The sequence below is a fragment of the Lolium rigidum genome, chromosome 5 (genome assembly GCF_022539505.1).
Source record: "Lolium rigidum isolate FL_2022 chromosome 5, APGP_CSIRO_Lrig_0.1, whole genome shotgun sequence".
Taxonomy (NCBI): Eukaryota; Viridiplantae; Streptophyta; class Magnoliopsida; order Poales; family Poaceae; genus Lolium; species Lolium rigidum.
Genome location: NC_061512.1, coordinates 5,027,653 through 5,099,741, shown reverse-complemented (window position 1 = coordinate 5,099,741; position 72,089 = coordinate 5,027,653). Strand labels below are relative to the sequence as shown.

The window sequence follows — 72,089 nt, the reverse complement described above, 5'->3', positions numbered from 1 at the left end:
ACCTCATATCATCGATTCCATCCGCTGCTACCATCGTGTGTTCATCACCACGCGTCGCTTACTGAGAAGATCGGGCAACCCCATATCAAAGTCTGCTCATGGCCGAAATCCCCATATAGGGAAGGAGTTTGAGTCAATCACGTCAGATACCTTTGAGTACTATGGCCAACACGTGGGCATACGGAGTCCGATGGGGGCGCATTTTATGTCTAAAAGTAAAAGCATAAAATTACCCACAACTTTGTAAATTGGCCCATTTTCATTGGACTCTGTCTTTGGGGCCTACCGAGCCCATCTTCGAAAAGGTACTATTGGGACAGATTTTAGGAAACTCCAGATTTCGCCATAATAACCGGTTTCCTTCCGTATTTGCCTATTTACTACACAACAAAGTATAATGTAAGAACTTGTGCACTTTTTCAGCTATTAATAGGTTAGTCCTAATAAATATAATAAAGTTGCAATATAATAAGAATTTTATTACAATAAACTACAAAGTTCATGTATGTATTTTACATGCATTAGTTGCAAAGTAAGAGATTACATAAATAGAGTTCACTAGATGAAAAAGACCCAAGGTAGGGAGGTGATTGATCCAACTCAATAGGAATTAGCTATGAAGAGGGGTTCTGGCAAGAGCAAAGGTCACGTCTAATTCTCAAATATTACCACTAGAAGAAAAGTTATTTTGGGCGACAAACTTGGCCGGCAGCCATGGTTGATGGTGACCCAACTACTTTTTGGGTTGGTTCCGTGGTAGATCGTTAAACTTTTTTCCAGTTTTGGGGCCCTCTAACGCAACGGATTTGGAAAAACACAGAAGCTCATCATCCAATGTGTGGTAGATTACGATTTTTTGATTCCACGTGCAAAGTCAACCCAAATCGGCACCCCAGGATGCTTTGAAGTTTGTGGGACTGATATGGTAGTGTCACTGATGTACATCTATTTTATGGCAGTGCCCTCTACCTAGACCTAGTTGACCTTGCCTGATGCATCCATTTTTGGTCCTAGATGATGCGTCCCTGAGGTCAACCTTCCTATACAAGAAACAATTTATATTGTGTACAAGAAACGTGTGCTACTTGATTATTTTTCACCCGTGATTTGCGGGAAGCTTGAATTTTTTTGATCCATTCCATTAAAATTTATTCATTGTTAACATGCTCACGGGTGCTAGAGGTTAGCCTCCCTATACAAGAAATTTGTGTTAGGGAAATACTTTTATACTCACACGTATAGGTGTGGATGTTTTCGTCACCATCCGTTGTGCTTTGAGATTCGGATAAAAAGAGGAGAGCGACAGAAATATTTTCAACTACCATGGTGAGCACGAACCTTGAGAAATTAATGGATTCTGACAACCATGCATGTAAGTACAAAATCCACTCTCTAGATTGTTTTTACTAGTGATTTCTAGATAATAGAGGTAATTTTCGAACCCAGCCTTTTAATACCTTATTAAGGGTGAGGGTGTCTGCCCACTCAACTAAGTTCGCCTTGTGCATCCGCTCCTCTTTCCCCTCTCTACAGTTCTCTAGAGAAGCGAAAAGGAAGGCGGCCGGTTTCCCTCGATCCACCGCGGGCGAGCTCGTTAGTTCCCTCACCCTCCGTCGGCCGCTCCGGCGGCGGGAGGGTGGGGGAACTCGGGAGCTCGGTTCTCCGCGTGTAGATAGTAGGGCTAGTTTGCTGCACGCCGTCGTTCGGGTGGTGGCGGCGAGGGCGTGGTGGCGAATAAAGAGTCTGCAGATCTCCCCATCTCGGTGCTGCTCTTCGGTGCGGCGTCGAGGATCTGTCGACCGGTGTCTCCCGTCGGTCAGTCGGCCCGATGGGATTAGGTTTTCCAGCTGTGGTTGCCGTGGCGGCGGCGGCGACCATGGAGTGGACTTTTGTTCCCCGGCCTCTGCTCCGTCCCGGCGACGCTCGCTCCGGCGTCCTCGCGAGGGCTGTGGGATCCTGTACAGGAGTTTGAGAAGGAAGGGTGGCCTGGAGCTGGGTTTGCGGCGACTGGTGGCCGGATCCGGCTTTCTTCCTCGACGACGTCAAGTGGAGAAGCCGGCTCTGGGAGCCATGGAGCTCGGGGACGTTCCCCGGCCGACGCGCCACAACCGCCATGGGCTGGCCCTGAGGGGCGGCCCTCAACTTCGGCTCTTAAAGCCTTCGTGCGATGGGGCTTCCATGGCTCGTCGGGCGGCCCGTTTCGTCTCTCTCCGGTGTGTGCTCCGGCGACGGCGGAGGTCAACGGCGGGTGATGCGGCAGTAGGTTGCAAGGACCTCAAGGGGTTGTGTTGTATTTTTTTGTTTTCTGAGGTCTCGTTTGCAAATGTTCCTGGACACCTGTTCCTTCCAGGTCTTTCGACGGTGTTCTGCGTGTGTGTGCTGTACTTTTATGCCTGATGAACACGTAGCATCTTTCTCAAAAAACAAAAAAAAAAAGGGTGAGGGTGCTGAAGACTGATGGGTCTCCTATAGGTCAACCTCCTTGTACAACAACATGTGTTATCTTGATTATTTTTACCCGTATTTGCTAGCTACTTGTATTTTTTATCCCTCCGATTAAACTTTAACTTGTTAAGGTTTAGGAACGTTGTAGGGTGATAGGTCCCCGAGATCAGCCTCCCTCTACAGGATATAGTTGCTATCTTGGATTACCTTTACCCATGATTGTAGGATACTTCACTACTATTTTCGAACTCGGCCGTTAAATTTAACTTTGTTAAGGTTGAGAGATGTTGCAAAATATGGGTGTAATATGTCAGTCGCTCTGTACTACACCGTAGCTATATGAAAAAGAATAATATACATGTTGCATAAGTATTGGAACAGAAGAACTCGTTGACTGAACTGTATGCCTCGCCACTAAAGCAACAAGTTGATGCGGCTAATTTTTTTCTTGATATCTTTCTCAACTGATGATTGGCTATTTGCGTGTTTTTTGTATGTAATATATTTTGGTTCAAAACACTGGAACTATTCATTAAAATATGATCAACATGTCCATCCCTTTTTAAGAACATTAGGTAAGGAATTCTGCTCTAAGATATTGCAAGCTGATAGAATAAATCTTGGACTTTCCATATTTTTTCAATCTTGAGAGTCCGATACACGTTTTGTCTTTCTTAAAACTTGGGATGCTATTAATGTACTAGATGGGATGTTGGCAGACGATTATATCTATAAGAGCATAAGATGTGCCAGAATTAGTGACATGTATGTCAAAGAAAATTACGAAGTAGATGAAACTACACCTTTGAATGCTATGGATGAAAAAGAAACTCTTTAGACTACCAATGATAAATAAATTGAAGAAGTTAAAATGTTAGTGAAGCTAGGGAACCACTCTTGGATCTTGATAAATGTAGCTTGAATGAATTGATTGCTATACTAAATTTTTTTTCTACAGATCCCACTATCAATGTTAATCAAGCTGGTTTTGGTTCTTATATTGTCAACTATGTTATTAAAGAAAAGATTCATAGGTATAATAATGTGTCCGTGATACCACCTAACCTTGGGGATGTGTGGATTCCCAAGATCTTTAATATCTATTGACAAAAAAAAACACCATGCTATTTCTTGATCTAGGATCTAGTGTTTCTGTTATCTGTAAAGAGCTGTATGATTTACTTAACTTTAAAAATATGGAAAAGTGCTCTATTGATTTATTACTTGCTGATGATTCAACCACAAAGGCATTAGGAAAAGTAAAAGATGTTATGGTTGAATTACATATGACATATGTACCTGTTGATTTCATTGTTATGGATATGGGAAGAAATCCCCGCAGTCCTATTATCCTTGGATGACCTTTTCTTAAAACAACAGGGGCTATCATTGGTTCAAAGGAAGGGAATGTTAAGTTTCACTTCCCTCATAAGAAGTGTATGGAGCATGTAACACCCCGGCCACCCCCTGACCGGGCCTGTTACCCCTGGCAGCTCTCTAGGATCTCTAGTCTAGCCCCACAGACCAACACATGTCTTTCCTGCGCACTTTGTCCTCACTCGTGCGCACCCGGGAACTACTTTCTGGTCAGTCACCCATCCTCAAATTACTCCGGACCAAGCACGCTTAACCTCGTAGTTCTTTGCTGATGAGCTTCCGGAAAAGAAGTTGCAACTTGTTGGTATGAGTATTCTATCAATCCTATTAATACATGGGCCAGTATATCACAGAGAACATTCGAAGGAAGATGGATCTAGCATTTATGCTACCCCAAAAATTTCATGTCACTTGAATCAAGTAAGTAAGCCTAGATATATGGCTATAAAGAAAGCCCTTTACGGGAGGCAACCCAAGATATTTTTATTTGTGCTTTTTATTTTTTACATGCATTATAATGTTAGTTTTATTTTAGTTTACTCTCTGTTTTTTATATAAAGTATCAAATTTTTACACATTTGGATGTTTAAAGTTGCAAACATAATATGGAGTTGTTGATTCATGCGTCTCACTTTTTAGTCCATGATTTTACTATTTTTACTGGTAGCTCTGACAAATTTTTCCTTAATACTATAACCGGAAATTTTCATCCTATATATTCACGTAAATTGGCTTAATTTTCTGAGGTGTCTTAGTCAAGCAAAAAATTCAGTTTGTTGTAGCAAAATTTTTGGACAGACTGCGTTGTTTTGGTACATGCATTCTTTTGTGTATCAAGGTAATTTTTACTTGGATCTTTTGATATGCTAGAATGAGTAGAACATTACGTGCTTTCTGGAAGATATAATTTTATTCTTGAGCAAAATAGCAGCAAAAATAATTTATTTGCACCTCTAATGTCACCCATAAAAAAGAATGGGCAGAAAAGTTTGTGTTGAAGTTTTTTCACAGGGAATGGGGGAATATCACACTAAGATGATTCAAGTATGATGAATATCATAATCTTGGAGATTTTCACGCAACCCCACTAGACTCATTTTGAAATCCCTAGTTTGAGCACCTCTAAACACTGTTTTTTGAGCAACATATAATTTTTGCCAAAACTTGAAGCGTCCTTGTTTTATTTGTGTCTAGGTTTGTTTTGTTTTGTGAGAGGACCATCATATGAGTGTATATGATGCATATGCATTAGCTACTGAACCAAACTCTTTATCTCTGAATGTTCAAAGTAAAATAAGTTGCATACTCTTAAAGTAAAGAAGGAATGCTTAAAAGCTGAAATTTATTTTATGTATTGTATCTCTAGTCTCACATGCTCTAATGAGTGATGATTTGTTATGTGCCTCATTCAGTATTACTTCTTGCTAGTATACATAGATGTTTAATCTTAAGTGTCATTGTTTGATTATGAATGAATATTCTATGGATACTATTGCATGATTTTAGACCTCTTGCTAGCCAAAATATTTGAATTCTTATAGAAGCATAGACTTGTTTCAAAGTTCAACTCAAATCCAATGTCTATCATACCTACCTACATTGCACTTGCCATTCCAAGTATAATGTGTGTGTTTTCCTCCGACCTTTTCAAAATTTCCTTTTTGTGTAATTTGAAGCTCACAAGAAAGTATGGTTTGGTAGGAAATACCACTGTGCATGTTGTTGGTTTGACTGATTATGAGTAATGAGCTAGACCGTAACCATGTTTACTGGGGAAGTCTTTCAACATTGCACTTTTGGGTATTTCACCCTTCGTTGATCATCATTTGTTTTGTTTTGTTGATGGCTATCTCTTGTGAAATAAGCAGAGGTTATTTAAGCAAGTAAGCATGGATTGTTAGAGAAGAGTAATGGACCGCTAACCGAAGCCATGCTTAGTCATGGTAGAAGTTTCAGCAACGAGCATCCTCAATAGGAAGAGTGAAAAAAGAGTTGTGTGAAAAAAGAGTTGTGTGAAATAAAATAGTATGAGAAAAGAAACAAAAAGAGTATGAGAAAAAAGTGAGAGAGAGTTAGAGAGGATGCTCAACGTCTGTTCTTCATGTTTTACCGGTATAGATGGCCTATAGTTGAGATGCACATCTCCTTTGGTCCTTTGTATAGGTGACATGAAGGTACCCCATTACGATACTTAGTTAGAACATGTATGTCAAAAAGTCTTGGTAACCCGGAGTTGAGTAATGAGAGGTGTAGTCCTTAGCATTCAAGAAAATGAGGCAACACTTAGTCATAAGAGGTCAAACTCATGACACATAGATATCTTTATACATGAGATATTTGGTACCTCATCCTTATTATTATTGTTGACTTGAATTGCATATCTCAAAACCAAGTTTTATGCTCTATTTTTTATTTTTGTTGGAGGTTTAGCACATGCATTCCCTGCTTACTTTCTTATTCAAGAGTCAAAAGAAATATTCCTGAAAAGAGAAGACACAAAGTCTTCCAATAATTCTATAGAATCTTCTCAAGCATGCTTTATGATTCATATTACTTGTCATTCATGATTACTTACAATGTTATTTACTTTTATGCCTGTTATGTAGAATATAAGAGTTATCACTTTATAAGTTCATGTTACTTGTTGTTATTCACTATTGATTGAACCTTGTGCTACTTTGCATGATTTAGAAGCTATATATTATAAACTCCAAAGTTCATGTTAGTTTATCACCTTTATGCTCGGGACGAGTATATGTTAAGCTTGGGGATGTTGATGCACGTAAAATGCATACATGAACTTTGTCCTTTAGCATATTTATTTCCCACATATATATGATGATAATAACATATTTGACATTGATTTATGGGGATTTACCAATGATCCCCTTTTATTTCGTTTATAACCCTACAGAACAGGAAAACCTTGTTTCGCGTATTTTTCACTTTCAAAGACCTATACGGAGTCAAATTGACCTGAAATTTTTGGAGCATCATTTTTTCATCGGGAGGAACATAATGGACTCTTGGAGCACACCTCAAGAGGCCTGAGGAGCGAACAAGGCCAGGTGGCGCGGCCCAACTTCCTGGTCGCGCCACCGACCTCCGTTCACACCTCGATCGTACGATTGACTTGATTCATTCACCGACCGACATATTTTGCCCTAAAAACGACTATATATATGGCCCGGAGAGTTCTCGGGAGGAGAGCGCCGCAGAAAGACAGAAACACCAAAACGGAGGCGGCTGCAGAGAAGATTGGAGGGGAAACTCCGTGGAGATCACGGACGGAGGGATCTCCACCTTCTCCAACGTTTTCATCATCATCACCGTGACCAAGAGGGAGTATTCCACCTCTAGAATACGGGTTTGTGGCAGTAGCTTGATCTATTTTTCTCATGTTCTTCATAGTACTTAGTGCCATATGAACTACCTATCATGATTATGGTCATATTTGTAATACCTATGTGGTGGATCCTTGTTCTACGATATTGTTATATGAGATCTGATCGTATTATATTTGTGAGATGTGTTGATAGATGCATATTATTTACCCTGTTCTTAAGTTTATGTTCTGATCCAACATCTATGCAAGAGTGTTTGTGGGGTGATGTCTGTGTTAGATGGAGTAGCAAGGTTTTAGTGATTGTATAGTGACAATATGTTCATGATCTATTATGGCTTTGCCTTTCTTTTGCTACCTCACTAGAGATAAAGTGAATGCATGTGCTATGTTCATCATGTGACAGAAATTATGATCTTGTTTGTTCAAGGTAGCATATTTGATATTTAAACTTCATGTCAAAGTACTTATTTCTATGCTCTGTTAATTCTTAATACAAGATTGATGAAGTTTCATTCTTGTGGAGCATAAGAGAGGTGTGTTGCATCATCTCTATGTTAGGACGTGATGCCCATATTAATATCTGATCTTACATATAATATGAAAAACATTTTTCTTTTTTGTTTGCATCCAAAACAACAAAAACAATCAATCTCTTTACAGTTTTTACTTAGTTAATTTGTCTAGATTAGTTTAGTACTTGTTCTATTAATACTTGTGTTATTTACTTATGTGAAACCTTGTGCTTAAAAACCACATGGTGGAGTTGGGGACACAAGGCATTTAGTTACCTGCAGGATTGCTTGAACAAGAGAGAAGAGAATATTTTTCCATCCAGTTCCCCGAGAGTTCGATATACCCTCGAGTCACCCTTGTGGGGAAGATACTCCCTTAATACAACACTCTTCACTTGGAGTCCAACGTATCAATATTCTTTTAGCATTGTAATTTACAGCTATCGTGGCTTCAATAATGAATTCTAAAAAAATTGTTGGTCTATTGTAGGAGAAGTCATCAACGAGCTCATCATAGATTTTATGATGGAAATGTCAATCTGGAAGGCATAAATTCTTCTTTCGTTAGTTTCATTCCCAAAGTGGATTCTCCCTTGATGCCTGGGGATTTTAGACCTATCTCACTTCTAACCAGTGTGCTCAAAATCATAACATAATTGTTCCAATAGATTGCAAAAAATAATTTTAAAACTGGTGCACAAAAATCAATATGGTTTTTTCTCAAGAAAAGATCAATTCAAGACTGTCTGGGGTGGGCTTTTGAGTATCTGTTTCAATGCCATAAGTCTAAGTAAGAAATTGTAATCTTAAAACTAGACTTTGAAAAAGCATTTGACAATATTGAGCACAACACAATTCTGAAAATTCTAAAGGTTAGAGGTTTTGGGGCAAGATGGATAGAAATGATCCTGAGTACCGGAACATATGCTATTTTGCTGAATTGTGCCCCTAGAAAGAAATTCTATTGTAGAAATGGAGTAATGCAGGGAGACTCTCTTTCTCCCGTGATATTTGTGTTGGCTGCAGATCTGCTTCAATCAATCCTAAATAAAGCCATGAACCAAAAATTAATTGTTAGGCATATGCCTTGTCATGCTTGCCCATACTTCCCTGTTGTTCAGTATGTTGATGATACCATGGTGATTATCAAGGCAGATGCAAAGAATCTTATTTGTCTCAAAGCTTTGCTACATACTTTTGCTGAATCTACTAGTTTGAAAGTAAATTATCACAAGTCGAATATGATTCCCATAAACATGACTTAGGACAGACTTACACACTTTGCTTCAACTGTTAACTGCAAAAAAGGAGCTCTTCCTTTCACCTATCTTGGTCTGGCCCTAAGCATAACAAAACCTTCTCTCGAATATTTTCTTCCAATAGTGCAAAGAGCTTAGACAAGATTGGGAGGGATTGCAGATTTCTTAAATTATGGAGGAAAATTGCAACTTCTCAAATTCGTGCCTGCTTCCATGCAAATATTTTTCATGTGTTGCTTTGATGTCCCTTTTGCAATCCAGGAACATGTGGTTAAATATATGAGACATTGTCTCTGGAGGAAAAAGAATTCAGATGCCCATGCCAATGGTTCTGCTCTTATTGCATGGAAAAAATTGTAGGCCTAAAGGTCTTAGTGTACTTAATTTGGAAATACAAAATAAAGCTTTGTTGTTAAATAACCTGCATAAGTTCTTTAATAACTTGGATATTACTTGAGTGCATTTGGTCTGAGATACATATTACAGAAATGGGAATTTACGTAGCACAAATTCTGAAGGTAATTTTTTGGTGAAAGTCTCACGTGAAACTCCCGGATATTTACAAATCCATGTCCAGATGCAATTTAGGCATTGGACGAACAACTTTATGTTGGACTGATATGTGGAGAGATCGATGCATGCAACAACAATTGCCTCACTTAATCAATTATGCAAGGCAAACTGACATTATAGTTGAACAGTGGCAAACATTGAATACCTTGAATATTTATTCAACCTGCCTCAATAAGCTTATGAAAAATTTCAAAATCTTGAGGATATTTGTCAAAACGCTCTGATAATAATTCAAGAAGGAAACCAAGATAACTGAAGCTACATTTGAGGAAGTTCTAAATTCTCGTCTCAACAAGCTTATATAGCTATGATTGGTTTCCAACCAGTTACAAAGCTTTTTTCTTGATCGTGGGTATCGTCTTGTGAGGCAAAGCACAAGTTCTTTTCTGGTTATTACTTCATGATAGATAAAATACAAGGAATCTACTGAGAAGAAATAAATTGACAGCTTCAGTCCTACTTATGTGCAACTATGCAATGTAGTGATGAAGAAACATTGATACATCTTTTTTGGTCACACTACAGGAATGGGAGAAGACGCCGACGGCCAAACTGTACGCCGACGGCTTTTTATCGGGGCCGTCGGCGTACGGCCTCGCCGGGGCAGCTCACGAACCCGACCGTCGGCGTACAAATACCGTCGGCGTAGAGGAGGCTACGCCGAGGGCAGCCGTCGGCGTCACCTTGGCCCTCGGCGTAGCACCGGCATCGCCTCTGGCCCAGCCCGCGCCATCGTCGCCCGCTCACGGCGTCAGTCAGACGACGACGGCCACCCTCGGCATAGGGCCTGTGCACCCTATGCCGACGGCCACCCTCGGCATATAGGTTTTTTTTCCCTCTCTCATATTACTTTATAATATGTTTCTATTATTTATTTACTAGTATGAATTATGTAAAAAATGGTTCTATTTTTTAAGAATTCGTAGATGCCATATGTAGGTCCCATGGGTGACGCTCTTCGCAGACGGGTCAACCGGAGCCACTAGGCCCAACATTTGCTATCGATGTACATATGGGTAGATCCGCGGGGTCCCCGCCCTACGGTTTCCCGAACCCTAACCCTAACTGTAACCCTAACTCTAACCCTAACTCTAACCCTAACCGTAACCCTAACTCTAGCCCTAACCCTAACCCTAGGGTTTCCACATACATTTCTAACTCTAACCCTAACCCTAACCCTAACTATGGTTTCCATGTACATATGTCCTAAACAAAGCAAAATAAATAAAAAAGTCCACTGGTAAACCCTCGCACGGAGAAAGCTATAGGGGTAGATGTGTGGGGTCCCCGCCCTAGGGTTTTCCAAGTTACAGACCACCGGAGCGTCGGAATCGCTGGAAAACTTGTGTGTGCCCACATGGCATGCACAAAAGTGATTTGAGATGGTTTTATATCCAAGGATACCCCCAAGGTGTGTCCGGCTTCTCGGACAGGGGGTTCCTACACTTAGGAAGATTCTGGATGTATAGGGGGGAACTCCCTCGGAGGTGAACCGGAGAGAAAAGTGATACATTTAAGAACTTAAGACCCAGACACGATACAAAACACTTAAATAACTAGACCCACACACATACCAAAGCGCTTAAAGTACTAGACCCACACACGAACTGAAACACTTAAAGAACTACACCCACACACATGAACCAACACACTTAAAGAACTACACCCACACAGGAACCAAAACACTTAAAGAACTAGACGCACACACAAACCAAAACATTTAAAGAACTACACCCACACACGAATAAAGCACTTAACGCTAGACACACGGACTCGACACACACACATATTAATCAGAGAAGTCGAAATCTTCGTCCTCGGCTGGGGTGTCCTCCGAGCGGTGGTTGTGAAGATCCACGACCACCGTTCATCATCCTCCCCCATGTCGACGCCTCTCCTTTGGCGTACTCTGCTTCAACCGCAGCCTTCCTCTGCCGCTTTCCCGCCCTCCTCTCTCTCTCCCGTACGTCCGCTTGTCCTTCCGAATCGCGCGCTCTGCCTCGACGGCTCCGGGATGGTCTCTCGCGCCACCGTGCCATGAACCGCTCGTCCGCCTCGGTGGTATCAATCCGCCGGCGGCCAGACCTGTACCGCCGCGCTTCACCCCGTGAGCGAAGTAGCGGCTCGGTAGAGAGACTCGAGCTTCCGTCGGAGACCCGACCTCCGGGAAGTTCATTTCGTGGCGCGGCCGGCCAAACCTCCAAGCCGCAACGTCGTATGCGCGGGCAGCAGCCTCCTTCGTGTAGAAGGTGCCGAGCCACACACGCGTACCACCGGCGGTGATTTCAGCCGCGAAATGTCCCGCAGGCCGCAGGCGAACGCCGATGAAGCCCGTGTTGCTACGGCGACGAGGAGCCATCTCAGCGGCAGCTCAGCTCAGAGGATTTTGTGGTGCTGTTGGATGAGAGAAGTGATGAGGGGAGAAATGTTGCTGGTGCTGTTAGTGGAGAAGACATGGCTATATATAGGCCGACGAGGGGCTGAAACGGCGGGAAAACTTGGCGGGAGAGAATGGGTGGAAAAACTTGGCGGAAGAGAATGAGCGGGAAAGGGTGGGCGGGAAAACTTGGCGGGAAATCATGGCGGGAAAAAAGGGTGGGGGAGAAGCAGCGGGAAAGGGTGAGCGGGAAAAAAGGGCGGGAGAGAAGTAGCAGGGCGTAGGGAATGGCCCCAAAACTTGTGTTTGTCCACATGGAATGCACAAAAGTGATTTGAGATGGTTTTATATCCAAGGCTACCCCCCAGGTGTGTCCGGCTTCTCGGACAGGGGGTTCCTACACTTAGGCAGATTCTGCATGTATAGGAGGGAACTCCCTCGTACGTGAACCGGAGAGAAACTTGAGATCATATGGGATGATCCTTGTTTCCACATGTTCCTATGACCTAACACAACCCAAAGGAAGAGAAAATTCCATGGGTCAACTGTCATTGGAGGCCGGTGAAAGGGGTAGATCTGCGGGGCTCCCAGATTAGGGTTTCTTCTACCGGAGGGAATATTGATGTAAGATAGGGTAATTATTGATACTACATGTTCCGATGACCTAACACAACACAAAGGAAGAGAAAAGTCAATGGGTCAGCTGTCATCGGAGGTCGGTCAAAGGGGTAGATCTGCGGGGCTACCGGATTAGGGTTTCGTCTACGGGAGAAAATATTAAGTTAAGATGGTAATTTTTTTTATGCGCATAGCTTGGGAATGTAGAAGATTAAAACAAATTTATATGGACCTATATTAATATATTTTATAATATAATTGACATTAATAAAATTTAAATAGAAAATAAGTTGAAAAAGAAGAAAAAAAGGGGTCTATGCCGAGGGCTGCCGTCGGCGTATCGCCTGGCCCTCGGCATAGCAAAGGGTTAGGGTTAGGGGTCGGACACGGTCGAGCCGGACCGCGCCCGCCCGAGCCGCACCCATCTCCTCCCTGAGCCCCCACGCTCTCTGCTCCTCCCAAGCCCGAGCCGCACCCATCTCCTCCCCGCCGCCACGCTCGCCGCCGCCGGCAACCGCCTCCCCGCCGCCCTGCTGCCCTCCTCCCGAACCCCTGCTTCCCCTCCACCTCTGCAGAACCTCCCCGCCGCCACCTCCACCTCCCCCGAGCTCCCCTCCACCTCCCCTGATCTCCCGCGCTGCCGCCAGCAGGAGCCCCCCTCCTCGTCGCCGCCCCTACAGCGCGCCGGCCTCCACCTCCACCCCGAGCCTCCGTCCGAGCTGCTCCCCCTCCTCGTCGCCGCCCTCGCCGCGCGCCGGCCTCCAGTCGCCGGTTTCCCCGCCGTCCTCCTCCTCCCCCGAGCCTGCCCCCGGCCAAAGGTATGCATCTTCCTTCTTTTTTTACAATTTTTGTATTAATTGTAATAGGATTTGTTGAATAGAATCTAAATAGAAATAGAATAGAATAGAAATCAAAATAGAAATAGGATAGAATACAAATAAAATGGAAATGTTGAATGAAAAAAGAAATAGAATAGAATTTGTGAATTTGTTCTAATAAAGAAATGGAAAGAGAAAAAGAAATAAAATGGAAATAAAAATAGAAATTCAAATGTGAATTTTTTCTAATATTGTAAATTTGTTTTGATTGAAATATAAATAGGCCATGTCGTGACCGCCTTGTCATGAGCACCCCGGCGTGACGATCCCGGATCTTGACGAGCTTCTCGGCGTTCGCCGACATCGACACTCCGTTGTTTGACTACTTCCTCTTCAGCCGAGGGTGAGCTAAATTTCCAACTTCATCTCCGCATTTTCTTATGTCACTAGATTCATTTTCCAAGTCCAGTTGCGTAACCTAGGTGTCACTTCCCGTCCGCGAGCGTTACACGGATAAATATGCATTAGTGGTCCGCATATTTTGAACCGTAACGCTTGCGACATTTACGGGACAGTCGGCGGATGCGTAGTTGTCTACGTTTTCCATGTTCTACTCCGGTTCGAGTCAGGATTTCGGCGGCGCTCCCCGTTGTTCTCCGGATGCACATCCTCTCGGCTTTTGCCGAGACGTGTATCGGGAGAGCAGCGGGGAGGTGCTGCCGAAATTCTGACTTGGACCGGGTAGAGCATGGAGAACGTAGCCAACTACGGATCCGGCGGCTGCTAGGAGCCCACCTAGTAGAGATGTAGGTTGATGCATGCGTTTCGCCCGGTAAAATAAATAAAAATATGATGCATTTAATTTCTTATTTGATATAAATGCTATGTCTGTGGTTTGGCTCCCAATAAAGCGAGAGGATGGCTGATAATGGATGGATGTACAATGAGCGTGTTAGTGCGACCGAGAAAACAGATGAGTGGACAAGGAAGACCCATTTTCTAGTGAATGAGTTAGCGCGTGGTACAAAGGGGCTGGTTCGGGCACTTTGCCCCCGTGTTCGCTGCGTGAAGCGTCAACGTCGTGGGAAGGATGAAATGTATAGACACCTTCCGCAATATGGGTATATGCATGGGTACGTCACGGAAATCGACTTTGATGAGCGCGAACGTGACGGAGGTGAGGTGATGCGGCAGCGGCTCAATGGCAATGAGTACGATGGAATTAGAGACTTTCTAGATGATCTCGTCCATGCCGATGTCCCGGATTCGCCACCTCCGGAACCGGAGGCGCCGCCGAACCGGAGGCGCCGCCGAACCGGGAGGAACCAGAGCCAACCGCGAAGGCCTTCTATGATATGATTGCCGCGGCTAAGAGGCCTCCGTACGAGGGCGCCGCGATTTCTCAGCTCGATGCCATCTCCCAATGTCTAGCCGACAAGACCCGGTACAACACCACCCGTGAGGGCTTTGAAGCAAGTCTGAAAACAACTGGTAACATGTTGCCCAAAGATCATTGTCTGCCTCAAAGCCTGCACGCGACGAGGAGAATTATGAAGGACCTCAACATGGATTATCAAAGGATAGACTGTTGTCCGAAAGGCTGCGTTCTATTTTGGAGACAGGTATGCGGAGGACAAGTACTCGTCCCATCACGTAAGCAGTCTAGGTATGAAGAGGTAACGGGAAAGGATGGTCGGTGAGGCGATCAAGCACCGCAAAGTCGATTCTTCGATATCTCCCATTCATAAAAAGAATCCAGCAGCTTTACATGCACGAGGAGACAGCCAAACAGATGACGTGGCACAAGTATGGGAAGAGATTCGTGGACGAAAACAAGAAGTTGAAGATGGGACATCCATCCGATGGTACGGCATGGAAGAACTTCGATACAAAACACCGCCTTAAGGCAGCCGAGGCTCGGAATGTCGAGTGCGATAGCAACAGATAGGCTTCAATCCATATGGTATGTCCAATGCCAATTACGGTTGCTGGCCCGTGTTTGTTATTCCGCTCAATCTCCCTCCCGAGTCCTAATGACGAGGAAGACCATGTTTCTGTCGCTGATCATTCCGAGCCCTCATTACTCGGGGAAGAATTTGAGTGTCTACATGCAGCCGATTGTGGAAGATTTGAACCACTCTTGGCACCACGGGACATTGACGTACGACCGAGCATCGAAGACAAACTTCTGCATGAGAGTTTGGTTGCAGTATACCATGCATGACATGCCCGGGTACGCCCTAACATGTGGATGGTGTACAGCTGGTAAGTGGCCATGCCCGGTGTGCGAGGCATCGGCTTGAGTTCCTTTGGCTACGAAGGGTCGCAAGTATGTTGCGTTTGACACGAATCGACGAGTTCCTCAAAAGGAGGCATCCGTTTAGAGAAGACAAAAGAACTTCAAGAAGGGCAAAGTTGTGCATGAAAAAGAAGATGTGCCGAAGTTTGATGGTACACTTGTTGAAGCCGAGCTACGTGCTCTCGTGCCGGCAGCGACGCCAACCGGCCATCAATTTGAGGGATATGGTGTAACGCACAAGACTGGACTCACGAGGCGGCTTTAACGAAGCTCGAGTATTACAAGGACCTCGAACTTCCCCATAACATCGATGTGATGCACACTGTAAAGAATGTCGCGGAGTCCGTCTTTCACACATGCCTGAACATTCCCGGGAAGTCAAAGGATAATGTCAAGGCTAGAGTCGATATTGAGATCCTCTCGTGATAGGGAAAAATTACACATGTAGCGTCCTATTGGCCGTCAAAAGAATTGGTTCAAGCCGCATGCCAACTTCTGCCTTGATTCCATCCAAAAGAAGGAGGCATTCAGGTGGCTCAAATACGTCGTGATGTTCCCGGATGGTTATTGCTCGAATATGAGTAAGGGAGTTAATCTTTCGACGGGAAAAGTCACCGGGATCAAGAGTCACGACTATCATATATGGATTCAGCGGCTCATGCCGGTGATGCTTCGAGGGTATATCCCCGAGAAAGTCTGGCGAGTGCTTGCGCAGTTGAGCCATTTCTTCCGCACGCTCTGTGCTAAGCAGATATGTCCCGAGGTTATTGCAAAGCTACAACATACAGTGCCGGAGTTGCTATGCAATTTGGAGATGATATTTCCGCCAGGCTTCTTTACTCCGATGGCACATCTCATTGTGCACCTCGCCAACGAGGCACTCTTGGGTGGTCCGGTGCAGTTTCGTTGGCAGTTCTGTATTGAGAGAGAGTTTAAGTATATTCGAAAGATAACTGGAAACAAGGCCAAGATTGAAGCATGCATAGATGAGGCAATATGCCTTTGGGAGATGGCAGATGCCGCGACAACGTACTATCCCGATGATGTTCCCACTCAGCATAACCCGGTCACTCGTTACAATGTCGACGTGCCCGAGAATGACCCCAAGCTAAAACTATTCCAATTCCCCGGTGGCAAGGCTGGTAAAGGAACAAAATATAAATTGGAGAACGAAGAGAAGGATTGTATAATGCTATATGTGCTTATGAACATGGAGGAAGTGATCCCATTCGTAAGGTAAAATGGTGAACAAATTACTTTGCAGCTAGTAACCTCGTCTCGGTCTAATGCTTATTTTCTCCTTTCAGCGAATTCACGGATGAAATGTGGCCGTATGATGAATTGCCCGAAACCTCGGAGATGGACACTCTACTGAAAGACGGTGCTCCCGGAATTAATAAAAACTTTGTGACATGGTTCATGGAAAAAGTAATTTCTAACCTTTCCTCTTACATTGCAACATGTGACTTGTCCCTCTTATTACACGTAACTAATGCACACAACAAATTTGAAATGTTCTTGTAGGGCCGTGAGAGAAACGTTGATATGATAGATGAGTTGAAATGTGTTTCCCAAGGTTGTAGCCGTGAGGTGACCAAGTATGAGAAGTATGATGTGAATGGGTTTCGCTTCCACACGGAGACGCACCCGAAAGGGCCGGGCGAATCCCAAAACGATAAATACTGGGGTCTTCACCAAAGGAGCCAACAACTTTGATTACTACGGAAGGTTACAAAGTGTATACGAGTTGACATTCAATCGTACGAACGTGCAACTCAATATCGTCGTGTTCAAGTGTCATTGGTTCGACCCAATAGGTGGACAGAGAAGTGATAAGTCCATTGGGTTAGTTGAAGTTAAGCCTTCAACCACCTATAGCGGAGCCGATGTATTTATTGTGGCTCACCAAGCCAAGCAAGTTTATTATTTGCCCTACCCATGCCAGAAAGCGGAACTCAAGGGTTGGGAAGTCGTCTTCCGAGTATCGCCACATGGTAACCTACCGATTCCCTCTGAGGATGATTACAACAACATTGACCCCGTGACATACGAGGGGATTTTCTATCAAGAGGAACAGGACTTCGGGGAATATATTTTAGAACCGTTTGTTCAAGAAGACCTCGGGAACGATGCGAAACTCGTGGTGAGTCGGTGGTGGATCTAAAGGACATATCTATGCTCGAGAAGTTACTTGAGGCGAATGACAATTATGATGAGCCTCCACCCGTCGACCCTTCAACTTTGTACTCACAAGATAGTGATAGTGATAGTGGGCCGGAGAAAGAGAAAGAGAAAGAGATGGAGTATGAGAGTGAGCGTGAGAGCGATGATGGCTGGTGAGGGTCTTTTATTCTTAGTATTTATTTGTCAACATGCTTCTTAATTGCATTGTGCCTTTTATTCTTAGTATCTTCATTTTATTATGTCAACATGCTTCTTAATTGCATTGTGCCTTTTATTCTTAGTATCTTCATTTTATTATGTCAACATGCTTCTTAATTGCATTGTGCCTTTTATTCTTAGTATCTTCATTTTATTATGTCAACATGCTTCTTAATTGCATTGTGCCTTTTATTCTTAGTATCTTCATTTTATTATGTCAACATGCTTCTTAATTGCATTGTGCCTTTTATTCTTAGTATCTTCATATAATATGTCTTTGTGCTTAACTCGTTTTATTCTTCTCAATGCAGGTGACTGGACAATATGAGCAGCGGCAAGGCAGACTCCGAGAGCTTGCTTAAGACGCTGGCGCAGGTGAAGAGGAATATTCCTAGAGTGCCTAGACGGAGTGATCGAGCCCCGGTGCAAAATCCGCATTACGCCGATAGTACCGATGGAGGACGAGGACGAGGACGAGGAGGACGAGGTGGAGGACGAGGACGAGGACGAGGAGGACGAGGTGGAGGACGAGGTGGCGGCGGGGTACACATGGACTTTGACGAGCCACCCTCCGCTTCTGGCGACGTGGCTCCTGAGTTGTACCTTGAGGGTCCGTCTAGTGGGGAGGTGGAGATGGAGACGGAGTCTACACACGAGTCGGACTCTAGGGCTGAGTTGGAGGTGATGGAGGATGGGGGTGCGCCGAAGCCCTTGAAGCTTCGTGGAGAAGCTAGAGTCCCCGATGCGAGGAAGGAGCCGAAGACCCATGATGACAAGGCCCTTATCATTCCTTCGAGCGATGAGTAAGTGTACTACTTCAGAAATTTCGAACATGTATTTTCATCTTGGGCATAATAAACAATTTGGCATGTGTACTAATGTGTGATTTATTTGCAGCAATCTGGACATGGGATGCCAAGCCCCCCGCATGCCTAACGAGCTTGCTTGGGGCTCCGATTAAGAAGTTCTGGCCCGGTAGATACACTCCCCTTAGCACGGTCCCCGGTGGCGCGACGAAGCTAGCCACTACTTGGGCGGACTATGAGGATGCCCTCGCCGTAGGCTTCGCGACATGCTCGCTGAGGCTGTGACCACCAAGTTCGGGTAAGGCATATATTTCTCGAGCACCGTTCATAGTTGATGACCCTAATGTGCTAACTCATGACTTTCACAACTGATTTATACATGATTGAAGTGCTTCTATCGTGTGGACCCGGAGCATGACACGCAGGCGCGTCTCACTTTGCGTGGCGCTTGCGAGAGGTTGACACCGCAGCGAGTGGTACAACCAAAAGTTCACCAGCGCTAGTGCCTTCTGGGCTAACAAGGGTAAGAGGGTCAAGAAGGAGTACTATGTTGGTAACCAGCCTACGGAGGAATGGGCAATGACCATTGAGGAGTACATGTCGGTGAGTAAAATGTCAATGAGATTCTATATTGCTGCTATGTTTTCATTGAATTATCTTGAGCTGAGTATTGCGTTTTCAGGTTTGTCCCGAGTGGGCCGAGCAGCATAGGGAGGCATGGGAGGAGCTGATTAGGGCGAGGTGGCTCAGGCAGGACGAGGAGTTTGCAGCCGTGTCGAGGCGTAACATGGAGAACCGAGGCACCGGTGGCACACACTGCGCGGGAAACCGCGACTACACCCGCTTCAAGGGGAAAAAGGTATGTATGTACATGGAACGACCTTCTTTCATTTCCCGTCATGTCTCATTTGTGGTACGTTTAACTTTTCTTTTCGCGATGCAGGTGGCCGAGGCACCACCTGGGGTGGTGCTTCATGATGCCCAGATATATGACATGATGCGGACGAAGCGAAGCCCAATCCCGCATTGCCTCAGCCACGAGTACTACGGCAATGCCAAGGCCGCCAAGGAGGACTATCGCGACATGGTCAAGTCTCGTCACCCCGAGGTGGATGACCCCTTGAGCATTCCGGTCGACGAGGAGTCGTTGGTCCTGTCGGGGCACGGGCGTCCGCATGGCCGTTTCCCTTGGCTGAATAAGGCGGTCAAGCCTACCCACTCCACGAGCTACACGCGCCTCAAGCATACCCTCACCGCCGATAGCCCCCAGCCTCGTCCACGGCCTGCTCGTCCACCCGCCTACGATGTAAGTTTTCCTCATTTTCATCCTCTTTCCGGTTTTCCTTCCTACATGGCTAAGTGTTTACGAGATTCATTGTTTCTGAAATTGTAGCCTGAGTTTGAGGCGGCCTTCGAAGCCTGTAATGAAGCTTATCAGCAGGCCGCTGCGCAGTGGAATAGGCAGAATACGGCCTACATGGCGTATATAGGAGTAAGTCTGAATCTTTCTTCTCGCGCAAGTAGATGACAAGTCTCAGTTTGATGTTTTATTTCTGCAAAGCCTAACTTGTAACCTATCTTGCAGGAAATGATGATCTCTATGTCTACTGGTACACCGCCACCGGCTCGAGTTACCGTGGCGGGGGACATGCCTATCATGCCATCGAGGGCAGCTTTCGCTGCGACTTACTACGGATCCACACCGGAGGTAAGTTCTTTGCCAAACCGGTAGTTACCACTTTTCTTTGCCTCGCAAGTTGCTAACATGTAGGGAACATGTAGGGAACGGGATGGTCCGGGAACTAGGCATCGCCGGGTGGGCGCGAGGTCACACCGGTTCATGAAGGTGGTCGGTCTCCTGGGCGTTCTGCTGGTGCCTCTCCGTCGACTACTCCTGGGACTACTCCCGGTGCCTCTCCGTCGACTTCTCCTAGGCATAGCACCGGTCCTTCTCCAGGTGGTTCTTCTGGAGCTTCTACCGGAGCGCAACCTCGGGCTGCTCGTTTCGCCAACGATGTGGGCGGACACACCCCGCCCGGGTCCTTCCTCCGCTAGTCGGCACCGGGCTTCTTGCTTGCCATCATTTGCTACCTACTACTATGTATTGGATGACATGACACTCTCCTCTTGTATGCTATTACATGCACCATGTATGCTACTATGTGGATTACATGCTATTTATGTGAATTATGGATGATTTTGGATGTATTTGTATGCTACTATGTGGATTTCATGCTATTTATGTGAATTATGGTGAATTTGGATGAATTTGGATGTATTGGACCTGCTGAACTGAATTTAGATGAATTGGAACCCAATTTAAATCGAAAAAACCAAATGGTAGGGCATACGCCGAGGGCTATGCCGTCGGCATAGGCCCCTGGCATGACCATATGGTCGAGCCTATGCCGAGGGGGTTGCCCTCGGCGTATGCCGCCGCACCAGCGCGCGCCACGTGGCCAGCTCGTCGCCAGGAGGAGCTGCGCTATGCCGAGGGGGTTGCCCTCGGCGTAGACGCTCAGCTGGTTGCACCAGCTCGCGCCACGTCGCCGCGCCAGGCCGCGCCACGTCGCCTCTGCCGTCGCAGGGAACCTCCTCTATGCCGAGGGCTATGCCGTCGGCGTATGCTGCCCGCCGTTAACGGCGACGGACCGCCGTTGATGATACGCCGAGGGCGTGTACGCCGAGGGGCTCGCCGGCCGTCGGTGTACGACACATATGCCGAGGGCTACCTCTACGCCGACGGCACACCAGCCTATGCCGAGGGACCTAGACGCCGAGGACAGACGCCGAGGGCTGCCGTCGGCGTAGCCTACGCCGAGGGCCAGGCGTGGCTACGCCGAGGGCAGCCGGCCGTCGGCGTAGTGCTCCGTTCCTGTAGTGTCATGCCGTTTTGCTGTCTAATGTTGGGATTTTGTAACCTCTCTGTTCTTGAAGCCTTTGCAGATATGAGATCTAAACTGAAGCTTCCTTTTGCAATGGAGATCATGATTTTAGCAGGATGGAGGATTTGGATTGTGATTCTCTCCAGAGCTGTCTGGGTGACGAGCAGGAGCTACCGCCTCCTCCGCTGTCTGATCGCTGGCAGCTGGCTCAATCTCATCGGCTGGAGGGATTGCCATCTCGAGTGTCCCTGACCCCTCGCTCGTGTGCGGTGTGCTGTCCGGGCTGCCGGCCACGTCGATCACGCTGTGCTCCTCAAGAGGGGAAGAAGGGTGCAACATGATCTCTTGGATGGGCTGCCGGAATTTGAAGATCAGCTGGACGATGTGCTGCCGGAATTTGAAGATCAGCTGGTCGATGGTCTGCCGGAAGTTGAACATCAGCTGCAAGACGAAGCATGCGAGCGAGATGAGGCCGGTGATGAGGAACAGACCCCGGAAGGTGTATAAGCTGAGGCTTCTGGACCTGAACGGCGAATCGCCATTGTCAGGGTCCCCAAACCACTTGCGCTGGATCCTGGCGATCTCGTTGCTCTCGGTGAGCTTGAGGATCGCCTGCGACAGGTCCGTCACGTACGGTGACCCCTTGGGAAACGCAAAGCCGAAGCCGCCAGTCATGTTGCGCTGGTCGGTCATGGTGAAGTTATCGCTGTAGGTAGTGAGGAACATCTGGAAGTAGGGCGTCTCGTTGACGATGGCGCCAATGCTGCCGTTGAGCAGCGCATCAAGGAAGCTCCGCGCGTTCGGGTACCGCACGATCCTGTCCTGCGGGAATCCCGACTGCTTCAGAGCCTGGCCCGTGAAGGAATTGTTCATGATCCCGACCTTCTCCGTGCCCCGAAGCAGCTCGCCATAGTCGGCAATGGCCAGCTCCACCTGCGGCACCGTGAGCATGGACGTGAGGGTTGCCGTGTAGCTGGACTGCAGGATGAGCACCACGAACACCCACACCACCACCACGATCCTCGACAGGTTGCTCTTGAGGTTCTCCCTGTGGGCGAATACGAGGGTGGAGAAGCCGAAGTAGAGGCTGGTGCCGACTTGGTTGGACAGCGTCAGCTTGCCTTTGGTGCCAGCTTGGTTGGGTGTGAGCTTGCCCTGACTGGACGGCGTGAGCTCCACTTCGGCGCCGAAATCCCCGTTGTGGCTGTGCTCGATGGCCCAGACAACAAAGCTAATAAGGAAGAATAAGGCCCCGCTGACAAGCCAGAGATCGTAGCAGACCGGCTTCAGAAAGAAGAACCACGTGAAGCTGCTGCTCCGTTGGTCGCGCAACGATACAACCATGGCGATGTCTGTCGCCATGTAAGGCAACGTGAAGTCCACATGCTTCGCTCGCTTCTCCGTGATGGTCATGTCTGCCACCGCCGCGTCGAACGTCTGCACAAAATTAAGCAAAGGACAAGGCGGCAAGGTTAGCCACAACGTGTTCGATAGGAATCCTTAGAGGCAGGCATTGTATGAACAGATAAAGGATCCCAAGGCTAGTTCCTCTTTGAATTGTTTCCTTCGTGCCGCGTTTGGGGGACGTCGCTCCCCAGCCGCGTCCCCCAAACAAAATTTGAGATATTTAAAACTTAAAATAAATTCATTCAAACTTGCTATATATTAAATAGATTCGAAAGAAATTCGATGAAATTTAAACTAAACCCTAATCTAGTAGTACTTGCGGCGGCCAGATGCGTCGTAGTATTTGTGGAAGTTGCACATGTTGTCGGTGACAACCTCCTGCTTGACGCGCTCGTCGGGCTCGTCCTTCACCACACCTCTTGGCCAAGTCTCGCCGTCGTCGGTGAGGTCCACGAGCGGCTTCCTGGTGTCGCGGATGGACATGGCGATCGCCTCCTCGAGCTCGCCCCTCCAGGCGTCCTTGTTGTTCAGTGACGCCACGAACGCCGCTCGCAAGCCAGGGCAGTCCTCGGGGTCGTCGCTGCTGGCGATGAGACGCTACTGCCGCTCATACTCCACCAGCAGTGCCGCCTTCCCGGCTACCTAGTCATCCTGCTCCTCCTTCACCTCCGGCTTCGGGATGAGGAGGGCGTCGCCGCCGCGCCTTTGCTGCTGCCGGCTGCCGCTGCCGCCGCGCCTCGGATTGATGGGCGGCGTCACGGACTCCGGCTCCTCCTTCACCATGCGCTTGGGGACGGTGTAGGGCGCGGCACGGTGTGACGAGGATGGCGTCGATCGCGCCGGCCCTAACGAGGAAGAGTTGGAGGAGGACCAGTACGTCCTCCTCGGCTGCCAGCGTGCTGCGGAAGATGGTGGCGGCGATGACGGTGTCTCCAACCTCGAAGCTCCGTTGTGGATGTCGTCGACGACGTTCTCTAGGGTGCGCCCCGGAACTCCCGAGAAGAGGACGCGCCCGTCCTTGTTCCAGCTATTCCACCGGCCGACGAGGCCGGTGGTGCTGTTCATATCGACGTCGTGCTGCGCCAGGAAGTAGGCAACCTACCAGGCGTCGTTGCCGGTGGCCGCCTAGGTTGGATCGGCCCACTCCTCGGCGGTGAGGCGAGACCGTTGGGCCCTGATCGCGTCCCTCCAGCGCTCTGTGCCCGGCGACGGCAGCGGTGGGATGCCTATGCCTTTGACGACCATCCTCCACCCGCCGCTGCTTTGCAGGTGCATGTCTGGCGGGACGGGATATCCCGCGCGGTACAGCGCCACGCCTCCGCCACTGTGAGGCTGCCGCGGCCAAAGCCGTTCGCCGCGGCGATCTTGTGGGAGGATGACGACATTGGCTAGGGAGGAGGAGATTTGGGAGCAGCGAGAGATTGGGATGAGGAAGGAAGCAGGGGGCGCTCTTAATGTACAGCGGCGGCAGGCGAAGTGGCAGCGGGGCGTTGGACGCAATAAACACAAGCGCAGATGGCTACACACGGCCATGCACGACGAGACGCGTCCCTGCGTCGCCTGGGAAATGTGGGACGCCATTAACGTCGCTTGACCAAAGGTAGGCGACGGGGTTTTAGTCTTCCGAGCTGCTGACGCGTCGGGCCCTCATCTCCTGGCCTCGCATTTCGTTGTGTTCGACGTACCCGGAACGTCCCCTGTGTAGCGGGAATGGGCTCGAGGCGCGTATTGGACCGCGCCGGACAAAAAGAGGCTTTGGGGCACGCTGGTGGGAACGTTTTTCGTCTGGCGCGCCTCAAATTCCTTTAGAAAACTCTTTAGGGGAGGCGGCTGGAGATGCTCTGAACTAGGCCTGCATTCCATCCTCTGCTAATTCTGTGGCCGACTTGCGAACAAGGTTTAGTTTGCTTGGAACATCTGGAACCTGAGAAATAGACGTGGATCTTTCAGCATGCCTCATCTTCTCTCCTGCCAGCTTTTGCTATAAAGATCGAGTCCAGTATTCAGGTTGCTTGCCTATCTATCAGGCCGGTGTTATAGTTCTCAACAATGTGCAGCCAACATCTCTCCCTTGTCTTCCTTCGGTTTGACCCTTCTATACTACTCTCAATCTTCATGCAAAGGCATAACACTAGTTGTCCAGACTTAACAAAAAATCCTTCACCTGGTTTAATGTTACCGATAAATGTTCATCTAAAATATCCCCCCTTATCATTCGCAAAAGAAATCTTCCTTCTCAAATACATCGTCTATCTTATCAAAGTCAAAGTTTATAAAAATTGACCAACTTTATGGAGAAAAATATCAAATCAGTATTCCGGTAGTGACTATATCATTAGAACACAAGAAACACATGTTCATATACTATGTATATTTAATATTGTTGGTGGGTTATGATGATATGGTTTTCAATATAGTTGGTCAAACATTATAAACTTTGACTTTGACCAGCATTTTAGTAAGGAGGAAGCATAGTTGAGCTTTCTACAAATGCTGGATATCTCTAGGCTCTATTCATATCAAGTCCATCATAGGCCTCTCACATCTCTATGCATATATGAATGATTGGCCTTAAAACAGCACTCCTACTTTTAATTGCATTGGATGGAATTTGAATATCCAAAGTTGAAAGTCTAGATCCGTCCCTTGGCCCCATCATCATCAACCTTTGTCCTTTCTTTGGCAAACTCAGTCAAATATATGCTCGCCAACGTTTTCGGCGACAATAGCGTTTTTCCATTGCTAAGAGAAATAATAGGAGTAGGATTTTTCTCCGCGACGACAATGTTGGATTCTTTGGGCACATGTTGATTACATGTAAAGACTTTTCTACGGCAAATGGTAGCGGGAGCAACCAATGCAGTGGTCCTTGAAAAGAAACGGCGGGATCAAGTAGGATGATAGTGATATACTAGGTTGTTGCTTGGGACAAGCTACACCTGCTAGTATGTGCCAATGGAAGCGGTATAAGCAATTACACTATAATAGCTACGTACTGCATCTTCCCCACAAACCCCCCCACCCACCCCCCCCCCAAAACCGTGGAATGCTCTACTGGCGTCACCGATGGAGCGTCTTGTTGTTACGTCGTACTGGGCAAGTGGACTAGTGGTAGCTGCCCTGGTCTTATGTCTTGACCGGGAAGTTGAAAAACCCCAGTTCAGCGTTCCAATTCGTATGGATATATACAATGTATCGACAAAGAAAAAAAAATGTAAAATGCCCTTTTGAATCGGCTGACGGAAGGAAAGCGAGTTGGTCGATACTTCCAAACGAAAAAAGGATTAAGGCAAGGCGATCCATTATCACCAATACTATTTAATATAGTGGCTGATATGTTAGCCATAATTATAGAGCGCTCAAAAAAACGATGGCCAAATTGATGGAATAGTGTCGCACCTAGTGGATGGTGGGCTATCTATACTTCAATATGCCGATGATATGATTCTCTTTATGGAGAATGGCCTTGAAAAATGTGAGAAATCTGAAATTAATATTATCAACATTCGAGCAACTATCAGGTCTCAAAATTAATTTTCACAAAAGTGAAGTGTTTTACTGCTTTGAGGCCCAAGACGAGGCTACACTCTATACTGAACTTGTTGGATGTGGGCACGGACAATTTCTGATCAGTTATTTAGGTATTCTGATTCATTATCGGAGGCTCGCAAATGTTGAATGGAAACATGTTGAGGAGAGGCTAGAAAAACGATTGAGTAGTTGGAAAGGAAAACTGCTATCCCCAGGTGGAAGATTGTTGGTTCTCATCAGTTCAGTACTAAGAAATATGGTATTGTATATGATTTCATTCTTACAATTACCCAAAGAGGTCTTTCACCGATTAGATTATTTTCGATCAAGATTCTTTTGGCAAGGAGATAGCGAGAAGAAGAAATATGGACTGACTAGATGGAATGTAGTTTGTCGTCCTAAAGATGATGGAGGACTTTGTATTCATGACCTACAGGTCAAGAACAAAGCCCTGGCTTTTCAATCTTGTTACCAAGATGGAGTGTGGGAAACTTTTATAAGGGGAAAGCGCATTGGCTCATGTGCATTGTCTCAGATTCATTGGAAACCATGTGACTCGCATTTTTTTGGATGGACTAATGGTGACGAAGAAATTATTCTTTCCATATGGTTCGTTCTCTATCAAGGATGGCTTGAAAGTAAGGTTCAGGGAGGATAAATGGCTAGGTGACGCTAAACTACGGGAACAATATCCGGCTCTGTATAATATAGTGTGCCACAAAAGCGATACACTTGCTAAGGTGATGGAAACTTCCCCACCAAATGTGACGTTTAGATGGAAACTTCTACAACATCTGGTTTTGGTCCAGTTGACGCAGGGGATAATGAGTTTCGATGGAATTTGCATGGGAATGGTAAATTCCCAGTGGATTCTATATTTCTATGTACAAAACTTTAATCCAGCCAGATGTGCCGGACGATAAAAAAATTGGAGGATGAAGATTCCGCAAAAAAATTAGCGTGGTATCTTCGTCGACGTGTAATCCTCATTAAAGACAACCTTATGAAACGCAATTGGCATGGAAGTAAAAAATGTTTCTTCTGTCATCCGGACGAAACTATAAAACCCTTATTCTTCCAGTGCAAATTTGCTTGATGTATATGATCCAGTCGTCCAAATAGGTTCTACCTTATACCCGCCATGTAGCATTGCAAATATACTTGGCAATTGGATAAATAGTGTGGGTTGTAAGTTTAAACTACTTATTAGGGTGGGAGTGGTTGCCACTATTTGGTCGATATGTCTATGTAGAAATAACAAGGTTTTTAATAATAAAAATCCAACTCTTATGCAAGTTATCTACCGGTGCACAGCTATTCTCCGTTCATGGTCGTCTCTACAACGTTGATCTTGTTTGTTAGTAAACCTCGAAAGTTGATCCCTTTTGTTTTTCCAAATTACTTATCGAAGGTTGAAACGCATGCTTAGAAAAAACATATTTTATTGACCAACTTTTTTCTGATGATTGGTTGCTGGGAATCTGCTTCCAAGTATTGTCATTCTACTACACTCATCGCATTAAGATTCATTTTAAGAACTTCCATTTATTGTATTTTATTTTTTGAGTCCTTTTTTTGCCTTTTTTACCAAAGGGATTCCTACTATGTTAAAATAAATCAAAACAGCAGATCGGATTCTTAGATTGAGCTCAAGTTTTTCCAGATTACTTATCACATTATGTTTCATCACCAAAATAAGTATGGTGCTGTCATACTCTCCTCTTTATCTCTCACGCACACATGCAAGCATAACGATCATAATAATTATCTTACAATGATGCACGCCTTTTCCCTCTTCTTGAAGATTCCCGTGAATGCATTATAAGAGTTCAGAGCCAACCCAAATTTATAACATCACCAAAATACTTTTCAATTCTTCATTAAATTTGAAGTAATTGTATCGTATAAGTTGTATACGTACCCTAGTACTTCTCAATTCTTTATTAAATTTGAAGTAATTGTATCGTTTAAGTTGTATACGTACCCTACTGACAATTAATTTATGTTTACCATTTCTCTATATCACCGGTGGCTCCTCCTCTCCAATGGATTCCCTTTTCATTTCTCACTCCAACAAGCTCTTTAAATACCTCTCTATAAAGCTCACCAATCTTTAGTTTATTATTTTTATTCATCTAACTATCAAATGTGTTCGAGTCCTCACATCTACCTTAATGAAAAAGCAGGGGTGGAATCCCTCGTTTGGTCTTGTTATTTATTTCATCTAACTATCATATAAGCACAACAATGCCCATGTTTTTGTTGGTTATATTATTAATATATTATTTTTTATTGTAGTAAGAATATATTATTTGATCTTCTCTTTTATATATAGTTCTAAATTTTAATAATTTTATTTGTTCTAAATTGTATATCTGTCCTCCATATCCTATCCTCTTGTCGGTTGCCTATCTTCCTATCCATTTTCTGTAGGGCGGTGTGGTAATCTCTTTCTCTCATGTGGTCCAGTAGCATAGGTGGTGGTGTTTGCTAACACTCCCACCCTCTAGTAGCATTAGCCGATTATCTTAGCCAATATCTTTTCTTTCCATCCATCCCCCCCCCCCACCCCCCCACCCGACAGTAGTAGTAGCAGCAGATGTTTCATGTCTTCTTCCATTGATCTAGGGTTTCGGGATCTCAGATGGCAACAACACCAACAAGAAAAGTTTTCAAGCTTGGGTAAGGGAAGGTGACGCGTGAGGTTTTGTGGAAGATGTCAAGCCTCTTCCAGGTCAATAGAAAAGCCGAGTGACCAAGAGGATTTGATCGAAAGTTTTGTCTGTGCATGTTTTTGGAGCAGTAAATTTTCCCAAAATTAGAAGGCTGATGCCAATCCATTTTAACTAGATTAATGTTGACATGTTTTGAGATTTTTCTTCTGTAACTTCTACATAGTTTTCACTTATTTAACAGATTATGACTACTTAACTACTAGATTAAAATAAACTTGTTGTCGTATTCCCAAACAGCATGTTGCACCAATACAAGACTTTCATGGTGCTACTTTTGTGTCATAATATCACTTTTTAGTTGTTGGTAACACATGGGTATATATTCAATAGATCTACATAACACTGCAATGCAATATATATGTAAACATTCCCCGCAAAAAAATGTAAATATTTATATGCTAATTTTATACTATTATTGCAGTAGTGTTTCATTGTCAATATGACAGACATGGTACTATAATCTGGCAACAGATGGGGAAGGTTTTTTTTTTAAACAGAACAAGATTGTATCTAGTTTTGAAGCGATCACTGTGAGAACTAAAATAGGTCGCTAAATGGTTGCGCTTTACAAGCGTCGTGCGGGAGAGCTGCCTAGCCTTCATTGTACGCGATTTTGCGGCAATGAAATGTGTAGCCAACATTGCGCGTGAGCTCACCCAATTTCTCACACAAATGTCTCAATGGAAGGCTAGTCTCACATGTGAGTGTGAAGATAAAAAAGTATGGGTATTGTATTTTTGGTATGTTACAAAAATTGAAATATTTTTGGCTACCCAAACCTTATCTATGCATGAGGTGTCGCGCAAAGTTAATTCTCGATCGATTAGGAATTTAATTGACACTCATTCAAATGACATCATCTACTTTCATGTGAAATTTCCCTTCATCAAGGTGATGCACTGTCCCCTGCATCTTCCGTATCATTGTTGATGTCCTTAATTGCTTCGTCGGTCGTGCTTGGGAGACTGGTCACCTGTCGCATCCCCTAGAAAACAACCTCCCATGCTTGGTCCTGCAGTATGATGACAATATTCTCATGCTCTGTCGTGCGTATGTTGACTCTGTTAGTGATATCAATCAAGTGTTCAAAGATTTTGGCGCTGCCACTAGCCTTGCTATAAATTTCCACAAGTCAAGCTTCATCGTCCCCATGCATGTCTCTGGAAACTAGGCTGCTGATACGAGCACAATCATTGGTTGTCACTCATGTCTCCTCCTTTCCCCAACCCTACCTCGCCCTCCCGCTCCTCTCTATACATTCGGCAACGGTGCCTTTGCACCCCTTATATCTAGCTTTGAGAAACTTTTCTCCGGTTGGAAAGCCTTCTACTCACTTGATCACTTCGGGAGGACGACGACTGGTTATTTGTAAGGCCGTCCTCAAGAATCTCCCTACCTACATCGTGTGTCCTTGCTTTGTTCTCTGTGGTGTGGTTGAGGGTACAGATAAAATAGGTCATGCTTTTCTGTGGACTAGAAAAGATTCTTGTTCTTGTGTTGGATATCTATCTAATCTCTTGGCAAAAAGTTTTATTAACTAAGCAAAAAGGTGGCTTCAGGTTTTGTGAGCTACACCAACAAAGTCTATGCCTTAAACTTCGTAGAGAAGATGCACTTGCCATAACGGCTCCAGTGGAAGGACTGGTTTTGGCACCACTACTCCAAGGATCTTGGTGATGTCATGGCTTCTTCATCATTTTTTGCGAAGATTTTCAATCAGGCCTTGCGGTCTACAGATCTATCACCAGGGTCCATCTCAGTGATTTCCGCTTCACACGTTTTGGCATGATAACTGGGTTGGTCTTGGTGTCCTCCGCTTCAGGTTTCAGGCGTTGTTCACTCACTTCACCAGGCCTAATGCGACTATCGCCCATATCGTCGCTGAGGGAGTTATACCTTTGTCCGCGCTTTACTTCCACTCCTACGACAGAGTTGCTAGAGATTTAAAACATCTATATGTCTGAACTCCGAGATGTCTGTGACAATAGGTCCCTGGCCTAGGGCTCAGATCTTGTCTTCAGTTCAAGGGCGGCATACAAAATAATGGCTCTGAGGCGAGTGATGGACACTTATACCTGCATTTCCTGGAGTTCCCCTCACCCTTTGAAGATTAAGATCTTCTCGTAGCTAATGTACATCGACATGCTAAGTACACGGGCCAATCTCTTCTTCAAAAATTGTGCTCCTTGAGCCTTGTGTTAACTGGTCTCTTGACGAAACTAGGTGACACCCGCTCTTCGTGTGTTCAAGAGTTGTTGCTCTTTGGGCTCGCATCAGTATGCCTATTACTCTAGGTGAAATTGACATCTGGTGCATACCCTCGTGGGTCGCTCTTGCTCCCATTGTCTAGCACGATGGTGTTATGGTTGTGCTATGGAATCTTTGGAAGTCTAGGAATGATGACGTCGTCAACTCTATCAAATGCTCCCCATATGTTTTCATAAGAAGATGTTGCACCGATCTTGTTGTCTGGATGTATAAATTCAAGAATAAGGAGAGAGAAGTTGTTCTGTCCCTTGGGGCTTTTCTGCCTCCTTTTACCCCTTCACACAAAGACCATTTTCCTTCAGTTTGAAATGGGCTAAGCTAGCCCCTCCCCCGTGTACTCTCAAAAAAGTGTAATTTATGTTTAACTGAAAATTTTATCGCAATAAGTAGGTGCATAAATCATGATGCAAAACCGAACGGCCTTGTAGTCGATTGAGCTAACTTAATTCTCGACTGACCTAGAAGTAGGAAAATGGATATTTGATTTGGTTAGTTAAAATATGGTTACACTGTATTGGAGATGATCCTAAGAGATCATTCAAAAATTATTCGTACTACCTCCATTTAATTTCGTTATAAATTGAGGCTTATAAATTTTTGCCAAAAGTCAAATAACGTAAATGTTGATCATGTTTATAGCATAAACTTTCAACAACTATGATACTGTATAGCTAATATGGCATGCAAATACATTTCATCGTAGTATCTAATGAGAATTATTTGTAATTGTATCGGTTTATAATTTTTTTTATAAAACTTGTCAAACTTTGTAGTATTTGACTTTGGAGATTTTTTTTTTGGAGAAGTACTTATCTAGTTCTTCGAACATGCAATGACTAGATACATTTTGCAGAAAGCAATAACATAAAGCAGGTGAATTAACTTACCCCATTTTGAACCGCGTGGACTAGCGTGTCGTAGGGCTGAGACTTGGCCTTGACGTACTCGAACGGCAGCGCGTAGGGCAGCAGCCTCGAACACGTCGATGACGAACCCGCCGGCCGTCGTCTGGTTGGTGACGGGGTCCACGTCAAGGTGCACGATCGCACGGTAGCTCGCCGAGACATACCCCGGCACTGCCACCCGCAGCTTTCTCGCGCTCGTTGGCTGCACCCATCCACTTGGCTGCACCGCCGACTCTCCGGGCCAGATCACCGGCGAGAGCTCGCCGCCCGGGATGTCGGAACGGCGGCTGATGTGCCGGCTAAGCCCGAACCGTGGTGACCAGAACCCGATGCCTCTCTCCTTTCCGCCTTCTATGATGTTTAACACGCGGTAGGCCGGTGCTACAAGCTCGCCGTCGACGAGCTCGAACCTGCCGCCGAGACCCTCGAATTTGTTGTCGCTGAGAGCTCGGAGGAAGCTTTTGCCTGATCTAGACTTGCCGAGCCCCGAGATGTCATTGTCGCCGTCCGTGCCTCCTACCAACCCGGGTGGCGACGATAAGTCGGCGCCGCTGAGTCGCTCTGCCGCCGAGGCCACGGCCCAGGCGGCGTCGTAGGCCCAGACGGCGTAGCAGCCTATAATGGCGTGCGAGAGCTCGCCGTCCGGGTGGTCGCGCATGTACCGGTGTGCCCACCGCTTCTTGACGTCCCGCAGCCGTGGCGTGGTAGGCACGTACGGCGCAAGCCCGATGACACCCTGAGGCGGCTGGACGGAGCCGAGGAGGCCTGTGAGCCCATCGGTGATGACCCACACGTAGCCTTCCCCTATCATGCCGGCCTTGACGGCGGCGGCGAACACACGGCGCGCGAGCTGGTGGCGCGTGTGAAGCACGAACACGCAGGTCTGCTCGGACTCCAACTATATTCAGATTACGAATCTTTTTGTCCATCGTTTCTCACACCAAGACATAACTACTCCAAACACCAACCCATTTATGGTATATACTGTTTCGGGGATTAAAAGTCAGATAGCCATATGAATTAGTAATAAATAAATCAATCTAATGGGAACTACACTGTAATAGTCCATTGCTACTGTATGATATAACAACACCTTGAATCGGGCTACAAAAACAGAGGAAGGGCATCAATTTTTGCATAGAAGGAAGTAGTGACCTTTGCTCAGTCTCAAATTTAACAAACACCAAGATCCAGTCACGTACTTCATCAAAACTCTCTGTATAAAAACCATTGATGTACCATTGATGGACACATGCACGCAAGCAACCACCAAGTCGATCCGGCAGGAAGTTGTTCCTTCGTGTTTCCTCGATACCGGCCGCATCCCTTCAAATACCTATCCAACACCATCAACACAAGTAGTAATATTGATCAACTGATGTGTAAATGTTCCATCTGACACAGCAAACTAATTACATAGGTACGGGAGGGGGAACATTTGGCACGGATTATGCACATCCACTCCTACAGATCCAAAGGAAGAGAGACCAACGTGCTAGGGAGCTTAAGATTGGTTCTTTTGCAAATTGATTTAGTTTCATGTTCTGTTCAAAGTGCAATAAGAGCGATCAGTTGGGAGGAAGGGGAACTTGAATATTTTACTTTGGTTACAGTTTTATGTTCTTTTTGTGAAACAGTAACCATGCCTCCCAATGAATTTGATAGTAACCATGCCTCCCAAGTCCCATCGAATTTGATAGAAATTTTATCTAACAGATAGTGTTTGACCTTGCCTCCCAACCAATTTTTACAGTAACCATACCTCCCAATCGAAATATCTATTATGCATGAAACTTTATGAAAGTTAAATCAGACAAGGACATGAGACACATGGGTAAAAACACTCTTTTGTACCTAAAAGAACTCGAGGGCTATTGATGTCAAATCATATTACAATGCAAGGGGAGTGCTTCAAATAAATAATAATTTCTGTTAAAAGAATATAAATGTGTCATGAGTAACCAAAATTAAATGGATTGGACATGCTTCAAATAATATCTATGACCATCCATCAGATACTCGGATTATCAACCTCTGTTGATAACAACACTATATGGAGCATATAGTCCTACAAGAAGGATTGTATTTTCAACGGAGTGTCGCCTTACCTATACAGATGCAGAAGAACTTTTAAAGAGCTAGAATAAAAAAATACAAAGTTATCAGCCGCCATGATCTGCCTTAGGCTCTTAATAATCAGTCCCGTTTGCAGCTTGTGTTTTTAGCTTTTTATACTTTGTACAGTGTGAAGAGCATTTAAAGAAGAATTTCATGTGGCCAGAGGTTTGCTTGGGATTAATAATAATTTCCTCTCCCTTTATGTGCCTCTGTTACTCTTAATAATAATTTCCTCATATGGATATTTACTCGACCAGTGTTGATACTGTTATCAACTGTTAGGGTTTGGGTTGGAACGACGTAGCCCGTTAGGGGCGTCGACTGCGTGTTATATAGATGGAAGAGCCCCATCGTGGCATTGTACAAGGATACCGTATTGGAGTACTACTCCATATACGTGTATACGGAAAACAGAAAACAACCTGAATACAAACTATGTTTAACAGCCCCCCTTACAACCTTGTGAAAGGTTGAGATTACGTCTAAATTCATGAAGCTCTTTCACAGGCAATGCCTTTGTAAATCCATCAGCCACTTGATCCTTGCTAGATATAAATTTGATATCAAGACGTCTCCCTGCAACTCTTTCTCGAACAAAGTGATAATCTATCTCTATGTGTTTGGTTCTAGCATGAAACACAGGATTGGCTGACAGAAAAGTAGCTCCCAAATTATCACACCACAAACATGGTCGTATTCGCAGAATAACTCCAAGCTCAGAAAGTAAAGATTCAACCCATATCAACTCAGTTGTAGCATTGGCTAAAGCTTTGTATTCAGCTTCTGTACTTGACCTTGACACTGTGGCCTGTTTTCTAGCACTCCAAGAGATTAAATTTGGTCCAAAAAATATAGCAAACCCTCCTGTGGACCTTCTATCATCAAGATCACCAGCCCAATCCGCATCTGAGAAAGCACTTAACAAAGTGGAAGAAGACTTCTGAAAAGTAAGACCAACTTTTAAGGTACCTTGAACATATCTCAATATTCTCTTTGCAGCTGTACAATGAGCAGTTGTTGGAGCATGAAGATAGTGACAAACTTTGTTAACTTAATAAGCAATATCTGGTCTAGTTAAAGTAAGATACTGTAATGCACCAACAATGCTTCTGTACTGAGTAACATCATTAGAGCCAAGAGGAGAACCAATTGTCAGAGAGAGTTTTTCAGTAGAGGACAAGGGAGTAGGCGAAGTAGTGCAATCCTTCATACCAACTTTTTCAAGTAGTTCAGTGGCATATTTTTCCTGTGTAAGCAGAAGTCCATGAGCATCTCTCTTTACCTCAATTCCCAAGAAGAAGTGTAAATCTCCCAAATCTTTAAGAGCAAAATCTGCATTTAGATCTTGTAGAAGAGCAGTAATTGCCTTGCTAGATGAACTGGTGACTATGATATCATCAACATAAATAAGAACATATATCATGATGCCGGTCTTATTATATAAGAACAATGATGTGTCAGCTCGAGAAGGAAAGAAACCAAGAGCTTGCAGTTTTGCACTTAACCTTGAGTACCATGCACGAGGGGCTTGCTTTAGACCATACAGAGCTTTATCAAGTTTGCACACAAAATGAGGAACTTGAGCATCTTCAAAACCTGGTGGTTGTCTCATATAAACCTCCTCTTCCAGAACACCATGTAAAAACGCGTTCTTGACATCAAGCTGCCGTAAACTCCAACCCCTGGACACAGCAACTGCCAGAACAAGCCTGATAGTAGCTGCCTTGACCACAGGACTGAAGGTGTCCTCATAATCTATACCATATCTCTGTTTAAACCCCTTTGCAACTAGCCTTGCCTTGTACCTATCAATGGTGCCATCTGCATTTTTCTTGATACGGTACACCCACTTGCAGTCAATGATATTTTTGGTATGATGTGATGGAACAAGATGCCAAGTTTTATTTTGCATGAGAGCATTATATTCCTCCTTCATAGCATCACACCAATGCACATCTTTGGAAGCCTCCGAAAAAGTGTGAGGTTCTCCTAAACAAGCCATATCGTATAGTGCCATCTGTATACTTTTTCGGTTGACGAATACCTCTTTGCAATCTAGTGACATGTACTGGCGGAGCTGGCGGAGGTGGCGGTGTAGACTGAGCAGTCTACATATCTGAGGAAGAAACGGCAGCATCCACTGAATCATCATGAGCAGCGCCCTCCACCAAATTTTCAGCAGCACCTGAATCTGCACGAGAATCATCTAAAGCTGCAGAGGAATCAGGAACATCAGTGTCAGGGTCAGGAATATCAGCGTCAGATGCTGGGTTGTTGTCTCCCTCGGAATCCGTACGCGCAGCACTGGGCGAACCAGGACGTGGCGGGGTCCGCGCAGACTGGTCCATGGAGCCGGCAACATGGCGACCACGTACAGGCGAAACAGACCGTGGCGGGGTCAGTGCCAGGGAGCGGGAGACGTGGCGGCATGGAGACCACGAACGAGTCCGCGCATGTGAACGCGACCGCGCCTGGGAGGGTTCCGTCGCCGAGGCTGCAGCAGAGGAAGGTGGCGTCTGATCCGAGGACCTGGTCGGCGAAGCAACCTCGGGATCAGCAGGCCGATCAGGTGAAAACTGTTCTGGACGCTGAGAGCTTATGGGTACATCATTTCGACTCAAATTTTCTTCTGTAGCTTGCTGTTGCGTCGTAGAATCCACTGCAGCCCTGTCAACATCAGTGGTAACAACAGGAATGATAGGCAAAGACATAAAGGTATCAACGTTTGCATCCCCATGAGACAAAGAAGTGGAAGATGAATCAGTGGGAAGAAGCAAAATTTCACGACGAAGGCGGGAGCCAGCATTTGGGTTTAGATCAGCAAAAGGAAAAACATTCTCATCAAAAACAACATCTCTAGAGACATATACACGACCTGTGGAAGGATCTAAACACTTGACCCCCTTGTGTCGAGGGCTATACCCAAGAAAAACACACCGAGTAGAACGAAAAGCAAGCTTGTGATTATTATAGGGACGAAGGTTGGGCCAACAAGCACAACCAAAGACTCTCAAGGCCTCATAGTTTGGAGGAGTATGAAGGAGACGCTCCACAGGTGTATCATGATCAATGACTTTACTTGGTAGAAGATTGATGAGAAAAGTGGCTGTTAGGAAGGCTTCATCCCAAAATTTCAAGGGCATAGAGGCATTGGCAAGAAGAGCAAGACCAACTTCAACTATGTGGCGATGATTGCGTTCAGCAGACCCATTTTGTTGGTGTGCATGTGGACATGAGACATGATGGATAATGCCAATCTTTTGAAAGAAACTGTTGAGTTTTTGATATTCACCACCCCAATCAGTTTGTACAGTAACTATTTTTCTATCAAATTTACGCTCAACTAATTGTTGGAAATTTTGAAAAACCTGAAACACATCAGATTTCTTCTTAAGCAAATAGATCCAAGTAAATTTACTGAAATCATCAATAAAGCTCACATAATATGAATGTTTTCCAACATAGACAGGTGCTGGACCCCATACATCTGAAAAAACTTGCTCCAATGGAACAGTGGATACACTAGTAGAGACAGGGTATGGTAACTGATGACTCTTAGCTAGTTGACAAGAATCACAAATGTATGGGTTTATTTCTGGCGAAAAAGAAATCTTATACTTCCTAAGAATTTGCTGAACCACAAACGAAGATGGATGTCCTAAGCGGCGATGCCAAGTAGATGAAGATGGCTTTATTGTAATAAAAGCTTGCTTGGAAGACCCAGTGGAGAATGGCACCAATGGGTAGAGACCTCCATAGCATGGACCCTTAAACAGAATGCTCCCGGTTGCTCCCGGTGGCTTGATCCTTGATCAAAAAGAAAAAAGGATGAAACTCAATGAAAACATTATTATCAAGAGTAAGTCGATGAACAGATATAAGATTTTTGGAGGCACTTGGGACATGAAGAACGTTTTTGAGGTGTAGAGAACTATGGGGAATACGTAACATTGAATTACCAATATGACTTATTTGCATACCATTTCCGTTTGCAGTGTGGACATGATCACCACCAGTGTACTTCTCCTGAGTAGTCAGCTTGCTCAATTCACTTGTAATATGGTTTGTAGCTCCAGTATCAGAATACCAATTTGTGTCCACTCCATATGATGCCAAATTGGCATCCTTGTCACCTTGATGTCCCTCATCACGACGAGTGCCACCATCACGTCTGTCACGCTGGAACCTCCACCAACGGGCACTAGCAGGATGCCCATGTTTTGTGCAGATTTGACAATCCACATTGACATAGGGAGTGGGAACCCGATCACGACGGCATCCATCATCATGAGGACCATCTCTAGGACCATCATCACGGCGCCTGCGATCATCATAGCCAGAACGCCTGTCATCAAATCTGGGGCGTCTATCCTCACGCCTGTCATCAGTTCTGGGACGCCTGTCATCACGCCGCTAACGGCTGTCATCACGCCGGTCACGGTAGTCGTCAGGGCGGCGGTAGTCGTCAGGGCGGCGATCATCTTGGCGAGAGCCATATGTGGGAGGTGTACGGCGTGCCAAGTTGGCAGAAGAGGTAAAATCATCTTCAGTAGCATCACCTAGCTTATTCATCTGATCAAAGGACTGCAATTGGCTCAACAGGTCAGTTAAGGTGGTGGAGGGATTTGCACGGACAGCAGTCTTCAGATTATTGTAGGTACCATCAAGTCCATGTAAGAGCGACCAAATCAACTCATCATCATCTAACGGCTTTCCGGCGGCAGCAAGCTCCGAGGCAAGTATCTTGATCTTGGCAAAGTATTTCTCAGCAGACATAGTACCTTTCTTGATATCATTGAGAGCAGAACGCAGCTGTTGAGCCCTGGCCTTTGACTGCGTCGTAGTCAGGGAATTGATGGTCTTCCACACCGCAGCAGATGTTTCAAGTCCAAGCACATGAGAGAGCATGTCCGGAGATAGACAATTCAGGAGGAACCGCAGGACTTGTTGATCCCTGGCTATCCATGTATCATATGCAGGATTATCAACCTGCTCACTCTTGCCATCAGCAGTTACCTCAATAGTTTCTGGCGGTGCTGGTTCTTTTCCTTCGACGAGATTCAGGGCACGAGCACCCCGAAGGGCGGGAACAACCAGGGCTTTCCACACCAAGGTGTTTTCTCGAGTCAGCAGCTGGGCCGGGGGTGAGCCAGGAGCAGCAGCCATCGACGAGATCGTAGCGGAGGATGATGCCATCGACAAGGAACACAGAGATCTGCAGCGAAGATCGACGGCAGGGGATGTTGTCTAGGTTTTTGTTTTGGCTTCTGTAAGGGTTTTGTTGGCGGTGGCAGCAGTTGACGTGCAGCGGCGGCGATCTATTTGGTTGTCTGGTTGTTTGGAGAGCGGCAGCAGGAATTCCTACGGCGGCGTTTGTCAGCGGCAGCAGTCGGTCTGCAACTCGCGGATTTTGGATGGCGGCGGCAGCTCTGTGCGGCAGCTGCGGTGATTTCTTTTTCGGCAGCGATGTCACGGAGAGGATGGCTCTGATACCATATCAACTGTTAGGGTTTAGGTTGGAACGATGTAGCCCGTTAGGGGCGTCGGCTGCGTGTTATATAGATGGAAGAGCCCCATCATGGCATTGTACAAGGATACCGTATTGGAGTACTACTCCATATACGTGTAACAGAAAACAGAAAACAACCTGAATACAAACTATGTTTAACAACTGTAAATCTGCTGAAGATAGAGACAATGAAGTTCGGTTCAGAATTCTACAAAACTATAATAAACAACAAATTTAATTTGAACAATGGACGTGGTCAGGCACTCAGGCCGTTCGGAAACAGGGTGAACCATGCCGCAGGCAACCAAATTATCAGGTTGGCGGGGAATTAGGAGGAAGGAGGGAATGGAGTTTACATGGAAGAATACTTGCCTCCCTCATCGCCGATTGCCGCTCACGTGCCCTAGCGCCGCCGCAACAAGGTAGAAGCAGGCGTCTTGATCTGCGATGGGATATGTGAACGGCCGCGGCGATCTGGGCGCGACCGGCGGTGGCGGTGTGGGTCTGTGTCCGACATGAGTGGGACAGGAGGTGGTTGGGCAGCGCTGGAGCACGGGCGACATGAGTGGGATGGAGGTCGGAGGGGGCAGCGCTGGAGCACGGGCGTTCGACGCCGTCAGCGGTAAGGCAAAGCGGCGGCCTCGTGAGATGCGGGAGAGAGAGGATAAGGAGTTCAAGGGCTGCGTGGATCTGCTAGGCTTGGCCCATTTGGGATTTGCTGGGGCAAGAGCGATGCACGACGAAGGACGTCGACGGAACACAGGAGAGGGTTGACGACGGAACCGGTTTGTCTTTTTTAAGTAGTAGAGACTAGCCCGGTGGCCCGCCCTCGGAAGTGGTATTTTGGATACGAAAATGCTAGACTTATGGAAATTTATTACGGAGATCTTCTACGGACTGAGTTGGAACCACCGAATTGGTTGAGATTTGTTGGCTCCCGTGAAAATAGGAACGTGACTGCATAAAAACAAAATTGGTTTAGTTTTGGATAATAGGTGTGTATGAACCTATTATAAAAACTGCATAAAAACAAAATTTTAAAATGTCAGAAAATTCTTAAATAAGAGTTCACTTGTACACCCGTCGCACACAAGATTTTGATGAAAAATAATATTTGATGGGGCATGCCTGAAAAAGACAAGAAAATGTTTCTTGCATAGTCACGTTGGAGCATCGAAATTTATCTTTTTTACATAAAAAAAACAAAAATTCTGAAAACTTGTGTACAACCATAGAATGTCCAGATGTGTATGCGGAATTTTATTTCAGATTTTTTTTAAAATTTAAATTGCATTTTTACTCAATAGGTTCATATGCACCCATGAGTTTTGAATTAAATTTTACGGTGGACCTCCCAAATGTGAGGGCAACATCTTAAATTTTCTACATAATATGTCTCAATAGTTCTATAGACATGGTGGTCCCAGTTGGCCAACCACGACTAATTAGGCGGGACTAAAAGGGAGGCCTTTACTTGCGGTCCAGTTACCAGCCGGGACAAATGGCCATCCACGTGGCCGCGTCACAGGGTTTGGGCTGGAGAACCTTCAGTCCTGGCCCGTAACTCCAACAGCGACTAGATATTATTTTCAGTAATTATGTTTTTCATTTTTTATTTTTTATTTTTCTAATTTCATTTTTCATTTTTTCTTTTTGTTTGACTTGTTACTCTCTCACTTGGACCATTTTTAATACTCCCTCCATTCCTTTCTATAATGGCTATTGTTTTTTCGCATTTGTTTCAGAATATAAGAGTAAAGCTATGTTTTTTTTGCAAAGAACCCCTTCCACCGATCAGGTCAAGTCTAGAAAATCTGGAAACCGATCTGATCATGTATTTCTGAGATCTGTTTTCGGTTTCCTATTTTATCTGTGATATCGCTAGGGGGTTTTGTGTGAAAAAATGGCTCGCGCTAATTTCCGTGCCAAAAAATAATAGGCACTATAGAAAGGAACGGAGGGAGTACTAATTACACTTGTAGACTTGATCATCACTTCTCGGTCGGTCACCCATCCGCATACTACTCCACCCTTAGCACGCTTAACTTCTTGGTTCTTTCCTGCTGCGCTCCGCGAATGTGATTGTACCTTGTTGTAAATACTACCATATCGATTCTATTAACTCTTATATCATTGTGTAACATTTCTGTATTTTTTGACACCAAAATATTTTTGAATTGGACAAATAATATATGATTTATTATTAGAAAAATGTGAGTGAATTGAATATGAAATAATTATGTATTTATTCATTTATTATTAGTATTAACAAATAATATATGCATTATTCATATAATATTGTCAAATAATTAATATCTTGAAATCAGACGGAATTAGAAAAATAATATATGATTTATTATTAGAAAAATGTGAGTGATTTGAATATGAAATAATTATGTATTTATTCATTTATTATTATTATTATTATCAATTAATATATGCATTATTCATATAATATTGCCAAATAATTAATATCTTGAAATCTGTAAACCGGAATCAGACAAATAATATATGATTTGTTATTAGAAAAATATGAGTGATTTGAATATGAAATAATTTTGTATTTATTCATTTATTATTATTATTATCAAATAATATATGCATTATTCATGTAATATTGCCAAATAATTAATATCTTGAAATCTTTAAATCGGAATTGGACAAATAATATACGATTTATTATTAGAAAAATGTGAGAGATTTGAATATGAAATAATTATGTATTTATCATTCATTATTATTACTATCAAATAATATATGCATTATTCATATAATATTGCAAAATAATTAGTATCTTGAAATCTGTAAACCGGAATTGGACAAATAATATATGATTTATTATTAGAAAATATGAGTGATTTTAATATGAAATAATTATGTATTTGTTGATTTATTATTATTATTATTATCAAATAATATATGCATTATTCATATAATTTTCCAAACAATTAATATCTTGAAATCTGTAAAACGAAATTGGACAAATAATATATGATTTGTTATTAGAAAAATGTGAGTAGGTGGCGCACACCCCGGGCTCCCGCGTCCGCCCATTGTCGTGCCTCCGCCACGATGTTGTTGAATAGGGACGTCACCGAAGGTCGTGCGTTGTGAAAGACCGCTGTGTTTTGGTGTTTCCATATCCAACATGCTGTAAGCATGATAATCGATGAAGTGCCTTTGCGCAACAGGCGAGGGACGGTCTGCACCACCAGCGACCACCACTCCGCGAAGTCGCCCTCAGCCGTGGGAGGACCTGAAGTGGATCGAATCCACGACAGGACCTCAAACCAAACCATCCTGGAGAACGACCAACCTGTGAGTAGGTGGCGCAGTGCCATCTCGGTGCCCCTACTATATCGGTGATATAAATGCGGTCAACTACATTTTGAATGAAACAATTGGATAAAGATCTCGATCTTCACTGCATAATTATTATAACGGTTAAATTGGACTAAATTAGACTTGGTTTAGTGAATACATTTGGCTAATTCCCACATGGTAAAAGGACTGCGCTTAGCAGCAAGCAAACAGGCACGCTGTGCTGCAAGCAAGCACGGACACAAGACACAAGACACATAGTTCATATATATGAAAGACACATAGCTCGTATATATTGAAAGACACATAGTTCATATTTATATGAAAAGACAAAGAGTTCATATATATGAAAGACACATAGTTCATATCTATGAAATTGATGGACTTGGATGTAATATCCTTGAAGAAGCTCGACTTGTCGAAAAGTTGTTTACGATAAAGTTCAAAGAGTTGATTGTGATAAGATTAGATCTTCCGTAGCAATGCTTATAGTCTATGTGGATTATTCTAGTAATCGCTACATATTTCTTTTATGAGATATGCTGCTAGTAGGATGGCAAAATACATTACTTAACAGAAGTGTGTATTAAAGGTGTATACAAGATACAAACCAAGAGTTTTTGCTAGTCCGTGGAATACTAGATAGGTATACGAACTTCAATTGGATGAAGTGAGTATCACGGAGTTGGAATCTTCACCGGGTGAAATAGTCAAAGAGTTTTTGATTTCATGAGAAACGATGAAGATGCTTGCATTTGCAAGAAATTAAGTGGGAGCGCTGAGACATATTTATAATACTTTATGTAGATATAGTTGGTTATAAATGATAAATATGACATCGATCAACATGTTAATAGGATTGATATGATACTACTATCACATACATGCGCGCGAAGCACTTGGATGCGGAACGGAATGGAACTCGGAAGTTAAGCGTGCTAGAGGTGGAGTAGTGGGAGGATGGGTGACCGAGCGGGAAGTTTGACCACGAGTAAGTAATTTGACTAGAGATAAGTGTAGTTAGAGATAGAGACTAAACTATGCAAATAACTAGAATAATAGAAATTCTGAAAAAAATAGAAAAAAAAAACAGAGTAAAAAAAATTAGAAACACAAATAAATTAAAAAAATTAACGAAATAGCCTTTAGTCCCTGTTGGGGACACCAACCGCGACTAAAGGTCCTTCGCCCAGGCACACGCTAGCCGCCCACGTGGACGGGCCTTTAGTCGCGGTTCGTAAGCAACCGCGATTAAAGGGGGGGGGGGGCTTTAGTCGCGCTTAATTGGTCGCGGTTGCGAACCGCGACTAAAGGCCATTTTTCTACCAGTTAAAATTTTGTCACTAGCAGTTAAAATTTTGTCAGCCCACGCCACATGTGTTTTTGTTACACAAGGAGGATCATCACGAGCTTTATCATAAAACATGTTTAACCACATTCCTAATAATGTTTAAATCCATTCATACAATGGTTTTAGTGGGTATATATTCATATTCATCATTAGAAGAATCATCATAATATCTCCCATCAATAAAAGGATCATGCATAATAGTAGGGTTTGATTTGGAGAATTACTTTCATATGTTGGTGATGCGGTCGGAGGTTCTGACACATCCCCAAACTTAGGTGGGACCATATAGTCTTGATTTTCTTCTTCCACCTGTATTTGCATGTTAATATCCTAATATTATTGTCTTCGCCATCTTCTTTCTTCTCTTCCTGATCACTTTCATCTTCTTTGCTTATGCTTTCATCATTTTCCTCCTACAAAACATTAGTGCTCTTTTGTCTTGTGGCACACCTCTCATTATAGTAAACAACATAGATATTATCACTGAAATTGGTTAGGCAATGAAAAAGTATAAGAGTGATACCACTTTTATATTCATTAGCAACAACACTAGTTTCATAATTCTCATCTATGAAAGTTTTTAGTTTAAAGGCTTCCATAAAAACCACAAATCTCTCTACTTCTTCCATCCCTATATGAACATAATTTTCTTTATTATAACTTGCAATTGTAGGTTCTTTATGATTCCAACATGAAAGTACGAGCAACGAATTTCATCATGACGTGCTAGCAACTCTTCAAAAATAAAATTTAGAACTCTCCAAAAATCATACAATTGTTTCCCTTGTTGTGTCTTTTTTATGTTTAAGGTGTAATTCATCAGCATTAGACATAGTAGAAATTTTAATGGTATTTTCCATTTATAATGTTTTTGGGTTTTCAATAAAAGAAAATTAAGTGCAAAACTAAAAAGAAACTAAACTAGATGCAAAAATACAAATAAATAAAAGTAAGTGAAAAACTCAAAGTAAAATAAAGTATATCGAAAACTGAAAGTAACCTAATGCCTAGTCCAAACAAGAACAAAGACTTAAGCGCTACGCTCCGAACAATGACGATAGAAAATATTTTATACCCACAAGTGAAGGGGATCATTGAAATCTCCTATGTGTAAGTATTAGTATCTATCCCATGAGAAGCTGAAGGTTTTAGTATTTTACTACATCAAATTATATGTCACTATTGTAATTATTTATATACTAAACAATCTAAACAAACAAGGATAATTTTCTTTGCAGAGGTTTAAAACTGGAAGTAAAAGTGAAAATTAAAAGGGAAATAAGCAAGCAAGTAAATATGCAAGAAAATAAATGTGCATGAAAGAAAATGCTCTTTTTAGTGAAACCCAATCCTCTATGCAGAAAGAGACAAGCTTAGGTGTGTATTTATGTGAGACAAACGTTTCCAAGGGCATCATAAACTTCATGGCCTAAAGATTTCTGCAATAGTATGGTAAGCTTCTTGTCAAGTTTTAGTCTTTCTGTAAGGAGCCTAAAATAGGTGCAGTTATATGGATGATAAAATAAACCTCTAATGTTTGGTAACTAAGCCATGTACATTAGCCAAGTAGGATTCATTAAGACATAATTGTCTAACAATTTTTTAAATTCTAAGGTCCCTGATCACAACCCTATGCAACTCTAAAGATTTGGACAGTGTTTCTACCATCTCCTGCTATCCATACTAATCTTCATTACATTTAGGTGTATCCCTATGAACCCATATAGGTGAAGTAACCTATAGTCGTTGTTCACATATTACCATCATATAACCACATCAAAGCATAAAAGTTATCCAGATACTCATAGATACTATATAGAAATCACAACCAATCCATCACATGCCCTCATGAACATGGGGAAACTACTTACAATGGAGAGACATTACAAAGTTCAATAGCTTGATAGAGTTTTTTATGGAGAGATCCAACTGAAGGTGGAGGTGGTGATGGATATGGCGTCCACAACACCCTCGTCCAAGGAGGGGGCCGCCAAATCGGCAACCCAGCGGCGGCGGCCTAGGGGTTGCGGCCCCTTAGTTCCCCTACTTCCCTGGTGATGGTTCAGCAATGGAGGAGCTTCTCCCATCCTTGGTGGCTGCCAAGGGGAGGAATTTTTGTGGCTTTTTCTTGGTCCTCAAAAAGATATGGTTTCCCCTCAATATATAGAAGTGGAGATGCAATCTAGGACATGAGATTGATGTCATTTGATCCAATGGATCTTGGGAAACTCTAGAAGTTTTCTAGGAATTCCTTATATCCCAAGGAGTCAAACAAATCAACCATGGGTCGAATTCATCATATATTGCAAGAGTAATAGTCAATCCTGTCACGAACTTTTGAGGGACTCGTCGGTCCAATTGTCCTCCCAAAATCTAGTGCTCTGCCCATTGCCTACCAAGAGAGAACCTCAACTGAAAATTTTGTCCTTTACATTCATTAAACCTTTCCGAAAAAGGGGAATCTATTGGTTTTGCTGTAACCTATGAAAGGGTTTTAGTTTTTAGATATTTGTTCTGGAGTAACTCTTGCCACACACCTTCTTCATTCATTAACTTGTATATCCATTTTCTAAGTAAACTTGTATTAAGACTACTCCTAAACCTCCATGTTCCTTTGGTCGATAAAAGAAATCCCATTTTGTTAGTCTATCTTCCTTTTGTGGCCATCACTTTGCCAAAAGAAACAAGATCTGCAAACATCTAATAGCTTTTCCCCTATAGGATTTTCTAAAAATAAATCTTAAACATTGGAAAACTCGTGAGTAGCGAATTTATAAGAACAAGTCGGTCTCCATAGGAAAACATCTTGCTCGCCCAACAACTGAATTTCTTTTTAAAACGATCTTCTACCGATTTCCACTCACCATTTTTCAATTTTTGAGAGTTAATTGGAATCCCAAGATAACAAAATGGAAGCGGCAAATATCACATCCAAACTTAAGTTTTTACTCTCTCTCTCTCTCTCTCTCAACATCTTTCGCTTTCCCAAAACAAAGCAATTCACTCTTGTGAAAGTTAATTTTGAGACCCGAGAGCTATTAAAAGTGCATAAAACCAACTTCATATTAAGAGCTTGATCTAAATCATGTTCATGAAAAGTATAATATCATATGCATAGAAAATAGAATAAAAACTTTTACATTTTTATCCTTCTTCTTCGGATTCAAAATAGAAGAATATAAGAATTAAGTTAAGTCAATCCAAAATAGAAAAGGAGGTTCATGGCAAAGGAAATAAGTAAGGATGAACTTGAGCACCTATTGGGTCATGAAATGGATATGGCTGAAATATAACTGATATAAAATCTTACTCAACAACATATGAGTGAGACTTCATCCGGAGTTGAGGTTGATGATCATGATCCATCAAAGTTGGAGTATGATATGTATGAACTCCAGTCATTGAATGTATTTTTCATGAGAACTCATCATGTGCAAACTTACCATGTTGCTTTTAGGATGCAACAAGCTCCCAAAGTAGTGGTTAGTATTTATGACATAATCTCTTACTCGCCAACGACAATTATTTAGATGTATATTAGCATGTTCTTGGACAGTTTGGAAACATTTAAAAGATCATCATTTCCATGTCGCACTTTCTACGATTCAAAAAGAGCACATGCTACTGCAAGGGTAAAATATTATCTTCTCAGCTTGGATTGTTAAGTTGGTTGTATATTTGCTCTTTTTGCGCTCTTAGAAGTTAAAGAATCGGTAATGTTTTTGTTGTTGATAGTATTGATAAGATGTAGTCTGTTGTATTTTAAGGATATGAATTAACCATGACACATTCAATAGCCGGACTGGTCGTCTTGACAGAGTGAATAACTGTAAGCTTCAACATAACAGCTACAAATCAGCTAGGTCCATGCATGTATTTTATATTGTACACAGAGAGGATTTTGTACACACTTAACAGGTAATGAATAGCATCATGGCATCCGCACATCATTCCAGTATTACCTTTAAATATGTTGATGATGCTGTTTCAGGATCCCTGCAAACCGGAGTATCCAACTACAATGCAATCATCTTCTCCGGACCCGGTCTGCATGGATCCTGAAACAAAGCATCCTGTTCTCCGGACTCCGGTCACTCTTATATGTTGATGATGCTTTGCCATCACTCTTATAGTGGCAGTTGGTTTTGCTTTAAAGCTAAACCGTCACTCTTATTCTTATGGTTGTACTATTTTTAATTACCGTTTCTTTTTGGCTATTTTGTTGATTGTTATACTTCATATATTACTTACGATGTTCTATAAAATGTTTATCGATGCGAAATAGAGGAAAAATGTGCGTGAGCGAGCGCGAAATTATAGTACTCACTTCGTACAGAAATAAATGTCTCAATATTTTTAAAATACGAATGTATCTATAACTAAAAATATGTATAGATACATTTATATCTAGACAAAATTAGTCACCTATTTTTGAAGGAAGATAGCAACCCTAAGTGGGCATATAATAGGTACCCTTTAGCCTCTTTACATAAAAAACTAAACTAATTTTTTAATAATATTATTATTATAGTTAGTTCTTTTTTTGCATCAAAAAGGGTGGAGGGTACCTCAATAGTGACCCACCTGCATCTATAGGCGGCAGGAGCGGGAAAGAGGGACCAACCTGCCAATCTGGAGCTACTGCTACTCCTCGGCTCACACCGCCCTCTTCTCTACCATGTAGTCGGCGCCAACGTCCACGAGACAAAGGCCCCTTGTCCCGCTGCTGCTCCCAGCTCTCGCCGCCGCCGCCGCCGCCGGCGGCAACGTCAATCCTTGTTCCACCACTCCCAACCTCTTGCTCCCACTCCTGCTGCCCGCGACGCGAAGCCTCGAGATCGGACCTGCGCCTCGCTGCAGACTCATCCCTCGTCGTATCCGCCCTCCGGGCTGCTGCTGTTCCTCGTGTTACCTGCCGCCGGTCAGTGTTCTATCCTTTAGCCTTTGCTTTGCAAGAATTCGGAGAAGCAAACAGAGGGGAACTCGGAATTCTTGCAGAAATAAAGTTCAGTTCAGATCATTGGTCCGATTCGAATTCGAATTGCTGTCCATCCGTCACCTAATGAAACTAGGACTGGGGGTCTTCGGCCTCCCTATATAAGTAGCTCAGAAACCAGGCCTTCGTACAATCTATCAGTCTATCACACGTTGCAGATTTCCAATTATCTGCAAAAATCTTGAGGAAGTCCCCACTTACGTGTTTGTGCCATCACTAACTCGACCTAGGAGTTCTGGTAATCTGTAAAGAATATCCCGGGGCCTGTCTTCTCTTTCCCTGTTCCTGTTCAGTCTGCAACTTTGCAAACGCCCTGCAGTGCAAAAAGATCAGTTCATCTTCTACAATTTCTCCAATGGAGGCCTCTTGCAAAGCCACGCTGAATCGATTACTGAATCTGTCCGCACATCCGAGAAATCTGTCCGCTCTGCTCTTCCGAGCTTTACCTAAGCTGCAGCATCTGTGTCTCCCTCCAACTTCACACAAGAAATTCAGTGTTGATCTGCCACCGATGGAATTGGAGGTTACACCGCCGGAGCTGCCACAGGACGTACTGATGGATATATTTGCCCTCCTGGAGATCCCTGACCTTGTACGCGCTGCATCCGTCTGCCCCTCATGGTGCTCCGCAAACACCAGCCTACAGAAGCTTGGGCAGTACAAACGCCCCCAGACGCCGTGCCTGCTCTACACCTCTGAAACCGATGGAGAGAGCGATGCGCGGCTCTACAGCCTTGTGGAGAAGAGGTCGTACAAGCTAACACTCCCGGAGCCGCCTATCCGCGGAAGATATCTGATCGGCTCCTCAAACGGCTGGCTAGTTACCGTCGATGATAGGTCTGAGATGCATCTTCTCAATCCTATCACCTGGGAACAGATTGTTCTTCCGTCCGTCATCACCCTCGACCCGGTAGCACCCATCTTCGATGAGACAGGTGCCTTGTGCAAGTATAATTTTACGAGTCATGAATGGTGCCCACCTTTTACCGCTGATCTTGACGAGCTACGGTGGTGCCTCCATGACAGGGCATTTGTGTTCTATGATACATCCGTGAAACATTATATCGTGGTGCTCATCCACTATCCACGTGGACAGCTTTCGTTCGCTTGGTTAGGGGATGACAAGTGGACCTTGCTGCCACCGCACAGAAACTTTCATGACTGCCTTTACAAGGATGGCCTTTTATATGCTGTGGCTCAACAAGGAGAAATCTTTGCATTTGATGTCAGAGGCCCTATGGTCACAGAAAAGTTAATTGTGGACAGGGCAAACGATCATATCTATGGAAAAATTTATATTGTTCAGGCTCCTTGCGGTGATCTGCTGCAAGTTTGGAGAATAGATGAAGATGTGGATAGCGCGCCTTATGATATACATGTTGGGAAGGTCGATATATTTAAAGTTGATACTGCGTTGGCAAAGCTTGTGAAAATAAATAGCTTGGATGATCTTGTGTTGGTTCTTGGGTATAACCAATCGCTTTGTCTCAGTGCTGAAGAATATCCGGGGCTGAAGGCAAATCATGTCTACTTTACGGATGATCATGGCTTTAATATTTTTGGACACAAGGATAACCGTCGTGATATTGGAGTCTTTGACTTGGCAAATAACACTAGAGGGGAACTTGTATCCCCTCAGCTTTGGTCCAACTGGCCTCCTCCCATCTGGATAACTCCTGCAATTACAGAGTTGTGCCCAACAACAGTTCCACCGCACACAACAACAGTTTCGAGTTCACAATTTTGTAATCAAGCGTGCCTGCGAGCCGCTTACATTTTCTTTTGTATTGTCTGTGCCTACGTCATCGGTTGGGGCTATATAGTGTAAACGGTTTTTGTTCCCCTCATTGGATAATACGACACGAATGAGGCATGTTTTGCCCTCTTGTCATCTTATAATCTTGTTGGTGTTGTTGTTAAATATTATTAGATGATACCCCGCGCATTAGTGCCAGTCAATAGCATGTCAAACTCTTAATAATCATTAGGTGCATACTTAGCAGTTAATTGCGAGAGAAAATAATTAATTTCACCTCTGAAGTAGTATGTTTGTGAGATCACACTAACAAAAAGATAATGATATATTGCCTTAATCTTGCAAGTTAGATGAAATTTATCTAACCAATGAAACCCCGCTCTAGTAAGGTATTCATTCTGCAAAGTTTTATTACAATCTTGTTGGTGCTTTGTTTAAAAAATATACTAGCATAAAAGTGAAACAAAAACATGCAAATTCGGAGTATGATTAAAAGGATTAAACAGAGGTTAAACCGCTTTATAGAATGCTCTTAAAGTTTATAGGAACCGAGTGAGCAAATACCTTTTTCGGGGGAGTCTTTCCACGCACAAAACAAAAGGAAAGAATGGATATGCATGCTGAATTATCCGACAATGACATGAGAGTACCATTGTCCATGGAATTTTAAGTTTGTAGGAAAACAGGCAAAAAGTGCTAAAAGTAGAAATATTATTTGTTCAGACTTAAGACATACATCAGGTGAAATCTAGTAGTAAAAACCACTATAGAAAAAGGACCCTTCATTCGGAGCTGCGTGGAGCATTAGATCCGGCCGCGTTTAGAACCGGGATTAATGTGAGCATTATTAGTCCGATTCCAATGGCTAGGACGCCGCACAGTTTTAGTTCCGGGTCAAACGGAATCTTTAGTCCCGGTTGGAGATACTAATCAGGATTAAATGTGTTGCGGTAGGCTGCGGCCGGTGCGAGCCTCTTTAGTCCTGGTTCGTGTCCCCAACCCCGGGACTAAGAGCATCTCCACTCGTTTGGCCTCCCACGCCGAAATCCGGACGAAACAACCGCCGAATTGGACGAAATAAAGTCGTGGGGAGAACCATATTTCCAGTCGTCCACCCAGAGTTCGCCGGACATAGTCGAAATTCAAACAAATCGTCGTCCCGCTACAAATACGGCCAGTTGATCGGCAAAAGGATCAGCCACAGATCGGCGATCGGAGGAAAATTACACTGAAACAGGGGCGTCGGCAGTCCCGCCTGGCACGGCGGTGTCCGACGGCCCAGTTTCCTCACACGCCGTGGTCGAAGCGGCGGCCGACGTCGTAGCGGCGGCAGTCGACGTCGTAGACGGTGAGGAAGACGAGGTAGGAGCCGGAGACGACGAAGAACTGGCCGGAGTGGGTCGGAGGATGTCGGTGTGATGGCCCTCGTACCAAATCCTCGTCTCCTCGTCCATCAGGTCCGTGTTACCGCCCATCAGAAACGCCAAGTCCGTGTTCCTCTTCTTTGCCGTCGCCGTCGTCTTCAGCAGGGCAATCCAGGCGCCTTGGTTGGCGAGCATCTCCCTCCACCTGCCGTCGAACTTGTCGTCCCTCCCGGCGGCGTGCGTCCTCGCGCCGGCCCAGCACTTGTCGAACGGCGTCTGCAGCCTCTCGGCGGGATGGCCCATCTTTTTGAGGTCTTTGAGCTTCTTCTGGCCGAGTTCCGGGTGGCCATCCGACGAGCCAGGCGCCGGAGCGTTGGGGTTGTACTGTTCGTTCTTGCTATGGGCGAGGTTCTTGCGGGTTTCCGCCCACTTCTCGCACTTCTCGATGCGGGAGAAGACGTTCAGGAACTTGAACGTCAAGCCGGTGTCGTCCTGGTACATGTCGAAAGCACGGCGCATCTGGGGAAAAAGAGGACGACGAGATGGGTTAGCTCACGGCGATCACTACACAGGCAGACAAGGTGGGGACAGCTAACCTTTTGTTCAAAGTCGGCGCCGCTCTCTAGGCGAGCATCGATCTCCTCATGTATGCCGTGCCATTTGCTGCACGCCGTCTGTATGATCCCCCAATGGGTGCCCATGGCCTTGTCTCCCCGGTTCATGATCGTCTTGTTGAAGTAGGGATCGACGAGCTTGCGTTCGTCGAATGCCTGCTTCACTCGAAGCCAATACGTGTCATACGACTGATTGGCCCCGGTTATGTCGTTCATGGACACGGTCATCCAAGCTTCGGCGAGGCACTCCTCTTCCTTCCCTGTCCATTTGATACGCGGTTCAGCAGGCGGCGAGTCCTTCTTCCTCTTCTTCTTTCCCTTCGACAGGTTGTCGTCGGCGACCTCGGCTTGAGTTGGTTGTTCTTCTTCTTCTTCGACGGCTTGGCTTCCGTCAGCCACATCCTCCACCCACTCGTTGCGCGCTGCGACAGCTGCCGTCGCCCTCGCCTCCTCTTGCGTGAAGAACCCCGGGCTCGCAGCGGCGGCCATGGAGCCAGAGTTGATCATCTCGTGGATCACCTCGTCGTTCGGCGCCACCATCGCACCGAACGGGAGTGGCCCTCGTCGCAGGGCTGGCAAGATGCCCTCGTACTGGTTCTCGTTCGGGTTGCCGACGGTGAGCTCGGGCGGCGACGGCGTGAACCTGGACGTTTGGCCGTAGGTGGCCTCTTGGAACATGGCAGGCGGCGATTACCATTGTTTTGATCGCTGCATCCACTACATATGTTTACAAATAGTATGATCAAGGTTATGATGGCATGTCACTTCAGAAATTATCTTTGTTATCGTTTTACCTGCTCGGGACGAGCAGTAACTAAGCTTGGGGATGCTTGATACGTCTCCGACGTATCGATAATTTCTTATGTTCCATGCCATATTATTGATGATACCTACATGTTTTATGCACACTTTATGTCATATTCGTGCATTTTACGGAACTAACCTATTAACAAGATGCCGAAGTGCCGGTTGTTGTTTTCTGCTGTTTTTGGTTTCAGAAATCCTAGTAACGAAATATTCTCGGAATCGGACGAAATCAAGACCCGGGTTCCTATTTTCACCGGAAGCATCCAGAACACCCGAGAAGGACCAGAGGGGGCCACAGGCCACCCAGACCATAGGCCGGCGCGGCCCAGGCCCTGGCCGCGCCGCCCTATGGTGTGGCCACCCCTTCGACCCTCCTGCGCCGCCTCTTCGCCTATATAAAGCCTCTGTCGCGAAAACCCTGATGCGAAAAAACCACGATACGGAAAACCTTCCAGAGCCGCCGCCATCGCGAAGCCAAGATCTGGGGGACAGGAGTCTCTGTTCCGGCACCCCGCCGGAGCGGGGAAGTGCCCCCGGAAGGCTTCTCCATCGACACCGCTGCCATCTCCACCGCCATCTTCATCACCGCTGCTGCTCCCATGAGGGGGGAGTAGTTCTCCATCGAGGCTCGGGGCTGTACCGGTAGCTATGTGGTTCATCTCTCTCCTATGTGCTTCAATACAATAATCTCATGAGCTGCCTTACATGATTGAGATTCATATGATGATGCTTGTAATCTAGATGTCATTATGCTAGTCAAGTGAGTTTTACTTATGTGATCTCCGGAGACTCCTTGTCCCACGTGTGTAAAGGTGACGAGTGTGTGCACCGTGTGGGTCTCTTAGGCTATATTTCACAGAATACTTATTCACTGTTGAATGGCATAGTGAGGTGCTTATTTATATCTCTTTATGATTGCAATGTGTTTGTATCACAATTTATCTATGTGCTACTCTAGCAATGTTATTAAAGTAGTTTTATTCCTCCCGCACGTGTGCAAAGGTGACGAGTGTGTGCACCGTGTTAGTACTTGGTTTATGCTATGATCATGATCTCTTGTAGATTGCGAAGTTAACTATTGCTATGATAATATTGATGTGATCTATTCCTCCTACATATGCATGAAGGTGACGAGTGTGCATGCTATGCTAGTACTTGGTTTAGTCTTTTGATCTATCTTACACTAAAGGTTACTAAAATATGAGCATTATTGTGGAGCTTGTTAACTCCGGCATTGAGGGTTCGTGTAATCCTACGCAATGTGTTCATCATCCAACAAAAGTGTAGAGTATGCATTTATCTATTCTGTTATGTGATCAATGTTGAGAGTGTCCACTAGTGAAAGTGTAATCCCTAGGCCTTGTTCCTAAATATCGCTATCGTCTGCTTGTTTACTTGTTTCTTCGTGTTACTACTGCTGCATTACTACTGCTTGTTTACTGTCCTGGGCAAAGCACTTTCTGGTGCTGTTGCTACTACTTATTCATACCACCTGTATTTCACTATCTCTTCGCCGAACTAGTGCACCTATTAGGTGTGTTGGGGACACAAGAGACTTCTTGCTTTGTGGTTGCAGGGTTGCATGAGAGGGATATCTTTGACCTCTTCCTCCCTGAGTTCGATAAACCTTGGGTATCCACTTAAGGGAAACTTGCTGCTGTTCTACAAACCTCTGCTCTTGGAGGCCCAACACCTGTCTACAAGAATAGAAGCTCCCGTAGACATCAAGCACTTTTCCGGCGCTCGTTGCCGGGAGGAAAGGTAAAAAGGCACTCATACTCTTGTTCCGGGTAACGATACTTTTCGGCGCCATTGTGTTTGTGCTCGAAGCTATTTCCTTTAGATCCTGCAATTGCATCTTTTTGTTTCTTGTTTACACTAGTTTGGCATAATGGACAATAATGAGCTTCTTATTCTATTTCCTGATTTAAAACATGGATTGTTTGATGCGAAAATTAAAAAACCTATGAAATCTTATTTGCATGCTGGGTAGTAATATTAGTATGAACGCTTTGAACACCATTGTTGATAATGATATAGAAAGTTCTAAGCTTGGGGAAGCTGGTTTTCATGATCTTTTTAGTCCCCCAAGCATTGAGGAGAAAATTTTCTTTGATGATACTTTGCCTCCTATTTATGATGATTCTAATGATAGTAGTCTTTTAGTACCGCCTGTTATGGAGGATAAATTTGATTATGATTACAATATGCCTCCTATATTTGATGATGAGAATAATAATGATAGCTACTTTGTTGAATTTGCTCCCACTACAACTAATAAAATTGATTATGCCTATGTGGAGAGTAATAATTTTATGCATGAGACTCATGATAAGAATGCTTTATGTGATAGTTATATTGTTGAGTTTGCTCATGTTGCTACTGAAAGTTATTATGAGAGAGGAAAATATGGTTGTAGAAATTTTCATGTTACTAAAATGCCTCTCTATGTGCTGAAATTTTTGAAGTTACACTTGTTCTATCTTCCTATGCTTGTTACTTTGCTCTTCATGAACTTGTTTATTTACAAGATCCCTATGCATAGGAAGCATGTTAGACTTAAATTTGTTTTGAATTTGCCTCTTGATGCTCTCTTTTGCTTCAAATACTATTTCTTGCGAGTGCATCATTAAAATTGTCTGAGCCCATCTTAACGGCTATAAAGAAAGAACTTCTTGGGAGATAACCCATGTGTTATTTTGCTACAGTACTTTGTTTTATATTTGTGTCTTGGAAGTTGTTTACTACTGTAGCAACCTCTCCTTATCATGTTTTTGTGCCAAGTAAAGTCTCTATGGTAAAGTTGATGCTAGATTTGGATTGCTGCGCAGAAACAACATTGCTGTCTGTAACGAATCTGGGCCTAATTCTCTGTAGGTAACTCAGAAAATTATGCCAATTTACGTGAGTGATCCTCAGATATGTACGCAACTTTCATTAGTTTTGAGTTTTTCCATTTGAGCAAGTCTGGTGCCATTTTAAAATTCGTCTTTACGGACTGTTCTGTTTTTGACATATTCTGCCTTTTATTTCGCATTGCTTCTTTCGTCTGTGTTGGGTGGATTTCTTTGTTCCATTACCTTCCAGTAGCTTTGAGCAATGTCCAGAAGTGTTAAGAATGATTGTGTCACCTCTGAACATGTGAGTTTTTGATTATGCACTAACCCTCTAATGAGTTTGCTTAAAGTTTGGTGTGGAAGAAGTTTTCAAGGGTCAAGAGAGGAGGATGATATACTATGATCAAGGAGAGTGAAAGCTCTAAGCTTAGGGATGCCCCGGTGGTTCACCCCTGCATATTTCAAGAAGACTCAAGCGTCTATGCTTGGGGATGCCCAAGGCATCCCCTTCTTCATCGACAACTTATCAGGTTCCTTCTCTTGAAACTATATTTTTATTCGGTCACATCTTATGTACTTTACTTGGAGCGTCTGTGTGCTTTTGTTTTTGTTTTTGTTTGAATAAATTGGATTACATGATGCTTGTGTGGGACAGACACACGCTCCGCTGGTTCATATGAACACATGTGTTCTTAGCTCATAATATTCATGGCGAAGTTTCCTCTTCGTTAAATTGTTATATGGTTGGAATTGGAAAATGATACATGTAGTAATTTGCTATAATGTCTTGGGTAATGTGATACTTGGCAATTGTTGTGCTCATGTTTAAGCTCTTGCATCATATACTTTGCACCCATTAATGAAGAAATACTTAGAGCTTGCTAATTTGGTTTGCATATTTGGTTTCTCTAGAGTCTAGATAACATCTAGTATTGAGTTTTGAACAACAAGGAAGACGGTATGGAGTCTTATAATGTTTACCATATGTCTTTTATGTGAGTTTTGTCTGTACCGTTCATCCTTGTGTTTGTTTCAAATAACCTTGCTAGCCTAAACCTTGTATCGAGAGGGAATACTTCTCATGCATCCCAAATACTTGAGCCAACCACTATGCCATTTGTGTCCACCATACCTACCTACTACATGGTATTTATCCGCCATTCCAAAGTAAATTGCTTGAGTGCTACCTTTAAAATTCCATCATTCACCTTTGCAATATATAGCTCATGGGACAAATAGCTTAAAAACTATTGTGGTATTGAATATGTACTTATGCACTTTATCTCTTATTAAGTTGCTTGTTGTGCGATAACCATGTTTACGGGGACGCCATCAACTATTCCTTGTTGAATATCATGTGAGTTGCTATGCATGTCCGTCTTGTCTGAAGTAAGAGAGATCTACCACCTTTATGGTTGGAGCATGCATATTGTTAGAGAAGAACTTTAGGCCGCTAACTAAAGCCATGATTCATGGTGGAAGTTTCAGTTTTGGACACATATCCTCAATCTCATATGAGAATAATAATTGTTGCCACATGCTTATGCATTAAAGAGGAGTCCATTATCTGTTGTCCATGTTGTCCCGGTATGGATGTCTAAGTTGAGAATAATCAAAAGCGAGAAATCCAAAATGCGAGCTTTCTCCTTAGACCTTTGTACAGGCGGCATGGAGGTACCCCATTGTGACACTTGGTCAAAACATGTGCATTGCAAAGATCCGGTAGTCCAAGCTAATTAGGACAAGGTGCGGGCACTATTAGTATACTATGCATGACGCCTGCAACTTGTAAGATATAATTTACATAACTCATATGCTTTATTACTACCGTTGACAAAATTGTTTCATGTTTTCAAAATAAAAGCTCTAGCACAAATATAGCAATCGATGCTTTCCTCTTTGAAGGACCATTCTTTTTACTTTTATGTTGAGTCGGTTCACCTATCTCTCTCCACCTCAAGAAGCAAACACTTGTGTGAACTGTGCATTGATTCCTACATACTTGCATATTGTACTTGTTATATTACTCTATGTTGACAATTATCCATGAGATATACATGTTACAAGTTGAAAGCAACCGCTGAAACTTAATCTTCCTTTGTGTTGCTTCAATGCCTTTACTTTGATTTATTGCTTTATGAGTTAACTCTTATGCAAGACTTATTGATGCTTGTCTTGAAGTACTATTCATGAAAAGTCTTTGCTTTATGATTCACTTGTTTACTCATGTCATTACCATTGTTTTGATCGCTGCATCCACTACATATGTTTACAAATAGTATGATCAAGGTTATGATGGCATGTCACTTCAGAAATTATCTTTGTTATCGTTTTACCTGCTCGGGACGAGCGGAACTAAGCTGGGGATGCTTGATACGTCTCCGACGTATCGATAATTTCTTATGTTCCATGCCATATTATTGATGATACCTACATGTTTTATGCACACTTTATGTCATATTCGTGCATTTTACGGAACTAACCTATTAACAAGATGCCGAAGTGCCGATTCTTTGTTTTACGCTGTTTTTGGTTTCGGAAATCCTAGTAACGAAATATTCTCGGAATCGGACGAAATCAAGACCCGGGTTCCTATTTTCACCGGAAGCATCCAGAACACCCGAGAAGGACCGGAGGGGGCCACAGGCCACCCAGACCATAGGCCGGCGCGGCCCAGGCCCTGGCCGCGCCGCCATATGGTGTGGCCACCCCTTCGACCCTCCTGCGCCGCCTCTTCGCCTATATAAAGCCTCCGTCGCGAAAACCCTGATGCGAAAAAACCACGATACGGAAAACCTTCCAGAGCCGCCGCCATCGCGAAGCCAAGATCTGGGGGACAGGAGTCTCTGTTCCGGCACCCTGCCGGAGCGGGGAAGTGCCCCCGGAAGGCTTCTCCATCGACACCGCTGCCATCTCCACCGCCATCTTCATCACCGCTGCTGCTCCCATGAGGGGGGAGTAGTTCTCCATCGAGGCTCGGGGCTGTACCGGTAGCTATGTGGTTCATCTCTCTCCTATGTGCTTCAATACAATAATCTCATGAGCTGCCTTACATGATTGAGATTCATATGATGATGCTTGTAATCTAGATGTCATTATGCTAGTCAAGTGAGTTTTACTTATGTGATCTCCGGAGACTCCTTGTCCCACGTGTGTAAAGGTGACGAGTGTGTGCACCGTGTGGGTCTCTTAGGCTATATTTCACGAGAATACTTATTCACTTGTTGAATGGCATAGTGAGGTGCTTATTTATATCTCTTTATGATTGCAATGTGTTTGTATCACAATTTATCTATGTGCTACTCTAGCAATGTTATTAAAGTAGTTTTATTCCTCCCTGCACGTGTGCAAAGGTGACGATGTGTGCACCGTGTTAGTACTTGGTTTATGCTATGATCATGATCTCTTGTAGATTGCGAAGTTAACTATTGCTATGATAATATTGATGTGATCTATTCCTCCTACATATGCATGAAGGTGACGAGTGTGCATGCTATGCTAGTACTTGGTTTAGTCTTTTGATCTATCTTACACTAAAGGTTACTAAAATATGAGCATTATTGTGGAGCTTGTTAACTCCGGCATTGAGGGTTCGTGTAATCCTACGCAATGTGTTCATCATCCAACAAAAGTGTAGAGTATGCATTTATCTATTCTGTTATGTGATCAATGTTGAGAGTGTCCACTAGTGAAAGTGTAATCCCTAGGCCTTGTTCCTAAATACTGCTATCGCTGCTTGTTTCCTGTTTTACTGTGTTACTACTGCTGCATTACTACTGCTTGTTTATTGTCCTGGGCAAAGCACTTTCACGGTGCTGTTGCTACTACTTATTCATACCACTGTATTTCACTATCTCTTCGCCGAACTAGTGCACCTATTAGGTGTGTTGGGGACACAAGAGACTTCTTGCTTTGTGGTTGCAGGGTTGCATGAGAGGGATATCTTTGACCTCTTCCTCCCTGAGTTCGATAAACCTTGGGTATCCACTTTAGGGAAACTTGCTGCTGTTCTACAAACCTCTGCTCTTGGCGGCCCAACACTGTCTACAAGAATAGAAGCTCCCGTAGACATCAGTCCGCCGCCCACTGTGCGTTGGACAGACCTGGCGGCCGCTCCTTCGGCACCCGCGGCTTCCTCGCCTTCGGCGGCATGGTGGTGGACGAGAAGACGAGGAGGAGAATGGAGATGCGTATCCACAAATTCGGCGGGAGAGAATGGGGATATGCAAGCAAATTGGAGGGAAATCGACAGGATTTGGCTTTCCAGTCGCCGACTACGAGGGTCCACACGACGTTTCACGCCAAATTCTTTCGTCCGAAGTCCCCGAGCGCGCCTCGGGGGACCGGGGATGGCGTGGGCTCGCCGAATGGATGAAGGGCCAAATCCAGACGAAAACGAGGAACCGGGATCGCGACTGGGCCGAATTTCGCCGTCCGGATGGGAAAAATGGCGCTCGGGGGCCTCGTCGGGGAGACGAGTGGAGATGCTCTAAAGACTTTCTAGGTTTTTTTGTTGCACACCCCATCCCATTGGCTCGCCTTTTTTAGCTTTGTACAAAAGAAAATGATAGAAAATTTAAAATTTAAAATTCTTTTCGATGTAGGTAGGTAAGATGATCTGGTTATTATGAAAATTAACAAACATGAATTTTTTACTTTGTTTGCAAAATAACTTTATTTTTCGGTAAGATGGCAATAAGTTTTTCATACAAAATAAAAAAATGTTTAATATATGAAATCTATCTACACGAAAAGTTACATCCGATTTCACTTGGCTATGCCTGGTTGCCTTTTTTCGATTCTCAAACTGCAAGGGAAATATGATAATTTAGATTTTAGTTTCTGCAAAAAATATAAAAAAATAAAAATTATTGTTATTTATTTATTCAAGATTATTATTACTTTATGAATTTTGTTTATTAAAATAGTTATTTAAAATCAAACAAGAAAGAAGTGCGACATCATGACACAGAGGTTAATAGGATTGACATGATACTAATATCACTAACGTGTGCGCAAAGTACTTGGAAGCGGGATAGAGGAAACTCAGAAGTTAAGCGTGCTAGTGTTGGAGTTGTTTGAGGATGGGTGATCGATCGGTAATTTTGACCACGAGTAACTAATTTTACTAGAGATTAAGTGTAGTTAGAGACTACTGGTCAAATAACTCAGATACTAGAAAGTCTGAAAACAATAGAAAAAAATTAAATGGAAAAAATTAGGAACACAACTTGAACGAAAAGAAAAAATACACGTGGAGGCCTTTAGTTTCGGTTGGTGTTATATACCGGGACTAAAGGACCTCCATCCCAGCGCGCCCGCAGCCCACGCAGAGGGCCTTTATTCCCGATTTGTGGATAACCGAGACTAAAGAGTGGGAGATGGGAGCTTTATTCCTGATTCCGTAGTCCCGTATGGAAAACTGGGACTAAAGCCAGTTACCAGCCCGAGACTATAGGTCTTTTTCTACTAGTAAGCAGCATGTCACATGTGCAAACTAAGTGGTTGCAACATCCCTTTGCAAGTGTACATCCCAGGGGGATGAAATCTATGCAACATATGTAGAGATATGGTTCTTCAAATGATGCCACGGTCCTCACGATCTAGATAAGAATACGCACAGTTGGAAACTTCTATTCATGTGAGGGCATCTCTAGCAGCCCGACACATTTCGGACGCTAATAATGATCGCGCGCGTTCGTTTGCGTTGGGACACGGACGTGAAATTGGCCTTCAGGCCACGACTGACCGTTTGCGTCCGACGCATTTTACTATCCCACAAAAAAGTTATTTATAAAACTATTTACATAGCATTAAAAATAAAAACATGAAAATATAAAAAGACCATGGCGTGCTAAATCCTAACCCTAGCCTGCACCTCGCCGTCCCTGGGCACCTAGGTTAGGTCGACGTGTTCTGGGACGGCCATGGCCAGTTGGGAACCGGTGGAGCAAGGTGCAGACGGTGGTAGAGGTGGAGGGGCCGCTGGTGCCCACGAGGGAAGAGGCAGAGGAGGAGGCGGATTCGAGCCATGCAGCCTAACAAGAGAGTCAGGCCTAACAAGGAGGTGGAACAATGTAAAATATGAACATGCAGATTGTTTCATGACCATGTGAAAAAACCAAAGTGTCTAAAGTAAACCCCATGATCGGTGATTTTTTTTTATATGATCTTATGATTAGATATTTACAATCAGATCACCAGAATTTTCGATGATGATATGGAAGCTGATCACCCGGAGCTATCTAAAAGACAACATGAAGCCTGGAAGCTGCTGCTGATTCTGACCCTTTTTTGAAGTGTTAGGCGAGTGAGCCCACTTCAATGTGGCTCGGATTTCCTTGCCCAGAAGTATTGTAAAAAAGATTTCTCAAAGATAACAGAACCCAAATTTAATCACATATAAAAAATACTGTGTTATACATCAAATATAGAGAAAATAATAATTCCAGCTCTAGATTTCTAGTAGTGTTGGGTTAGCGAAAAGAATAGCAGCTTCTGATTTCAAGAAGTTGGTCACTACTAAGCACTAAGTACTGCAACCCAAACATCTAATGGAAAGTTCAAATAAACGATGAATATAATTAATTAAAAAAAGACTGCACAATTAAAAATTACTATCTTTAGTCTCAATTAAATTGAAAAAAAAAGACAACACCATTAAAATTACTATGTGAAGTCAACGAGGTAAGGGAGCAACCCGGGCTAATAGCTCCACTATAACTAAGGGGTAATCGGTGATGAGTTGCTCAAAGCCGTCGCTCTTGAGAATTGCTTTGAGATTGCCTTTGGTCTGAGCAAGGAAATCAAAGCATGCGTCCTTGAGCTCGTGGCAACCGTGCCGCTGAGCCAGGTCGAGAGTAGTAGCCACCGTAGTCATGTCAATGTAAGCGCGTAGCTTCTCCGCACAGATGGACTTGAGCCTCCGGAGGTCGTACCTATCCGCCGCCACAAGAAGGTGCTGGGTCATGGCAATTTGGTTGTCGCCCTCGTGGTCCTCGGCAGGTGGTAGCAGGTTGCCCGTGTAGATGAAGTCGACCATAGCCTTGAACACTAGTGGATCCATGTCGTCGATCCGGACAGAAGGGGCGGTGTTCTCCCTCATCGGCCCAGTGAACAATGCCGCGAACACAGAGGACTGAGCGGCGAGGAAACGCCTGTGCGCCCAGAAGGTCTCACCGCCAACCTCGAGGGTCACGTCCGTCGGCACGTCGTTGGTGACGAAGCGGATAAGAGCCTCGGCATGTTCTTGATTCGGAGTCGGACTGCTTGGCGGTGGCTCCTTGGTCGGCAGCAGGACGGTCTCCGCGACGTTTACGGGCACGCGGAACTCGCACCTGACGCTGAAGGCATCGTTGCTGAGGTAACCCGAGCGCTCCAGGATCGTTCTGTCGATGAGTCCGGTGGTTTCGTCACTTGATGGATCGCCATAGATCATGTTTAGGCTTACAGCAACTGGTGCATAATTAGCGACGACGGGGCCAACCAAGGAAACTTTGTAGTTCACTGTCACTTTGTCTTCGTCCACGCCGTATTCACGATCATGGTATAGTAAGAATGTTACGCACTTGTTGTCGTACGAGCAGCAGCCGTTAGGGTAGTAGCGTAGGTACCAGCGACGGCCTCCGGCAACGAATCTTGCTGATTTGATGTACACGCCGTTGGCATAACTGCTGGTGGCGGAGTAGCCGCCTATCGCCAGATCGTGGGAGACCGGAACGGTCTTTGTGAATATAGCAGAAGCAGTGTGCGACGGCATGACGCCGGCGGATGACATCGGACGACGCCTATACCAGCTAAACTCGGCGGAACGTTGGCTTGAACTACTTCCAGAATCCCTAGCTTTAATTTTCTGCAACTAGTAACAAGCCTATGTGACCTCTCCCATACTTATAAAGGGCAACATCGGCCTGACTCCGGCTCGTACAAGTACAACCTGGGCCGTCCATGATGACCTTTCTCTCTGTACGACTCTACGTACACGGAATCTAACGAGTAGCACTTCTAGCCGGACTCTGCTACACCTAAAAGCATCTCCAACGGACGCGCCAAATCAGTCGCGCCCTGTATTAACTGTTTATATGCAGCATTGCAGGTAAAAAAATGTTCCTCCACCAGACGCTCTAAACCGCGCGGCGCTGCAATTTGTTTTAGGCGCGGGACGTTTTGCACTATCCTGAGCGCTATATTTTGGGCTCTAGCTGCAGCGCGCTGCATCACTCCACCCGCGCGCGAAGAAAACCCGCCAAGAAACCTCCCCTCCCCACGTGTCGCCGCCCCACCGCCAAATCCTCGCCTCTGCGTAGCCGCCGGCGCAATTCCAGCGATGGACGCGCCCTCCGGCACCCCTCGGACGCTGGGTTAGGTGGCCGCCACGCAGGACGCCGACAAGGCGCGGCCGCCGGCCAAGAGGAAGGTGTCTGTGACCAAACGCCCGTCGCCCACGGCAGGTCCCAACAAGCCACCGCCAAACAAGGGGAAGGCGACCGCTACTCAGCTCATGCAACAGCTTTCGCCGCCGGCTCCATCAATCAATTATACACCACCGCCACCATCCGCCACCATCCGCCGACCCTTCCGGCGGCACATGGTGTTCAATGAAGTGCCAGAGAGGTAAAAACATTTATTTTTATTGATTTCTTAGTTTAGATGCATACATTGCCGGAGAGCCATGAACTTTATTGGAATGTAGAGTCGATAACGCGGCTTTCATGGAGGCAATGAATGTTGGATCTTTGTTTGCGAACGACGATATTGTTGAAGGGGAGGAATATGAGGATGTTGATGAGGAAGAAGAGGGGTTGATTGAACCGTGCCCTACCGGTTGGTCGGCAAAATACAACCATAGTGGAGGACAAGTTGCTTTGCAAGACATGGTTGACAATTGGAATGGATCCAACAACCGGCTCCGATTAAACTAGAGAGACCTATTGGATGAGGATGAAGGAGTATTTTGACGCGAACAACACAAGTGGGAATGAGCGGAGCGTGCGTTCTCTTCGGTCTCGTTGGTCGGGCATCAACACCGATTGTCAAAAGTGGGAGGGTGTGAAAGCCAATGTTGATATCATTAACCCAAGTGGCACAAATGATATCGATAGGGTAAGCAATTCTACTATTTTGTTGATCATCTCTACGCACGGTTGTTGTTCTATATGGCTCATCTATTCTCTTTTGTTTTCTTTGTATAACTCCATGGCTCAAGGCTTGTTTAGAGATGTGGGAAAGAAGAACAAGAAAGGCAACAAGATTCTTGGCAATCCATTCACGATGCATCATTCCTATGAAGTGCTAGGGAACGAAGAAAAGTGGAAGACCCGCGGAAAACTGGATGCGCCAGCCATGGCCGCCGATGCAACCGGTGATGCAACAATCATCGATGATGATGACTCAAGTGACGAAGGAAAGAAGAGAAGCTCAACTCCTCACTCGGTTACCAATGCAAGGAGGAATGTGCTCTGTAGGAAGGCCACCAAAGATATGAAAGGAAAGAAGGCCGGAGATGATGATATAGCGATTGCTATGGATAGGATTGCAAATGCAAGGTTGCAAGAAAATGAAGATAGAAAGGTGGCTAAGAAACTTGGAGAAATATGCTATGGAGGCTATGGAGGCTCGAAAAGCCACTTTGGAGGAGAGGCTTGCCGCCAACGAGGAGAGAAAGTTGGCATTGGAGGAGAAGAAGCTCGCCAATGAGGAGCACCTACGCCTAGTGGAGGAAGAGAGGAAGCTCTTATTGATGGGCACTTCCAACTTGGATGAGAGGCAAAAGGAGTACATCAACTTTGCTCGCGACGAAGTGTTGGCCAAAAAAAGATTGTTGGTGGCCAACATGAACACACCCACGACCGACATGTTTGGAGGAGGAATGGCCATGTTTGGAGGAGGCATGGGAGGCATGGGACACATGGCTGGCATGGGAGGACCAAGCTATGGAGGAGTCTTCAGAGGGACGATGGGATCACCGGTGAATCGTGTCTATGGAGCCATGGGAGCACCACCGGGAGGATTTGTGGCCTCTATGGATCCTTCTCTTCCTCCTTCAATCCAAGGTGTCGATAAAGAAGAAGCAAAAGATGACGATGGCTTGGAAAATGCGGAAGTGTGAGATTATCTCTTGCATTTGTGATATGCAAATTGTGTGTTACACTTTGTGTCCATTTGAATTATAACATGTTGCGTGTGTTTGTTGAACTATGTCATGATATTTGAACTATGGTAGATCATATGGTTGATGATTTATTTAAGTATTTGATCTTGTTGAATGCATAGTAGTGTGTGAATGTTTTTTCGTAAGCGCAACGTGCTGTATTTTGTTGTGCCTGGCGGAGGAGCATTTTTACGCTCGCGCTCGCGCTGTAATTTAGCGCCTCCGGTGGAGAAAAACATCGCGCAGCCCGCGGTATACTTTTGCAGCGCGGGCGCAACGACTTTTACGGCGCCGAAATATGGCGCACATGTTGGAGATGCTCTAATAACCCCATCATGAAATACTAACTACGAAAGCAAACTGATTGGATAGGCTCAGTCCATCTACCAGACATATTAAGGGAAATTAAGATTGTAGTGTATTCCATAATTTAACAACTAAAGTTTGATTCATGCATCCCAAATTAAAAAAATTATACAATTCACAAGGAGGAATCCAAGCCTGAATTAACACTAGCAGAAAACTGGGCATTACAACCGGTTCGTAAGGGCTTTTGTATCGGTTGCCCAACCGGTGTAACGCAATCGGAGCTAAAGCCTCCCCCTTTAGCACCGGTTTTGTTGCGAACCGGTGCTGAAGGGATACCACGTGGCGGCTGCCGAGCGTCCGGGCTGGAGGACCTACAAACCGGTGCTATATGGTCTGCCGCGGCAGGAAAATGCCCCAAAATGTGTCGCGGAAGAACCCGCTACCGGTGCCCTTTTTTTATCCAATTTTTTCTAATTATTTTCCAGTCCCTTTTTTTAGAATTTCTAGTATTTTAGTTATTTGGCATGTTTAGTCTCTAACTACACTTAATCTCTAGTAAAATTACTTACTCGTGCTCAAACATCCCGCACGGTCACCCATCCTCCCACTACTTCATCACTACCACGCTTAACTTTCGAGTTCTTTCCCATCTAGCTTTCAAGTGATTCGCGTGCATGTTATTGTTACTAGTATCATATCACTCGTATTAACATGTTGGTCACGATATCACACTTCTTTATTGTTTGAATTGCAAATAATTCTTTTAATAAACAAAATTAATGATGTAATAATATTCTTGAATAAATAAATAAACAATAAATTTTAAATTTTTTAAAATTTATTTTTTTGCAAAAACCTGGAAATTTGTAAATCTAAAAATTGGCTAACCTTTATGGTTAAGTAATAGTAATCTTTATGCAGGAAGCAATTATTATATTAATTTTTTAAAATAAATAAAAATAATAATTCTTCCTGCTTTTCTATTTTCATTTGGAATTTTGAGAATCTAAAATTTGGCTGACCGGGTAAACCTAGTAGTGTATGGGGTTATAAATTTCACCCGCGATCATTTTAATATTTTTTTCCGACGTCGTATGCAAAAGTTAATGCCATTTTATCTTTTTCTAAACTTTTGGTGCAAAAAATGTCGAAATGAAAATTTGTTAATTTCCCCTAATAGTAGATTGCGTAACATACAAGAATCTCAAAAGATTTTTTTAAAATTTTCTATCATTTTCTTTTGTACTTTACAAAGATAAAAAAGGTGATCCACGGGGGGATGCGTGGGGAACAAAAAACTTTTTACACCGATTCGTGCCACGAACCGGTGCTAAAGACCACACGGCTGACGCCTAAAGGTCACGCACGAACCGGTGCTAAAGCCATGGCCGCGTGAACCGGTTCTAATGCACCATTTCGTCTGGATTCGTAGCGCAACCGGTGCTAAAGCTCCGGGCAGCTCCAAACATAAGTCCTATTTTTTTCTACTAGTGTAATCTTTCAAATTCTCTAGAGCCTGGTTATAGTGGTAAATATCATGTAGTATCATACATATGATACTTGTATATGATAATATATATATCTACAGCGGGTAGTATAATAGAGTAGTTGTTGGAGATATGCCCAAGAGGCAATAATAAAATGGTTATTATAATATATCTTTGTGTTTATGATAAATGTTTGCATACCATGCTATAATTGTATTAACCGAAACATTGATACATGTGTGTTATGTAAACAACAAGGAGTCCCTAGTAAGCCTCTTTTATAACTAGCTTGTTGATTAATAGATGATCAAGGTTTCGTGATCATGAACATTGGATGTTATTAATAACAAGGTTATGTCATTAGGTGAATGATATAATGGACATACACCCAAATAAGCGTAGCATAAGATCACGCCATTAAGTTCAGTTTTCTATAAGCTTTCGATACATAGTTACCTAGTCCTTCGACCATGAGATCATGTAAATCACTTATACCGGAAGGGTACTTTGATTACATCAAACGCCATTGCGTAAATGGGTGGTTGTAAAGGTGGGATTAAGTATTCGGAAAGTATGAGTTGAGGCATATGGATCAAGAGTGGGATTTGTCCATCCCGATGACGGATAGATATACTCTGGGCCCTCTCGGTGGAATGTCGTCTGATTAGCTTTCAAGCATGTGAATAGTTCACAAGAGATGATATGCCACGGTACGAGTGAAGATTACTTGTCGGTAACGAGGTTGAACAAGGTATGGAGATACCGATGATCGAACCTCGGACAAGTAAAGTATCGCGTGACAAAGAGAATCGGTATCGTATGTAAATGGTTCAATCGATCACTCAGTTATCGTTGAATGTGTGGGAGCCCTTATGGATCTCCAGATCCCGCTATTGGTTATTGGTTGGAGAGGAGTCTCAACCATGTCTGCATAGTTCACGAACCTTAGGGTGACACACTTAAGGTTTGATGTCGTTTTAAGTAAATATGGAATATGGAATGAAGCTCGAATGTTGTTCGGAGTCTCGGATAGGATCCGAGACATCACGAGGAGGTTCGGAATGGTCCGGAGAATAAGATTCATATATGGGAAGTCATTTTCCGGGGTTCGGAAAAAGTCCGGTGTTTTGACCGGAGCTTGTAGAAGGTTTTGGAAGGACCGAAATAGTCTGGAATATTGTGGAAGGTTCCGGAAGTGTCCGGGACGACCCGGACTGTCTAGGAAGTCCAGAGGGTTCCATAATAGGTGTATCCATGTTTTCCTTAAGGTTTAAGAAGTTTCCCCTAAGGCAGATTCGGATTTGGCAAAAGAGTCCTAGTTCTAGTAGGTTTCGGCTGACAGAAACCTACTGGAACTCTCCGAACTTTGGGGGTAGGTCTTGGACGACCCAAGGACCTTTTCCACCTATAAAAGGAGGGCAAGGAGAGCTGTGGTGACCCGGCATACCACTGCATGGTGTAGTATGCAAGTCTGATATAACACCAATGAAACACCGTTCCACTAGTATTATATCGCTCAGAGTGGTACAACAGAAACATATGCGGGTCCAAGGCATGTCTATAGAATTACAACATCGACTACGTTACATAAGATCATCACAGCCTCCTACTTTACAATGAGGTAAAAGCTGCAAATAAACTCCAGAAGAACGACTCGTAGTCTAGCCTTATCACTAACTCTATTTGAAGAGTATTTAACTAGCTACAGAGGCTATGAATAGATTCTAGCTAAATAGGAGCTAAGTTTAGGAAGCTAGTTCCTTTCTATTGCTAATCTAGGTTTTCTCCATGGTAGTTGTGGTGTTTGACTCTTTCGGCAGGTTCTGTTCCCTTGAAGTATTTGTAGACTCCTCGGTCTTCGAGTTGCACGGTAGATCCTCCTTCGATGCCTCCATATCTAAGCAGGGGATTTAAGAGTGGGATGAGTACGAGCGTACTCAACAAGTTCATTATAGGAAAGAGGTGTTTAATGCACTAGCTACAGCATTAGACCCGAAAGTCTAATACCAATGCAGGTTTTCATAATCATTTCTTCAAGAGGTTGCTTTTATTCAGAAGAGCTATGTCCGTCAGCCTTCACCGGTTTACTAGAACTTCATGGAGCTCCTTTCCGGCAGCGTTCGCGGTTCCATATCCCGGAACAGGGAGTGACGGAGTCACGGTTCTTTACACTCTGCGAGAGGTGTGTTGCTTTACCCATAAGAGATCTTAACCTTGGTGCCAACCGGGTGATCTTCCCGTCCACACTTCCTATGGTGTGAGGCCCGGTATAAGGTCTAGCCAATCATGTTCCTCCGCTACCTCGAACACCCACCCTTTTGTAAGATTGTCCTCCCCTATATCCATGATGAGACCATTCCGGGCATTCATATGCCTTCCCCTATCATCATGGATAGACCGTTCCGGACACCTTACAATCCCTCATAGACCGCAATACCGTGGGGACTTAAGGCTTCCCCGACCTACCGCTTGTTCTTCGAACGACAAGTGTCTACGGACTCGTGCCGTGGGGACTTAAGGCTTCCCCGGCCTACCGCTTGCCGCCGACGGATACAAGTGTCTACGGTAAGGCGCATCCGTTGATGAACGAGAGGTGGAAACACTTTTGACTACTCCGTCCCACTCCGGATCTTATGGTTAACACGGGTATTACGGCACAAGAATCATCGGCGACATTTGTTGTTTAATCCTAGATGGATATAAACCCGTGCAATGGAACCTCCACCATATCAACACAATCCATGGTTCCATTGCCCACCACTTAGTCATATTCATAGTTATGAAAGTAGTGGTTTTGGTTTTTATGCAATAGTGTTAATCATAGTACTTTGCAAGTAATTTGATAAAAATACTTCAAATGACATGAGCAAGTGATGAACTTGCCTTTCTTGACCGCAAGATTATGCAGGCAAGGTCTTCGATACGCA

The 72,089-nt window shown here is 44.3% G+C and overlaps 1 protein-coding gene, 1 long non-coding RNA gene and 1 pseudogene across 2 annotated transcripts; 1 reads left to right on the top strand and 2 right to left on the bottom strand.

Moving 5' to 3' along the window:
* Positions 1-21,805: 21,805 nt before the first annotated feature.
* On the bottom strand, positions 21,806-33,441 carry LOC124655560 (annotated as a pseudogene).
* Positions 33,442-33,539: 98 nt separating this feature from the next.
* LOC124657091 lies at positions 33,540-40,691 on the bottom strand. The gene is made up of 2 exons (XR_006988772.1): positions 40,527-40,691; positions 33,540-33,879 (listed from the first exon to the last, which is right to left on the bottom strand). It is a non-coding gene; the product is annotated as an uncharacterized LOC124657091 (long non-coding RNA).
* A 9,658-nt stretch (positions 40,692-50,349) lies between these two features.
* On the top strand, positions 50,350-51,666 carry LOC124655559 (putative F-box protein At4g22180). Its single transcript, XM_047194436.1, has 2 exons — positions 50,350-51,096; positions 51,145-51,666. Exons 1-2 carry the CDS (start codon positions 50,350-50,352, stop codon positions 51,664-51,666), a joined length of 1,269 nt encoding a protein of 422 aa, XP_047050392.1.
* The last annotated feature ends 20,423 nt before the right edge of the window (positions 51,667-72,089 follow it).

Excerpts from the sequence above, each read along its gene's own strand:
- LOC124655559 (XM_047194436.1), top strand. The coding sequence starts at position 50,350 with ATGGAATTGGAGGTTACACCGCCGGAGCTGCCACAGGACGTACTGATG. Across the intron at positions 51,097-51,144 it reads TGGTCACAGAAAAGTTAATT|GCTCCTTGCGGTGATCTGCT; the intron begins GTGGACAGGGCA and ends TATATTGTTCAG.